At 37.3% G+C, this 70,109-nt stretch overlaps 1 protein-coding gene and 1 long non-coding RNA gene across 2 annotated transcripts; both read left to right on the top strand.

Annotated features, from left to right (window-relative positions):
- The first annotated feature begins 9,785 nt into the window (after positions 1-9,785).
- On the top strand, positions 9,786-59,503 carry LOC148724886 (uncharacterized). The gene is made up of 28 exons (XM_088731400.1): positions 9,786-10,046; positions 10,258-10,704; positions 21,448-21,713; positions 22,282-22,408; positions 22,582-23,004; positions 23,981-24,134; positions 24,543-24,814; positions 26,521-26,599; positions 26,971-27,062; positions 27,974-28,103; positions 29,281-29,691; positions 30,255-30,359; positions 31,973-32,119; positions 32,547-32,824; positions 35,602-35,643; positions 37,798-37,827; positions 38,670-38,699; positions 40,094-40,247; positions 41,595-41,860; positions 42,865-42,969; positions 47,512-47,604; positions 48,122-48,214; positions 49,709-49,810; positions 50,840-50,932; positions 51,337-51,432; positions 54,671-54,766; positions 58,037-58,129; positions 59,149-59,503. Exons 1-28 carry the CDS (start codon positions 9,786-9,788, stop codon positions 59,248-59,250), a joined length of 4,587 nt encoding a protein of 1,528 aa, XP_088587526.1. The 3' UTR covers positions 59,251-59,503.
- A 7,199-nt stretch (positions 59,504-66,702) lies between these two features.
- LOC148724885 (uncharacterized) lies at positions 66,703-69,332 on the top strand. Its single transcript, XR_015991028.1, has 3 exons — positions 66,703-67,043; positions 68,067-68,159; positions 69,186-69,332. It is a non-coding gene; the product is annotated as an uncharacterized LOC148724885 (long non-coding RNA).
- Positions 69,333-70,109: the final 777 nt, after the last annotated feature.

Genomic DNA, 70,109 nt, shown 5'->3' with positions numbered 1-70,109 from the left:
GTGGGAGACCGGACTGGTTGACTCAGCAAGCAGTTCTTTCCGGGGCGAATGAGATTAAAAGTGGGAACGAGGTTCTCCTTGCGACAAGTCCGACGCCAGCTTTGCCAGGTGCGAGTATAAAATGGGGCCGTATACTCGGCTTGTTTGTATCTTCACGAAAGGCCCCTGGAATTAAAATAATTAGGAGAAGGAAAATGGAAAGTCACAAAGGAAATGGACTATGTAACCAGCGGTCTCTTAAGTAAACCACAGTCTTTCCAACGAGTCCATGACAATTTTTCTTATTGTTATTATTTCTGATACCAAATTTGGAATTTGTCTCGTTTTGAAAAAGACACGAAATTTGATGACATTTACGATCAGACCTCGTCACTTCAATATTCCAGAATCGACCGAAGATTCCGATCGAGTCTTCTCTTCGAGCAGTTTCTTCAAAAATGCTAAATAAAAATGTCGGTCAAGAATACCCAATGTTTTCTGATAATGGTCGTGCTGTTGTAATCAGCCGCTCCGGAGCTCATTATAAAAGGGATACGTCGCTTGTCTACTGTTTAGAAGTGCTTGTAAGTGATGAAGTCACCGGATTTCCATTTAGATTGTCACAACGAGCTAGGAGATTGTATTTGGAAAAACAAACAGATTCGGTTCGTAAGCATCACCCAAGGATCCCTCATCGCCGTCGCCGAGAAAAGCAAGTCGGGGCTCAGTAACAACCCTTGCTACTTTGAGAATGCTGGAAATGTCTCGGTGAGTAATGGTTTGTACATGGACTGCCCGTATTGTCTGACTTTTATTTAAATGGATAGCTTTTAATTAAGGAATAGTTTATCAGCGAGATTATATACATCAGCATCATAGTTCGTAGAGGGGACTGGTTAGGAAACGCGGCAAACTTCAAAGGGCCGGCCTATTGTCTGTCCTCTGAGCTTCGCTTGAACGTCACGTGACCAATGACCCTGCACAGAACCAAAACAACATGGAGGACATGAATGACTTATTTTTCTTCGGCGACGATTTTGATGCCATATTGGAAACTTTGGAAAACGAGGAAGAATTACAAGAGCACTTTGTCGAAGCAGCTGACTCTGTACGTCTTTCAGAAGCCTTTAAAACGTTATTTTCGCCCAAAAACTTTGTAGTTATTGATGCCCTTAGCAATGGCATCGGTCGTAGTACAACAACATATTTTTTTTACTGAAAGTCTTTCGATTTTTCGGTTCAATATGAAGAGGGAATTGTTTGCGAGTTGTGCCAAAAGAAATGTAAGACTAAGGCTGGATTAAAAAGACAAGACAATAAAGCATAAGGAGGAACAAGCGCGGTGAAATCAACCGACTCAAGAAGCCAAATTCACTGCTGAAGACTTCGAAGCGTTATCAATGAAAGCACGAGATAAAAAAATTGAAAGAAAATCTACCCTCAAAGCGTAAAAGAAGAGCTACGAAGATATACGATTGCCTGGGATGAAGAAAATATGAACTTCTCAGAAGAAGAATCCATGTATATGCGTTTGGTTAAAACTGAAAATGCAGAACAATTCTACTCGAAGTACTATTCAAGAATAGGCCTCAATTCAACAAAGATTTTTGTGGGGTTGTCAAGTAATGCGGCAACATTGCTTAGCACCAAAGTGGCTGATTGTTTGATAGCTCACAGCAAACAGGAAGATGAATCACCAAGGAGTCAAAAACTAATTTCATCTTTAAACCGAGGTGGACTTTGGGTTATTTCTAAACAAGCTCAAACAATTTTTAAGAGAATAGAACATAATTTTAGGATTCTGACCTCAGAAAGTCTCCAGCTGAAGGTTGAAAATGTTAAGATAGAATCCAAATCAGCTTGTGATGTTCAATTGGTCTAAGCATATAACACCATGTTGTTGGACTCAGACACAGTGGTAGATAACAGCATTGCAAAAGATGTTTTGGACAGCATTATTCATTTATATGTTACTGTACGGTGTTTTTTACTGGCCAAAGATGTTATACAGAAACACAAAATTCAATGTAAACAAATGAAGACAGAAACACTACGAAAGGAAATTTGTAGAGCCAGCAAAGAACAAGAAAGGCAGATATAGTTAGAATTAAGAGCCTGCCACAATTTGTCAATAAGTAATTTATTACAAAAGATTAATTTGGTAGCTACAACCTGCAACATATTAAATATTACTCATTATAGATTATTTTATAGACAAAATGAGTATAAAGGCTATATGGTTAAACTATCTAACATAGAGTAACTTATTTATTTTCAGCCAGTCTTCTCGCCAATTCTTGTATTCTGAGTTTCGCGGCGTACCCTGGCTCCAGAGGTTTCTCTTTTTTTCTCGTTTTTCTCCTGTTTACAATCCTTTCGAGCTGCGAAGCAGCGAGATTCGCCGAGCTGCGTCCAGTCTCGCTGCTTCGCAGCCCGAAAGGATTGTAAACAGGGAGAAAAAGAGAAACCTCTGGAGCCAGGGTATTCGCGGCGCCGGTAGCTTCCAGATTCCAATTCCTTTACTTCTCCTACACGTTCCACAACCAAATACTGAAAAATTTTCACCTGGCATTATGTCCACTGACTTGATTAATGTTTTTAGCTATACTTTGAAGGTAAGATGTCGCTCGATCACGGAGAAAATCCAAAAACTTAAACGCTACGTGACTGTCGAAACAAGCCCGCGGCGCCATTTTGGATTTATGTGTGCAGGGTCATTGTCACGTGACCTTGATAAAATCGAACAATAACCTATCCGACTGAGGTTTGCCGCGTTTCCTAACCAGTCTCCTCTACTAACTATGTCAGCATACACCCCCTCATCTACTAAAATCAGCAGCAATTCAGTCGGAAGGTGTTTTTTTAATGATTGCTTTGGTTTTAATTTCGAAGACTACGGGATTTTGTTCCAGATTTTAGCTCCAAGCCTTGAGAAGGATTGGTTACTGCTGTTTTGTCCGTGAATGAATTACATGAGATTTACCGACAGCCGCAGCTCTGGTGTTAAGCTACCAGGTAACCTAGGTGAATAGGTTCTTCAGTGGAGTTAAGTAATATATCATACCATACTTTCTTATGGTTTACTGGCTGATAAATTACGCGGGATGTTAGGCGAACACGAGAAAAGTTTGTAAACCACAAGGCTGTGCCTCATGGTTTACAAACTTTTCAAACATCACAAACAAAACTTTCACAAACATTGCAAACAAATGCGAAAAATTGGAAGACAACAACATCAAGCTGTCTGCACTCATTGAAACACTGTCCAGCTATTTTGTCTACTCACAGTACACCCTTTACCTCAACCAAACTTTGCTTCTATTGACTCAGCTTGAATTTAATCTTGGAGTCCTCGTGAAAATTTGCAGAAAGTTTAAAATGCTTAAACTTGGCAAAAGATAGCAAACAGAACTGCCACAAATCTTGAGTGCACAACCACTTTGCAAGTGGATACCGAGAAGTAAACCTTAAAATACTTGATAATAACTCGGAGCAATTGGTATCTCTTGAACGCAAGACATATGTTAAATACCTAGGTGTTCTAATTGACGGTAATCTCTCCTGGGAGCACCATATTAACTACATTTCCACGAAAATAAGCAAAGGTATCGGTATTGTTGCTAGACTAAGACACTTGGTACCGCTCACTACTCTTATAAACATTTACCGCTCGCTCATTGAACCGCATATTTCCTATGGTCTCGTTGCTAGGGGCCAAGCCGCGAATACTCATCTAAAGAAAATCGTTATTTTACAAAAGCAGGTTCTTCGTCTAATGTACTTTTCCGATTATACATCTCACACTGCTCCTCTTTTTAGTCGTTCGGGAATTCTACCGATAAAAATGCTTTACTTCAAATTGGTTGCCTCTCTGTTACATGACATAAAAATCGCTGTGCTCCTCCCAATATTTCTGAACTTTTTACTCACTCTGAACAGGTTCATTCCTACTCTACTCGTTTCTAAGACCAGGTTTACACTAGAGGAAATTGTTCCGGATTCGTGATGAATCCGAAACGTTTTAGTACCGGATTGATTTTTCCGTTTACACGAAAGTGGACGAATCCGAAATAAAAACTCACCAGTTTGGTCGTGTCTCCGGAGATTTTGAATCCGGAATTTAAAGCGGGAACTTTGAATCCGATAGCTTTTGAATGCGGAAAGTTTTGTCGTGTAACCACTTTTTTTCTCGAATCCGGTTATCATTTCCACCAGCAATCTTTTAAGTTTGCGGTGAAACCAAAATTGAGGATCTGGTGCTAACATTGCTGGCGGTCTCCGGTTGCCTAATCTTGTTGCAGGTTCAGACGATAAATTTTATCATGTGTACCGCAGTATTTCTGAGGAAACGCAGTTTATTATTGCAAGGAAGTTTAACGTCAGCCACACCTAATCGCCGTCGACGTAGATGGTTTGGCATCTGTCTGACTCAAATTTGCCTCAGTGGCATCTGGATCTACTAAAGCCTTTTTTGGGGGAGGCATTTTCACTTTGTCGATCGAACAACGAAACAAAACTGGGCTTGGTAACCATTTTATTTCGAACGTTCCCGGAGTTGTCGTTGTGTGTTAACGGTCAGGAATCCGAATATTCTTTCATTGTAAACGCCTACGAATCCGAATACTCCAATATTGATGAATCCGGAAACATTTACGAATCCGGTAAACTCTCCTCTAGTGTAAACGTAGTCTGAGTAGCTGGAAGCTTTTATATAAAACAGGCGAGAACAAATCATCAGTTGTTTTCCTTTTCTAGAGTTGGTGCGAAAATATGGAATGGCATCCCCCCTGAAATTCGTAAGCTAAGGAAAGCACCTTTTAAACGTGAGCTAACTCACTTGCTTTTGAAAATTCTTGAAATTGAGATGAAAGTTGACTTGCGTTACCTTGACCTTTCTAGCTTATATTTGTATTTCAACTGATTAGCTTTCTCTTTGACCTGTTAAAATCTCCCTTGTGTGACTGGCCCAATTAAAATCGTTAACATGATTATCACTGAGATAGAATAAATATATGAAAATCATATATTTTGAACTGCGGTATTTGATACGTATGATGGACGATCCTCGCAGTAGATAGCGCTATTTGAGCAATAGCGAAATTCAGACCTGAAAAAAATCAGGCCTGTACGGGACTCGAACCACTGACCTCTGCGATACTAGTGCAGCGCTCTAACCAATTGAGCTAACAAGCCAACTGAGAGCAGGCCGTATATATTTATTCTATCTCATTTATCACTTTCACGGGTTCATTACGAATCAACTTAACGGCCTGCTCTCAGTTGGCTTGTTAGCTCAATTGGTTAGAGCGCTGCACTAGTATCGCAGAGGTCAGTGGTTCGAGTCCCGTACAGGCCTGATTTTTTTTCAGGTCTGAATTTCGCTATTGCTCAAATAGCGCTATCTACTGCGAGGATCGTCCATCATACGTATCAAATACCGCAGTTCAAAATATATGATTTTCATATATTTATTCTATCTCATTTATCACTTTCACGGGTTCATTACGAATCAACTTAACGGCCTGCTCTCAGTTGGCTTGTTAGCTCAATTGGTTAGAGCGCTGCACTAGTATCGCAGAGGTCAGTGGTTCGAGTCCCGTACAGGCCTGATTTTTTTTCAGGTCTGAATTTCGCTATTGCTCAAATAGCGCTATCTACTGCGAGGATCGTCCATCATACGTATCAAATACCGCAGTTCAAAATATATGATTTTCATATATTTATTCTATCTCATTTATCACTTTCACGGGTTCATTACGAATCAACTTAACGGCCTGCTCTCAGTTGGCTTGTTAGCTCAATTGGTTAGAGCGCTGCACTAGTATCGCAGAGGTCAGTGGTTCGAGTCCCGTACAGGCCTGATTTTTTTCAGGTCTGAATTTCGCTATTGCTCAAATAGCGCTATCTACTGCGAGGATCGTCCATCATACGTATGATTATCACTACTATTATTTATTTTTATTTGCTCATTTATTTATTTATTTCATTGTTGCGTGTGTGTGTGTTGTGTGTGTGTGTGTGTGTGTGTGTGTGTGTGTGTGCGCGTATGTGTGAGAGCCTATACAGTGTCTGTTTAGGTAGCCCGCCTAGAATAGCTTTGTTAACTGCGGGCTACAAAAGCCTTTATTTCTTTAATTTTAAAAAAATAAAGTCAATGTTGTTGTTGTCGTTGTTTTTGTCCTCACCAGGAAATAAATCAGTAAATATCTAGATGAAAATCCAGTTAGTTTGTCACTACAGTTTTCTTAAGATAAAAGCATTCCAACTTATCCTTCTTGACGGGCAGTTTGGGGAATTCTAGTCAAGAATTTCTGAATTTCTTTCACTTTATAAACCGTACAGCAAAAAGTAAAGGCTTAAAACACGGAGTTTATGGCGTCAAAAGAGTTTTCTTTGTTTCCTCCAAACCAAAGGCTTTTGACAAATTAAAATCTGAGAACTCGCCCCTTGTGTGGCCATTGATAGGAATGGAAGATGTTTCCGTTTTCTATGGGTATACTGGCAAATATTCAATATGCTTCTGACCAATGAGAGCATGCATTGTGGCTAATTTATGTCATAAAACATGTTAACCCTAATTACAATCTTCTTGGAATTTTAAAGCTTGAAAATTTTTGCAGACTTAAAATATCGTTATACACACATCAAATTAACGCTCTCTTTCTAGCGAGTGCCCCCTCTAATTAGCAGCCCCATCAAATTTGATTTTGTTAATAAGTGCGCATGCCTTTAATGTGTAAGCACCCATTTAAATGAGCACCCCTATTCCGTTTCAGTGTAAACACTGCTTGAGTACATCTCCTACCTTTATTATGCAAATTATCAGAGTATATTTGTTGCCTTTATATTTTCGGCTACTGTTCCTTTCTTAAAAAAAAAACAACAACAGCAAGACCTTGTATTGCACAGCCACATGAGCACACACACAAAAAAACCTGCAATGAAAACTTTCCCTACAATTTTTTCAAGTCAAAACAAGAAACTCCCAATTCCTTGAATAACTTGACTCTTTCTCTCATTTCAGTTATCCTTTAAGTTTTTTAAACAAAGCAACATGAGGGCAGCAGTAGTGGATGGCTTTTTCTGGACTGACTCACTTCAACCTGTCTGGCTCTGCATGCATCAGCGCTTACTATGGTTTTCTAGGGGATTGTGCAAGCTGGGCTGGATTAGTCATTGATAAAGTGGATTACTTTCAAGAAAAAGTATAGAAAAGTTAAACAAGCACTATAACTCAGTGGGGCGGGCCCATCTGTTGAAGTGAATATCTCAATTTTGTTTCCTTTTCTGTTTGCTGGAAATAAATTCTATTCTTTCCAAGCTAGAGTTTGGTAGTAGCGGGGTTCCCACGCATGCAAAGCACGCGTGGGGTAGAGCCCCATACCCATGGAATAGACCACTTTCATAAATGGCTGCTGGATCAATATTCTTTTGTTTAAATTTAAATTTGCCTAGGTGGCCTCGTTCTCCAGTACAAAATTCAAAAGAATACATTATCTCAAGCGAGGCCACCCAGGCAAATTTAAATTTAAACAAAAGAATATTAATCCGGCAGCCATTTATGAAAGTGGTCTATATGGTCAACCTCTTTTCGTTTGGTTGTCACGCGGTTGACCGAGCGTACGTACGTACGTACCTTCAGATTGCATGGGTTGGGTAGGGGAGACTATCAAAACGAAGGGAGGGGTGTCTCAGGCGAGTCTTGGAAAATGCACGTCTTTTATATGTTATCATTAATATTACGAACTTGGGAGCTCCGCTTTTAGGCTTGGCTAAATCTATATAAAAGTGGTTATAAAGGAGTTGTGTAGCGAGGGATAACAGATGGCTTTCCTACTGTAAAGATTGAAAATTTGAAGATTTATCTAACTATGATCAACTGAAGATGCTGAAGAGGGGCCCAGTCCTCATTGTGCCCTCATCAGTGCAAAGGAAGTCATACTTGTAGATAGACAAATCAAATTTAAAACCCCCTCTAGATGAGGAATGTGTTTTGAAGAAAAATTGCAAGAACAATAGGGGCAGTGATGTTGGTGAGGTTCCTTTACCTGTCCAGGTTTCTTTGTCCAATCACATTGTTAGTATATAATTGTGTTCTGCCGATCAAATCTAAATATCAACTTGAAAAAGAATACTGGAATTCTGGCTGATACTGTGCTGTCTGTGAAGCTATCTTGATTAGCCAACCAGTCCCATATGTCCAGGGAGGACGACAAGACTGTTCTGGTGAGATTTTAATTCGTAAATAAGTACTTTTTCTTTCATATGTACTAGTTAGTATGGAATACTTCATATTGATGAACGTCTTATGACTCATTTTAATTTTCTTAGTTCGCTATTCAGCCTTTAGGTGAGAGTATAAACTTAAGAGGAAAAATGTAACAGAATGAAGAATGTAACAACAAATGGTTCAAACCAAGATAAATTCACTTACTAAATTCACAAATATCAATGAGTGGTTTTCAATACTAAGGCCTAATTAATCCAAGAGGGGCATTTAGCAAAAGAAAACGATGATGCTTCTATGAACATCAGTTTTGATTTCCTTTGAACTAATTTTACATATGGCTGAATGTACTAGGTGTATCTGAGAAGACTAAACAATCACTAACCCTCAGTATTGCTCTGGCTCACAGTAAAAATAAGAAATGGTATTTCACAATTAATGATTGATGTCTGTGGGATGTTCAGACGCAATTGTGTAAATTGCGCAAACTTAATTTTCTGGGTAGTTAACTTTTCAAAGTTTAATGATTTATATTTATAATCCAGACCAAAAAAATTACTTTATTGTTATAAAGGTATGTGGATGAAATTTTTCTTTCCTTTTTTCTTTCCAGGCGATAACAGCAATGACATCTCAGTAAATATTCCTTTTTACATTTAGTGTACAGACTTTTGTATTTATAGAAGTGTGTTGAGAAAAAAGGAAAGGAAACTAGACGCTCGAGGGGCGTTCACTCGGGCTTCGTTTATAGCCATGACATTCACCCTAAACACGAGTACAATTATAACATACATAATTTGCATGACAAGATCTGAATTGTTGTACTTTTATTGACACTGTAACATCATTATGTTCATGTGCATTAGTCATGTTGACAACTTTTTCTAGTAGATCACAGTGTTCATCATGTCTTCGACTAAGCACATACAACTCCATGCGAAGTGCAAACCAACACTCACGATCGCTTGTACAGTAATAATTGTGATTATGTACGAAACACCAAATCTTACTTTACAAGTATTGAACCCAATAAAAACCAATAACAGAAACCGGGGATACACTTACTTTAGAGCAACTGGGTATACTAGTCCTGGAGAAAGAACAAGTAAGATCTCTAGCAAAGACCATTGGAGTGGACATAAAAACAGGAGCCGGAATTTATGTAGGTTAAACAGGAGGCACAAGTTGCAGCTTTGCATGAGCGTGTTGCTAATCTGGAAAGAGAAATGGGGGCCACTTGTAATTAGAATAAGATGCCACTGGAGGAACGAATTGCACGACTGGAGGCCTCTCAAGGCAGGATACCCCTTCCACGGGGAAGGGCAACCAGATCAATCGAATGCAGAAATTGCCATAAGCTGGGCCACTGCATGAGAGAATGCCCGGAGACTACTTGCTTTGGATGTGGCCGTCGAGGGCATATGCGGGGCTCTATTAAGTGTCAGCGTGGGAACCGGGGAAACAGAGTGGGGAAGTGAGTGAGGGTCGACTCGCTTCCCAGCCACCCCCTTCTGACCCAGGCGAAGAACATTACGTAAACAAACCAACGTTGAGCAACTTTGCGAAGGGGAACAAGTCAATGCCTACGGCGTCTGTGGAAGTTCACCTTGTCGGCGAGGACATAGTTGCTCTGTGCGACACTGGCTCGGGTGGCATGGGCATGGGGGTGAGTTTGATCAATGAAGATGTGTGTAGTCGATGGCGTCGCAAAGTAGGAAAAAGGATTACACCAAACACTCGTAGACTTACAACTGTGGCTGGACAAACATTGGACATATTGGGAGAGACTGTTTTGGATTTCGTCCTTAATGGTGAATTTATACAGCAGGAGATGTTTGTAGTACGTGGGATGACCCAGCAAATGATTCTTGGATGGGACTTTTTGTTTAGTGCATAGAGCTGTCGTGGATATAAGAGCGGGTATTTTGCGTTTTAACGGCGGATCAGCTCCTTTGTTAAGCAGAGAGGAACTAGCCCCAGAACCGGGTATGGTGCGATTATGTGACCAAACACAAATACCATCCAGATCAGAGAAACTTGTTGTGGGGTAGACTGATGGTACAGTGGGATGGCAGTACAATGTCTTAGTGGACCCTCAAAATGTGTTTGCTAATGAAGATGGACTGGCAGTTCCAAGAACCGTATCAACAGTAGAAAAGGGTTGTTGTACAGTGCAAATTGTTAATGTGGCCAACACTGACTTGACAATTGAAGCTAGGGTACCATTGGGGGTTGGATACCCCGTGAGACCAGATTTACAGATGGAGTGTGCAGCGATATTTATGTTTGAACTTGAGGAGTTGATATCACCGGAAGTGGTCGGCGAGGTTACGGTGCTACCTGGTGAAGCAAGTAATCGGAAGTTGCCGGATATTGATTTGTCCGAATCAGAGTTAACAACGGAGCAGGTGGATCGAGTTCAAGAATTACTCTTGGAGTTTAGTATTGTATTTAGTGAGGATCGTAGGGATTATGGCAGAACCATTATGGCCGTTGCAGTTTGAGGGATGGGGTAGTTTACCGGAGATGGAAGCCTACAAACAAAGTTGAATGGCAGTGGCAAGTAGTGCTTCCAAAGACGATGCGTGAAAATGCCATTTATTCGTTACATGATGAGTCTGGTCACTTTTGTCAGACGAAAAGTCTGAACAAGGTGAAAGATCGATATTTCTGACCAGGAATGTCCACAGACGTGCAAGATTGGTGCACGAAATGTGTGAAGTGTCAACGGAAACGCGATGCATTGCGAATCTGAGAGCCCCACTTCAACCTTTTATCACCACTAGACCACGTGAGCTCGTCAGAAACATTTAACGCAAAATCGTCAATAACATGCCTGCCAATTTCTTCAGCACTCCGCTCGACCAGTTCGTGTCCAGTCCCCCGACAGTTCATCTGTTACATATTTAACGGAAGAGCAAAACTTATAGATTTAACCTTACTATTCTGTTAGTATCCTTAATCCAATTCGCTGTTGTTAGCGCCACCTTCGAAGTTGTGTTCACGAACATTCTTGATTTCTTCTGCACGTGAGGTGTTCTTCTCAGAATCATAGTTTGTTGTTAAATCGGCCGTCACAGTTTTGCCAGTATTTTCATAGTTTGAACTCACATATGGCTCATTTGTTATCTCGTGAGAACTAGTATGAACTTTGCACATTTTGCTAGCTTTCAAGCTATGAAGTTCGTGGACCGGTTCATTCCGATAACACTCGACATTATTTAGCGTGGGCCTACCACGAACTGCGTGTGCGTTTGCATATGGGATGAGCGTATACGACAAGAATCTTTGCAACGCGGTTTTCACAACACAGCATTCTGAAAATTATGTTGGTTACGAAGAGCGAGCACATGATAATTAACAATTATTCCACGAGCGCGCGTTGGATATGAGATAATAGATAGCCAACGAGGCGCGTAGCGCCGAGTTGGCTATAATCATCTCATATCCAACAAGCGCGAGTGGAATAATTGTTTTATTAAAAAAATAACGCCCCCAAGATATTAGAGAAATCTCGACTTTAATTTTGTAAGAAGAAACCGGATGTTACAATGTACAGATGTTAGATCATGGTATATTGGCTCATATACTATAATGGCTAAGCCAATAAAAAGTCTTGAATTGCATTATCCAATGATCTAGTTTTTAATAATAAACAATTATTGGATAAAGCATTTGTGATATCCGGAATAATCAAGGTCGAGCTAAGTGTTATCAGCCGAAGCCGCTGGATGAGGCTGATAACACAAATCGAGACGGGTAACCCGAAAACACTGACCCCAAGTCCATGGACCCCCTTCGCTTCTGGTCCACGGACCCCTGTACGAACCGGTCTACGGACCCTCCATGAAAAGACAATAATACAATGACAACTCGACCTACCGTTGTTTTTTTGTTCGCGGTGGCAAAAGTTTTAATGTTAATATTCCAAATATTACCGTGGCAATGAAAGGAGGAAAAAAGCCGACTAAAAAGTTAAAAAAAAAAGAAGGAAAATACCGATAACTTAGCTAACCTGTGTATATACATCTTTTTGCATTCGCTGCCACTCTGATTGCCTTCGCCATTTTTTTCGGCTCATTCCCCCGCGTGTTAATTGACTCGTCCTAGTCTTCCACAATACAATTCCTTCTCTTCTCTACGTTCTTTCTCTTGGTGCAACCATGGATGACTGGTGAGCTTTTGAATTCAATCAGCTTTGTTCTTTTGTTTTATTGTGACATCTACATCTAAAACAGTTTACAAATATATGTTGCTTTCTTTAGCAACAATTTCGTCTATGAAATTATGTCAAGTGACGAGGTGAGTTGAATTTGTTATATTTCAAATGAACTTTTTTATTTCAGTTCAGTTTATCAGTTTTAGTTCATTATTTGTAAGCTTGTTAGTACTTTGTCCAACTCAATGCACCGGTGGTGATGTCCACTTCAGTTCACTACTTAGTTGCCAAGCCTTTGAACAGGAGTCTGAAGGTGACCTGGCTTTTTGAAAGCTGCGCGGTATTTTCCCTGGTTTATCAATCATTGAATAAAAGTCGCCCTGCTGAAAAATTTGGCAACTAAACACATAACTGTCAAATATCGTGATCTCTAATCAGTCTAATGAACATGGACATCTTTCTTTGTCGAAGGAGCACTATTTTGTGAAGCCTGGGTCGAGTCAATGGACACGCGGGGGGATTGAGCCGAACAATACTCTAAAGAACTGCTAGAATTAACGCAAAGCTTTTCGCTATTTCCAGCTGTCGATAAGCCCACGAGGGTTTATGGAAAGTCAGCTATGTTAATCGATCATATTTTTTCAAATAATTTATAAAACAGCTTTTTATGCGGGAACATAGTAACCGACACTACGGACCAGTTACCAAGGTCTGTATTGTGACAACACAACCTTATTCATTGAACCACTCGAAACAAAGGAAAAAAGTTCGCGACTACTCCAATTTCAATGCTAATAGGTTTCTTTATGAACTACAAGAAACAGAATGGGATATTCTTTAAAACATTGACGCAAACAAATCATTCACAACTTTTTACAAAAAAATAAACTCCTCGGTAAATAAGCATGCTCCTATGAAAACTCTCTCCAGGCGCAGGGAAAAAATATTATCAAAACCATGGATCACCAAAGGAATTCGAACTTCAATACGAATAAAAAATAATTCATTTTTTCATGCTGACTGGGAGAACTATAAATTATACCGAAACAAATTAACTAGCCTAACGCGTTTAAGCAAGAAGAACTATTATGAACGTTATATTTTGAAGAAAATATTAACAACTCCAAAGAAACGTGGAGAGGTATAAATGATATCATTTCAAGAAATACTAATAGTAACCAATCATAAATACACCGCCTTGTTAACGCCGACTCGGAAACGATATTCAACCCAAAGGAAATAAGTAATTCTCTTAACACTTTCTTTGCAACTGTTGGACATAAGTTGGGTTCGTATATTCCTTCTTCGTCGCTGGATCATGATTTTAGTACTTTTCTTAGACCCGCCAATAGAAAGTTCCTTTTATTTTGACCCTTTTGTTCCTGCGCACGCAGAAGTTGTAGCTGAAGTCAATCTACTACCAAATAACAAAGCCTAAGGACTCTATTCATGACCGGTCAGTATTTTGAAATTGTCTAGCCATATTATCTCCCAACCTTTAGCTCAAAATTTTAATGTTTGAGTATCCTCAGGTTCTTTCCCAGCCAAACTTCAAACCGCCAAAGTAGTTCCAGTCTTTAAATCAGGAGATGCATCTAACCCTGGAAATTATCGACCAATCTCTTTGTTATCAATTTCTAACAGAATAATTGAAAAGCTGGTTTAAATAAGACTTGTCACGTTTGTCAATAAACACAATATATTATCAAACAACAACAAACATATGAAACATATGTATGAACTGCGGTTATGAAACGTATATGTGCGTTTACTGCGAAGGATCGTGCACATATACAATATATTATATTCATCACAATATGGATTCCGCAGTAAGCATAGTACATGCACAACACGCTGTTCTAGAAATCCTAAATGACATTTTTACTAATTTTGATAACAATCAATTCACTTTTTGTTTATTCATTGATTTGAAAAAGGCGTTCGACACAGTTAATTATGAAATTCTTCTCTCAAAACTTGAAAGTTATGGCTTCGAAGGTCTCGTGAATGATTTGTTTTAAGTTGTACTTAAATTGGTCGTAAACAGTGCACGACCGTCAATAGTTATATATCTGATGCTCATCAAACCCTCTTTGCTTGGAGTACCCCAAGGCTCTGTACTAGGACCCTTGCTTTTTCTCTTGTATATAAATGATATATATAAGTCTTCAAATAAACTTCAGTTTTACTTGTTCGCCGATGATACTAGTTTAATTTATGCAAACGAGGATCACAAAAAAACTTGAGTCTGAGATTAACGAAGAACTTAACAAAGTTTCCTCGTGGCTAGCTGCCAATAAATTAACCTTGAACATCGAAAAAACCAATTATATTATCTTTTGCTCACACCAAAAGACTATTCCTTTTTATCCTGGTATTACAATGGTAAATAGCAATTCAAAAACCAGTCAACTGTTACAAATGAAAGACTACATTAGGTATCTTGGTGTACTCGTTGATTCAAATCTTTCATGGAAAATTAATGTAGATTACATTTGTCAGAAAATCAGTAAAACAAGTATCGCCAAGCTCAGACATTTTGTTCCCCGTCATGTACTTCTCACTTTATACCGCTCTTTAATCTTACCCTTTATCAGCTATGGCATTTGTGCTTGGGGTCACACTGCTGAAGCGCATCTTCATAAACTACTAGTTCTTCAGAAGAGAGCCCTTAGGCTAATGTTCTTCGCTTATCCAAGAGCTCATGCAGTTCCGTTATTCTTACAAACTAAACAGTTGCCGATATCATTCTTGTGCTTTGAGAAAATGAGCCTTTTAATGTACGACGTCCACGATAGTCTCGTTCCTGATAACATTAAGAATATGTTCACGAAGCTGGCATTTGTCCACAGTTACCAGACTAGATCTGTTACCAATGAAAGTTATTATGCTGAACAAGTTAGAACTGAAAATATGAAGAGAGCCTTTGTTGGAAATCCCAGTACAGCAACACTAGTCACTCGCGTAGTTTTTTTTTTTCTATCTTTATTATAGTCGTCACACGTTTCGTATCGCGTCGATCTTAGCCTATTCTTTCACAAACCTACAATATCGTAAAGACCACCCTTGGTTTCGCGTTGCGAGGTTACATGGCTGACGTCACTTTTCCGACACCTTCTCTATTTCTGGCACCTTGATCTGGAACAGTATTCCACTTCCAATCAAAACACTTAAAAAAAAAATCAATTTAGAAGCGCAATAAAGGAAAAACTCTTTGAAATTCTGAAAAAAAGAGGATGATTATATAAGAATTGCTGATATTAGAGTACAATTTCCAAAATTATAACTGTTTGTACTTCCAGTATACTACATTCTGCCCTCCTGTTTCATTCTGTCTACAAGCCACACGGCAAACTAGATTTCTCTTAGGATTGTTCGTCTATATATTATAATTATACATATAAATATTCATTTTATATAGAATTCTTTTCTTTTTTTTATTCTCCTCTCTTGTGCCTACCTCAAATAGCCCTAGCTACTTGCAGGCCCAAGCATTGTAATTTTCTTATTAAGCTTAAATAAATCTGTTGCTTGTTGTTGAGGCAATCGGTGGCAGCGAATGCAGAGGGATATATATACACAAGTTAGCTAAGTTATTGGTCTTTTCCATCCTTTTTTTTTTTTACTTTTTAGTCGAATTTTATCCTCCTTTCATTGCCACGTTAATATTTGGAATATTAACATTCAAAATTTTGCCACCGCGAATAAAAAACAACGGTAAGTCAAATCTCTTTAGGTTGTCATTGTTATTATTGTCTTATTACACGGCTGTGTCTCACAAGGACTGGGAAATACCGAATTCACGAATTTGATTGGCTGAAATCAATATTGAAAGCGATCTAGATTTTCCCATCTAGACCGGCATCTACACCGGTCTAGAAAAAAAAGGTACAAAGAATATAAAAAATTGGCATATAAGACACAGCCATGTAATGAACATCTTATTAACCGAGCTAGGTCGGTCTGTATGGGAGAATCTTGACCTCGGTCGCTAGTACAGACCTCGCTGCATTCGGTCTGTTCTGGCGACCTCCGTCAAGATTCTCCCATACAGACCTCCCGCTCGGTTAATAAGAACTAATCCATGGGGGGTCCGTAAAGGGGGGTCTGTACAGGGGTCTGTGGACCAGGTCCGTTGGGGGTCCATGGACTGCGGGTCAGTGTTTTCGGGTTACCCAACCGAGACCTTGATTATTCCGGATATCACAAAAGTGAATCCAATAATTGTTTTATTATACATCGTTCTTGAGAAAATGACGCCAAATGCATTATCGCAGCGAACACAGTTTATTTTAAAAATTTACAACTGTGTGGTAAACAAATTTTCACTTTGGCCCTTTTTGTCATGTGGCTCGATAAGGTCGCATTTCTTCACCATGGAGAGCGAGCCGAATTAACCGCTGAACTTTGAAAGCCCTAAACGAGCGATCTTGAGGCCTCCTGGCAGAAAAAAACACTTCCAAACAAGTAATGAATTATTAATCTTTATTTGGAGCTGATTTTTTGAAGACTGACTACTAGGGATAGATTCTAGAGGCAATATATTTGAACTACATTCGTAACGGCTATATAAATGCCACAGGAACCATTACCATAGAAACCCGATTTCACAGATATTTAAGATGGTAAACCTGTGACTTGACATTGCTCCACCGGAAATCATGCATTGCGCGCGCAACCTACAGATTATTCACTAATCTGTAGGTACAGATTAGTGAATAATCTGTAGGATGCGCTGTTTCCCAGAATTAACTGTGAGCGTTTAGCCAATGAGAAGACAGATGGTGACTAGAATGTATAATAACACAAGTTGTCGCACTCTCATCCCCAGTTTCCACGGTTTACGCAAGGAACGCCTGGGACCATGACCCCCCCTTTTGGTGACCAAGAACGACTTGCATTTTAAGAGTCGGGCTTTCCTACGGAAGCCCGAGTAAAAACAAGTTCCATAAATCGTTATGCTCAACAGGGGTGTGGTGTCATGTCACGCCATGTATACATCAGTAGTCGTGTGATAAATATTAATAATGATGATTAATAATGATGACCAAATGTGATTGAATTAATGCCTGATCACGTGTACGTTTAGATCAACAACTTGACTTTAGTAGCCTACAAGTAGCCGTACCCTCCTCTCCCCCCGCCTAAAGGAGAAACGGAGGAGAGGGAACGGTCATATGTAGACTATGATTGCATTCGATCAGAATTTTAGCTGAGCGCGAAAATAGTGAGGAAGAAACAATGCGTTGTTCATTTCATTAAGTGATGAGAATTGTCGATTGTTCACCTTCAACAAAAGGCTCTTTCACGTGCTATACAAACGCGGAAGTTTATTTTGTGTTCCAAACAATCATTTGTAGAAATGTTGTGAATTAGTTAGGTAAAGTATATCTCGCCTCAGACTAGACTATCTTCTCTAAGCTGAGCACTCCAATCGAAAAAGATTATTTTTTGTATTTCTCTATACGCTAAAATAAGCACCGTGCAATGAAACGTCTAAAATATCAGACAATTACTTTTTTTTATTCCTGTTTCAGCCTCTTATCGCAGCCATAGTGATCGGTTCTCAATTTGCGACTTGTATTTGTAGGCTCGTTAGATTGAATCGAATTTCTCTTTGCAGTAGCATCAGTGACAAACGTTGAATTCCGAAGTTTAACCAGCCATCGGGAGTACACGAAGGCACAATTCAGTTATTTGACCCAGTATTAATTCATGGCCGGAATTTTATGTATATAAGGCTTACTTTTAACTGACTGAGAATTTCAAGAGATTTATTATTTACGGCATAATCTTCTGAGCGCTCTGTTCTCGAAAATTCTTCATTACTTCCGTAAGGAGCGAGGGGCGGAGCTTTATCTGCATTCAGTGACAATGATGACAAGTCGCCGGTCAAGTGCAGCATGCTCGTGGAAGTTTGACGTCACAAGTCACATGTACGTTGTTACTGAAATAAGGAATGCTATTTTAGTTCTCTATAGGTCGTAAATAACCTGCGGCGGAACTCAAGGAAAATTTGGTAAGGGATGTGAATTCCAATATATAATTTCCTAATCTTTACCGATTGAAATGTCAATGATGACGTTTATATCACATCTTTGGCTGCGCCAATGTCACTACATCCAAACTGCTGTCCACCTCACTATCAAATGTGAGTGACAACAAGGCAAGCGCTCCTTGTGGGTTTCAGCGAACGTTCGTAGAAAAGGTATAAAGTTGTCATCCTTTGTTGCCTGCAAATCCATTCTTTTATCCCTTAAAATGTACTCTCCTCGTTGTTATCAAGCAAGGCTATTGTTTGGAGATTGTGTGATTGCTCGTGACTCTCTTAGAACATGCGCGATGTGACTGAAACTTCTTAGTGCTTCTCATCAAAGAATCAATTTGTACAACTATGGTGAACCTTTATCAGAGAATCCTCTGCTTAAATACAGATTTGAACAGCTGAATTCATTCTTACCTGCCTATGTAGAAAGCGAAATAAAAGTGACTTGTATGCAACAAAGAAATGACGACTGAGAATTAGTTGGAGAATAGGTAGCCGTCAGAATTGAGATGCGTAATTATGCAAAAGTAGCTAAGTTGTTATTCGGTAGTTGAGTAGTTATTATGCGAACAATAGTTAAGACGATATGATCAAATCCCGGATGTAAACTTTGGGCTGTAATTATTTCCAAACCTCTACGATTGATCTTGTAGAAAATCATTTCGTGATTCGAACCTCTTAGAATCTTTGTCATGTCAACTTCCAAGGTCGCGCGAAGACGTAATGCCTTCTGATTGGGTGAAAAGCCTTGTCACATGACCGTTCGAAAGAGTTGAACTACTTAATTGGATTTCCATGAAATTATTGTTGTTTTTCATGTTGCAGCACTGAAGGTGATTAGATGAGTGACAACTGAAGCTGAGCTACCAAAGGCAAAATAAGGTTTGTTGGAATTATTTTGATAACTGTGAATAATTTACTGATAGAAATACTTGTATGGACTATCGATACCCAAGAGCAAGTGTTCTAGGTTTTCTTCGGTGTCACAGGCGGAAGTCTTCATTGCTTTTCCCGTCTTATGTCTGGTAATGTAGTCGATCAAGTACTACATACGTATGTTAATTCGAATCGTCTATCTATCGGTTAAGCTCGACAATCAAATCAGTTTAGTTTTTCTAGTGTACGTCAAATCTGCGACACTTTACAACTGTATTTTCGAACAAGTTTACGTGTCGTTAATCTTTATGGTCTGTCGGTTCGCTCCGCACTGGCTTTTTTCTTCACGACGCATACTTGTAAAAACTCACAATCGAAAAGCTTTCACGGAATCGACAAACAAAATATATCAACAAATGTTATAATTTTTCGCTCCCATATCTTCGTGTGTGAGATACTCGATCAGTCTGCAGCGCAAAAACTCAACAAATTCCACAAATTCTCGACAAACCATCGTGGTTTTTTTGGCAGGTTGTTACTGAACGGCCATGTGAGCAACAATTGACAAACAACAAAACGAAAGGAAACACGTAAGGGTGCCAGGAGTGACATGATTTCAAGCAAAAATGACCCTAAAAGTACAAAAACTACGGCACTATCTTTATTTGATTTGACAAATATAGCAAGACTCCCTTATAATTGAAGATAACGAATTAATAGGTGCTCCTGAGTTTTTGTACCGGCCCCAAATTTTGGAGGTCCACCTGATGACTGGCGGGAAAATTATGTCACACGATCAGAGACGAACGCGACCGTACTCGGCCGTACGCGGCTGAGAAGAGGCGGCGAATAGTGTTTCATTGCCATAGGATGCCATCACTGTATCGGAAAGTTGAAAAAGTACATTTAAAGCAAATTGCTTTGCCTGAAAGATGCAAAGCAGCCAATCTTGTTCATTTTGCTTTCGCAAGTACACGACTACAACAAAATCATGGAGACATAATGGTCATAACGCACGCTCGAAATAACTCACCTAGTTGGCCGCAACACTGGAGAGACAAGTTTGCAAATGTCTGCCTGATCTTCTACCAATGCGCCGAACGTGATCATAGTGTTTTGTCTTGGACTTTACAAGCTTAAAATCAGAGTAGGTGTACAGATTAGCCGGGTTGTCTTAAGTTTCATCGTTCAAAGTGTTTTAAATCGAAATTGCCCTGTTGTAGAAAGCACGCGGAGGCATGTAAATTTATAGAATGCTTATCTTGGGTATAGTCTTTTTACTTAGATTCTATATTTATAGATATATACCTGTATGTAAAAGTGTTTCATTGCGTGTATGTAGATTCCATAGTATATGAGGATTAAGTTCCTTTTATAACCCTTTTTTCAATAATTATAGATGTATATTATTATTTCAAATATGAAGTTGTCATAAAAGGGGTTAGGGGGAACAACTAGTCTACCCTAAATTTCCTTTACACTAAGTGGATAATTTTTCATAGAAATTTGGAATTTAGGGGCGAAAAAGATTTACAATTTCAACTGAAGTTGATTTGAAAGTTTCATAGCTAATATAGAAGGTCACTTCTATGAAGAAAGCACCAAAATTAACGATAACAGCCATCGCATATTTTGATAAAAGATATGGGTAAAGTAGGATCGTGTAATTGAATATAATCTTACACTGATTGGTTGAAAAAGGGAGATTTTGGAGGTATTTGCATTGTGTAATATTCATTTTTGCATGCAAGGTAATTCCAAATTCCTCGTCAAGTGATGACTTTTCCGATAGTATTTTGAAAATCAATAACTGTTGAAGGTAACTGGCTTTGGTGAACTTGAAAAATGAGAATTGTGAGCTTCACAGCACTGCATAGTCAAAATGAGTAGCCAGACCATTAATTTTGCCATGTTAAGAGGAATTATTGGCACTTTACTACTTCCTGTTTAATAAGGACTGCTGGAAAAAGGTTATTTGAATTTCTGGACAGGGAATTTCTTGTAATTGTTGTACTGGCCTGGGGCATTTCTAGGGTTTTTTAACTTTGCTTGTTCTGTTATTCTAAATATAATTATCTTTCTTTTTTGCCATCACTTTCTTGATACTGTTTGTTGTAAATGTATACTAACTTTTTCATTATGAATTTTGTGTACCCACAGGACATGGCACCCCCCTCTTCGAAGCCTCTTCCGAGGAAGAGGAAAGGTCCTGATGAAGAAATCACAAAGAATGTAGTTGTCTTGAAAAGTCATCAAGTTCATGAAAAGAATGGTGTGGTGTTCATGCCCAATACTACTCTTGACATGTCTGCAATAAAGAAATTGGTACCGCCCAAGAAAATAACGTTTACGAAGAGTACTTCACCAACAGACATGCAGAGAAAACTTGAGGAAATGTTCCCTTTTCTTTCAGAAGCCAGCGAAAGGTATTTTTAGTTAGACTGAAATATATGAATTGTGTACTAAGAAACTTGATGAGACATTTACATAAGTGATTTATCTCCCTCCCTCTTTTCCTTCCTCCCTGATCCAACTGGCCTTTTGGGTAGGGATTCATTCCACACACTGGTTTTATAGTGTTGACTTAACTGTTACCTGGTGGAAGGCCATGGGGGAGGGGGGGGGAGGTACCATGGTGACCTTCTCACTGATGAGGAGATTGCTTCTCTGACCTTTGTCACTATTTTAATAGTACTACTGATGAAGTATTTTTTATTAAAATAGACACGGGCAAGTGTAGATATGAAATTTCTCTGAAGCGGCTGACACATGCAAAGAAAGTTTCGTCCTGTGACAAAGACGTGGCAGCCATTACATTTCTTTGTGTGTTCAACTCAATCTCTTATGTGTGAGTGTGGTGAATGCATGAGATATTGAACTGAACACAAGATTTTAAAAATTGAACATGAAATTTTGAAGAGGAGTAACATAATTTGAGAGAACAATAAATGGCAGTATCTCTTTATTAATTGTTTTGCAAACTTTGATATGCAGATTTTACTGTGCAAAAGCAGTGGAAAGTAGATCAAGATTGGACTTTTGTGGTTGTCGTTGCGTATGGAGTGGGGCATTTATCAATAAAAATATCACTGGAAACTCAGCACTTTACATCTATTGTGAGGTTTGTAATGATAAAGTTTTGCTTAATTGTGATGAGCATACTGACATAATTATTTTATACTGGATCTGCATTTAATAGTTGTTTCCCTTATAAATGTTAGGTGTAGCTATAATACTCTTTAAAGATTAATTCCTTAACATTTAAAGGTTGAATCCATTTTTTATTTTAATTAGGAAGAGAAAGTGGGAGATTCTGGCCATGACTCCTCAGACTCCGACCTGTCAGGTGCTAATTCATCTGGAAATTGCCTTGTTAGCGAGACATCCCAGGGGCATAAAAGGTTCCGGAGAGAACCTTCTTCTGCAACTGAGGGTCCTCGGATGATTGATGTCAACAGAGAGACATTGATGGAAGTAGGAAGTCAGATGTGGGATACAGTGATAAACAATGACAGAAATTATATGTCTGGTGATCAGCTGGACAGTGTCAAGATAAATTCAACTCCACACCCAAAACAGGCTCGGGGTGTAAGAACCTGCTCAACAACATTAGTCACTGAAAAAGAAGCCAGTGTGTTTGATGTGACTGTGGAAAGGCAACAGCACCAATGTTCAATGTCATCAACCTCAGATACTGAGGTATGTGTGAAGGCTGTAGTAATTTAATGTAGATGCTGCCTAGCTGAAGTATATCTTTTGCACTTTGACTTGGACTTGGCTTAAGTCTCCAGTTTACCTAAGAATTGGGGTTATTGTGAAATGAGAAAAAAATCTCTCAGTTAAATACTGCTTGGAGTTAAGAGCAAAAAAGATATTTCCATGTTTATTTTTTTCACAGAAAAGGTTGTCCTTGTTTGAGTTGGTTATGATATTACACTAACCTTATTTGAAAAAATTAGTCCTATGATTTGCTTTTTTTTTTTGAAACCATTCCTGATACTCATTTGAATTGTGTGCCATTAACAGATAAAGAACAAGACAAGGTTTTGAGATAAATTTGATTTCCTTACAAATCAAATGACAGCCAAATACAAAATAATTTTGGAGAACACTTGTTGAGCATTGATAAGAGTAGCTAATAAAATTATTACAACAACAAAGACATATGTTATTCACCAGCCAGAAGGTATGTATTGTGGCAGGTGGAATTAGCGAATCAGGTTTGAGGATTTAGCATTTGGGACCAATGAGATGCTTGAGAGAAAAAATTGACCTTTGTAATAACAAGTTTTAGATTTCAGAGTTCATTATTCATTGTGAGGTTTGGTGACCTTTTGATTGGTGGGCTGGACTCCAGATTGAATAGTCCTGGTTTGAGCCCTGGCCAGGGACATTGTGTTGTGTTCATGGGTAAGACACTTTATTCTCACAGTGCCTCTCTTCACCCAGGTGTTTCAATGGGTACTGGTGAATTTAATGCTGGGGGGTAGCCCTGCTATGGACCAGCATCCCATCCAGGGGGGAGTAGAAATATTCTTAGTCGCTTCATGTTATGGAAACTGGAGTTAAGCATTGGCTTGATGGGCCAGTACTTGGCTTGTAAACAGACATTACCTTAATTCATTAAAGAAGATTAAGCTAGAAGGAGATTTACTCTAGTATATATGATATGAATTTTCAATTTTTTTTCTAGGAAGAGCAAATACAAATCTCTGACCAGTTCTCCACATATCCAGAAGAGGCAGGAGCACATACTTTACTTCCACCAGTGTGTTCTAACACAAGTGATATAACAAAAATGGTTCCAATGGCATTGCCACTAGCACTGCAACCAACCCCTCCAACAGGTCGATAATGTGTAATTTTACTAGTACAGTATTTCAATGTCTGCCAACTCCCACTCATGCTACTCGCTATATTCACCCCATGAAAATATCAGTTGTCTTATCATCTTATAAGTGTGGTTGATAATGACCATAAAACTGAAAAGTAAATATGTCAGTTATAAACAGGGAAACACTGTTGAAAACAGCAGTAAATATAGATAATCTAATTGAGTTTTCAGAAACACATGAATGCCTATGAAGTGCATTTGCAGCTTTTAAGAAGATCATTTAGACCAGGAACTAATATATTGAAAAATTAACAAAATATGTGTATTCAAGAAAATTCAGCTCATGAAGGAAAAAAATTAACTATTGTTAGTAATAAATTATTGATTCTTTTTTTTTGTGTGTGTGTGTGTGTGTGTGTAGGTGATTTAACAGAGCAGACGGAGATGAATTCTTCCACTCTTTTATCTCAGTTGAAGAGTTTAGAAATTTCTGGTAAAGATAGAGAGTTTCAGAAGTCACCTGGACAGACTTACACAGATACATTCCCAGCAAAAGGGAGTCTGAGTGGTCAACCCTCACGGCATCCTAGGTATTTGAAAACTCAAGTTTCTGCCAAAGAAGTCAGTGTATCTGCTGTGGCTATAGACAACCAGCAACATACACCTCTGACTGTAGGAGCATCTGATGATCAGGTGATCATTTACAAAATAGATAAGTTAAACTTCAATTTATTCAGCTCATGCTTGGAGTATACAGGGTTAAACCTCCATCAAAATTTTATTTTTTTAACATTCAAGTTTTATTTTCAATTTTCAAGTTTTAATTTCAACATTCAATTATTATTGTCAATAGTCAAGTTTTCCTCTCAAAACAACACTCAAGTCTTCACTTGAACATTAAATTCCTCACTCAAAGTTCAATTCTTTGCTTCAGCCTTCTAGATGATTTACTGATAACATACAACTTTGAATTCAAAGGTCAAGTTTTGATTTGAACCTGATCTATCAACAATTAATGTACAACTTTTGAGTTCAAAGCTCAAGTTTCAATTTGAACTCACCAACAGCATACAACTTGGTAATGGTAAATGGAAAGCAAACAATTTTCGTAGATCAATTAGCAAGCTCAATTTTCCCGGCTGCCAATGCAACTATTGTTCAAATTGATATTATCATTTCCAACAATTATTCTTGGCATTTGTCACCACTATATCAATTGCATCAACTCATTACATTAAATTATATATTACACTTGTTATCGAATAACCTTTTTTTTTTATTGTATAAAATGCTTTCTATATTTTCTCTGTCAGTCACTTTTGTCATGAGCCTCTGGCTCAAGAGATCTGGGCAACCACTCCCTGTGTAATTGACTTGAAATAAATTACCATTTTTACCAAAGCTCAAGTTTCAATTTGAACTCGCCAACAGCATACAGCTTTTGAATTCAAAGATAAAGTTTGAATTTGAACTTCACACTTGACTGACTCGTAATGTTGAAGATATAGCTTGAATCTTGAAAATAAGACTTTACTTTTGGAAGGGATTGAATGCCATGATAGTGGTATTTCAAAATGAAGAATAATGAACAGCTATGTAATTTTAGGCTTTGATGAATTAATTTTAAGATGCAACTTAGAAGTATGCTTCTTATTTGGCTCAACCAAACTACTGTACATCAACATTCAACCATACATTACATGTAAAACAAAAAATTAATGAAATGGAATTTGAATGATCATGAGAAGGTGGATGTAATTTTGATGGTTGTTGCTGATTTTTCTTTATATGAATGTAACATTCTCCTGTTATTTTGCATGATTCCCTTGCTGACACAATTCGTAATAAAACTCTGTAGAAATATTCAGTGATTAATTAATAGACATGGTTGTTTTGTGGTCACAAAAATATCAATGAAATAATAATGTCGTACTAAATAGCTTTAGAGCTTTGGGAAAACTTTGAAATATTGTTTTGATTATAATGAGGTAAGATAAAAGAATTTATTTTAATTACTGAGTGTGGAATAATTTTTTAAGGAAATAGTCCAGAAATATTCAAAGTGGGAAAGTGAATAATTATATGTGGTTTGAATTTGGGATTGTCTGCACTAGAAAAAAAATAAGAATTTGTTGATAGAAGGTTTTTGAGGAGAAACATCTCATAGAGTGTGTATATAGTGCATGTTTTGATAGGGCATTTGTCTCTCTGTAAAAGGTCACAAATACCATAAAGTATGAACTGTGGACCTTGCTACTACCATAAGTGGGCTAGGTAGATTTGGTCATGTTATCATGCAACATGATATAGTTGGATAAAAAAGATTAGGCAAAAAAACATAAAAATCCTTTGGACAGAGAAGCCATGTCAAATGTACCTTTCAATTTTTTTGAATACAGATTATTGAACTGATAACTTCTTTTGAGAGTGAAATTCACAGAGGATTGATTTCCCAACAGGGTGGGGCAAATTCTCCAGGTAAGTTCAAGCCATTTCAGTGTAAACGAATGTTGCATAGCAAATATGATTCTCATGCTTATTCAGCCCTTCTATCAACATCCACTTTTCAAAACTTAAAGCTTGATTAAACTTGAAAAACTTCTTCACATCAGCAGAGATGTGAACTCCATATCAGAGGAGATGCTGCGGAGGAGGTTTAAATTTGGATCACATCCCTGGCCTTTCTTTCCCTAATTTCAATTTTTTTGGCTCTCATTAATTTTGCCTTTTGGTCGCCCTCACAAGTTTCAGTTTGCTTTATGTTGCAACATTAGATTGAAAAAAAATCTGGTGTAGTGATGAGCTTATTTTTTTCCTTTTGAACCTATTAACTTATAATTACTTTTTAGCTCTAGATTTAATGGATGTTGGAAACATTGAAGAGTGGTTGAAGCAATATGATTATGAGGTTTTCATAAATCCTAAAGAGAGTCCTTTGCAGGTAAAAAATTTTCTTATGCCAATAGGATGGTGCCCTTTTTCATTTATATCTTTTCATTGATCTCCAAATTGAAAATAATCCTAGAAACATGCATTGTATTGAAACGCTAACAATAAAGGAAGTTCAACATTGTCTTTAATGTGGTAGTCATAGCTGACTGTAATTTTCAAAATGAAACAAAACAACATGAAAATCTGTAATTTTGCTAAATAGAAATCTAAATGGGTTTCTATCTCACAAATTACAGATTTCTATTTTACAAATCACTAACAGTTTTCTATTTTGCAAATCATTTAAAGCTTTTTTATTTTGCAAATCATTAGAGATTTCTATTTTGCAAATCATTAACAGATTTCTATTTTGCCAATCATTAACAGATTTCTATCTTGCAAATTACAGATTTCTATTTCCCAAATTAATTATTAACTAATTTCTATTTTGCAAATGGTTAAAAGATTTCTATTTTGCAAATCATTAATGGATATTTATTTTGAAAATCATCAACAGAATTCTTTTTTGCAGATAACAGATTTCCATCTTGCAAATTACAGATTTCTATTTGGCAAATCATTAACAGATTTCTAATTTGCAAATTACAGATTTCAGTTTTGTTTTCAGTGCTGGGAAAATTACTGCTAGCCTTAATTAGCTCTTGTGTCTCTATATTAAACCTTACCTTCCATGCTCTCAGCTCTATCTTTTTTTTTGAGGACACATAGTTTGTGAATTCTTTTTTACTATTTCCTATAGTGTTTGTTATCAGAGCTCACGATAAAGGATAAATTAAAGATTGCATTATTTTCAATTTCAGCAGTTAATTTGTTGTTTGTCTGTCATGTGTAAGTTCAGGTTTGAATAAGGTGTCGAGAATTAGAATTTTTTGACTCTGAATTTTTCCCCAAAATCTATAGGGAGGAGGCCCCTGCATTTTCACCTTCAAACCTGAGCTACCAACAGATGTTAATGTGAAAGCTACCTTTGGTAATTTAGAACCAAACATACTAGAAAAGACAAGTCTTGGCTACATTTGTAAAATTCCAGGTTTGTAAAAGTTAATTATTAGCTAGTGTACTAACCAGAGAAATATTTTGAAATGAACTCCTTTATAATGAAGACTCAATATAGGCATGCAACAGCATTGACATTGGATTTTAATTGATTTATAATTTCAGCCATCTTTGTTTTAGTATTTTTATTGTTTCTGTGTTTTTCTACCATTTTAAAGTAAAACATGTTTTGTGTATCAAAAGTTGAAAGCAGCAGTTACTCAATGTGTCCCATCTCAGCCCACCCATCCAAACAAATTACTCCTGCATGTTTGGACTTATTGGTAAACACTCCTAGAGCATTGTGTACTGAAAGAACTGTGACAATTTGTGCTTAGAGTTTTGTTTGTAAGACATGATTATCGAATCGCATTACATAAGGTAATGTCACGCCATGCAGCCACGTGCTGACATCGGACACTGTTAAGGTATATGAACTTTGCACATACGGGACATCGAGTTTTTTGTTTTGCTAAGCATGTGCTGCTAGCCATTTTTTTGATTGCCGAATAAAAGCTGTTACAAAGCCTCAACCTCTGCAGTATTGATAAAATTAGCTGCTTCTCAAAATTGTGAACTTTTTCCTGTAGCTGGTGGTAACTGAAGTTAAAAAATAACATAAAAATGGAGGGGACAGGGGAATGGGAGCACAGGAGCAGGGGGCGGGAGAGGATGGGAAGCGGGATCTATCTGAGGATGGAAAGCAAGAGCAAAAATTAAAAAGGCACTTGTTGGCTGTTAATTAATGCTTATCATCCAGTCAAACACCAGTACCCAGCAAAGGCATAAAATAAAAATTTTATAAGCAAGAAAACACAATTTTTTCTTTAAGGCTGAAAAAAAATGTAACCAGGATATCTTATGAAGTTGGTTTCGTTGTGCCCCTCCCATCCCCCCTCCCCCTACAAACAAAACCCTATACTCTACTTTCTCAGCACAAGTTTCAAAGTTGACTCGCTAAAGCCTTGTTAGGGATATCTGAAAAGCTCCCATAGAAATACAAGTTCATTAAGCCTTTTCTGTTCCTTAAATTATCATTGGCTGCAGCTTGGATTATAAACTTACCAGTTATGCTAATTTCTCTTTAATGGTAATCACATACTTTATAATCAGGACAAATATCATTGATTTATGGAGGCATTTCAATGTTGTTTTTACCATTTTATCTATAGCCTCACCTGAAATGACACCTGATGTCATTTCGGTCTTGCTCATTTCAACGAACACTGGTGAAATTCTGGGAGAGACCTGTGTAGAGTACTGTGGAGTGGAGAAGGAAGGGATTTGGCAGACTATTCAAAGAATTACATCTGACCCAAATTTACAGAGGATATTGTTGCTACTGTACATGCGAAATAATTTAGGTGGAAAGCCTGGAGCCTGTGGTAGTGGAAGAAGAGGAGATAGAAACAATGATGGTGGGGCCAGTGGAGGTGGTGCTTATGGAGGAGGAAGCAGTGGAGAAGGGGCCAGTGGAAGTGGATCCAGTGGTGATGGTAGCAGTGCAACTGGAGTAAGTGGATGTGGAAGCGGTGGATGTGGAACCTATGGAGGTGGAGCTACTGGATGTCAGTACAGTAGGGGTGAAAATTAAACTTTGAATATTCTCTGTAAATTTTTTGTAATTGAAAGCAAATTCCTAGTTACTGGTATTGGTTAGATGCACCAAAGGACAAACTTAAGGAATCTTAGAAAAAGCAGCAGTCAGCTACTTGCTGACTTTTTATATGCCACAGTTTGAGTGTGACATAGGGAACTTCAACTAAATAAGGGGTAAAGGGAAATTGAAGAGAGACTTAATTAGTTAAACACCTTTTCCAAGATCATAATGAATAGTATCTGTTCAGGTGAAGTTTGTGGGTGCAAGTTAAATGTTTTTCAGATATCATGCAATTATTTCCTTGTTTTTTTGTCACCTACTTATGATAAATGATATCAGACAAAAATAGTAAAAAGTTATTAAGGTGAAGAATAAGGTTGAATCAGGACAATTTTTCTTGCTAGGATTGTGAAAAGGAAACATATCATCTTAGAGTAGTTGCTTTTACTAAACTTGAATTAATATTTTGTTCTTATTGTTAATCTCATCTTTGAAAGGCAGTCTGCACTGATGTTCATGTTTCATTTTGATTGTGTTTAATCTCAGATGCCTCACAACTAGGCTCAGATGTGGTGAATGAGTTGTGTGAACTATTACAAAAGTGCAGTGTCTGCATCTGGAGGCAGAACTCATCTGTCATACAAAATAAAGGTAAATACATCAAAGAGTCAAGGTGAAGCAAGTATGAAGTTGGCATCTGAGTATCATTAAACCCAGTTACTGGGAGGCTTAATTTGTTTGGATTGACTTAGCACCGATCCTGGTTGGTCAAAGTAAATGATTTAGAAGATTTCCTAGCTAATATAATTTGCAATGGTAATTTCTTGGACTTAAAGTGAAGTCCAGTTCAGTCATAGACCACTTTCATAAATGGCTGCAGGATTAATATTCTTTGTTTAAATTTAAATGAGCCTTTCTGGCCTTGCTTGAGATAATGTAATCTTTTGAATTTTGTACTGGAGAATGAGGCCAGAAGGGCTAATTTAAATTTAAACAAAAGAATATTAATCTGGCAGCCATTTATAAAAGTGGTCTATTGTGATCATGACTAATAAAGAAAATCAAATGACTGAAATTCACAAGACAGATTACAGAAAGAATTGAACAATGTTAACCACATGGTCCATAAATCAAAATTACAATGAAGTGTGAGAAACAGTGGTTAAAGACCTAGGTCCCCTGAGAGGACATTAGTTTACTGGTAATTAATAATAAAGTGAGTAATAAACATTGTCCACATGAATTGAATTTGTAGTATTTTACACAAAATTGACAGTGAATGCTGTAATTTAATTTTTTTTGGACCTATCAAAAGAATTTGCAAAAAGGGAGGTTTTGTAGTGTGCCAATGTTCAGAGACAGGGTGTAGGATGAGCATGTGTCATTGCTACACTGTGAAGTTTTTTTGGGGGGGGATTGGCTGTAGTTTTAGTTGTCTGTAAGTACCAACAAGTAAACTTGAACAAATTTTGTGTTTACAAATTCAAAATAATTATGTATTATATTATTATATTAGAAGTCTCATACATTATGGTATTTGATAGAGAAAAAAAAGGAAAAGCAAATTTTTGAAGTGAAAAAAAAAATTGAAGTAATTCACCTTTGATGTACCAGACCAGTGACCCTCAGCTTACAAACCAACTTTGTAGTCACTGGCATGGTTCGTGAGGTCTTACTTGAAGTGGTATTTATCTTACTTGAAGTGGTATTTATCTTACTTGAAGTGGTATTTATCTTACTTGAAGTGGTGTAACTTTCTTGCACACCATTGAAATAGAGCTTTACTAGCAATCAGCCAGTAAAGCTAAAAAAGAAAAAAAATAAAACATTTGACTTTTTCTTTCTGCAAATGATCTCTCCTGTCCCATTACACGTATACTGCATTTGACTGTACAATTACTTAGTACAAATAGAAGCAAGACACACTGTTTAACTTGCACTGAAAGCGGAAAGCTAAACCAATCATGTTTGAGAATTTTGGTATCAATTTTCAACAGTCTTATGAAATAAAATCATCTGCACATGTCTTGGTTTTGAAAGTTTAAATCTTTGCTCTTCAAAGTTAAGTGTATATAGTGGACTTTCCTTCATTTTCTCTGCCAGATATTTGCTACCTGTGGTTACATTTCAAAATTGCTATGTAAGGCAAATGGGTGAAGTACCTTTATTGTTAGCTTTTGGTATTTTTTGGGGAATTATTGGTGAAGTTTTTCTCAGTCATAAATTTTCATGTGAAGTGTTCCTTCTCATTGCATGTACTGAAGATGAGGAGGATTTGGAAGATGATCAACTGTTATGCTCACAGCAAAGTGATGAAAACTATTTTGCCGACACTGAGGATTACTCAAGTGTTTCATCTGAAAGTGATAGTGCCTTGTCTGATTCGGAAAACTGGGATGAATCTATATGTGGTGAGTTATTTGTTTTTAATCCTCTTATTTAATTTCAATTTGCTCTCCCTGAGCAGACAATTTAATATACCGTGAGACCATGTACAAAATGAGCTGTAAACTAAAGCCCAGAGTATATCTTAATAACAGATTTTTATACTCTTCTCACATCTTTGGCTTAAATGACATCAACAGTCAATATACATCATCTTCTCGGTCAAATTAAGAGATATCATTCTGTTATCTGTGCGATACCTACTTATAATTTTGTTAAAAAATGAGTTAACATCATTAACCGAAAAAAGCAAAACAGTAGCATAACAGTAAGAACTAAATGGACCTAAAAATGGACACCATCAGCTAGATGGGAAACCAATGAGGATCAAAGTACACCAAAAAGGGTGTACTATTGAATAGACTATCATTTATTTCTATCTTTTTAATCCAGATTCTTCACTTCCATTCCCCTGGGTGAATTCTATATCAACCAAATCTCAAGAAGCCATTCTCAAAACAGAATCAACTCAACATTTACACAAAGCTGTTCACAATGAACTTGATGTGAACCATGAAATCCCAGCAACAATGACAGAGGGCTTTACAAATGAGCCTAACATTGTTGGAAATAAATATGTTGGAAGTGGTGATTGTCTTAAAGGGAACACACCTTCACCAGATTCCTCTGTTCAGAGTCTTGGTCCTGAAGTGGAGAATAACAAGAGCCAGGTGTGTTTGTTATGTAGAGTTTTGTTAAAGTTTGGAAGTTAGATTCTTGACATTGACATTTGCTGTCATCAAGTAGTTTTCATAAACTAATTGTCTTAATAAAATAGGCTCTTTAAATATAGTATGTCTGTTGAATAGGGTATTTAAAGTTAACAATTCAAGTTAAAAATAGGAGAAACATTAAACATTAACAGCAAAGAGTTTGAAACTTACCCATACAACAAGGTAAGTCATCCTCATTATTATTTATCCACTTTACCACGTTATTATTAACTTTAAGTTGTATATAGGGTTAAAGAAAAAGATTCTCGTTAAGTTCAGAAGGAATTGCTTTGAGGAAGCAGCTCTGAGTAAGCTAAACTGAAGGGTGAGGACAAAACTTGGACCCCTGGTCCATGGACCCCCACTTTGGACTCGGTCTATGGACCACTTTCATGGACCCGGTCCATGGACAAAGTCCATCGACAATTAAAAGAAAAAAAAACAGATAAATAAGTCACTCATTGTGAGGTACCCACCTGAATCCAAGTCTCCATCTTCACTCGAACCTATCTCAATTACTTCTGGACGTCTGAGTGTAAATGAACAGAATACAAGGTGCCCCATAAACTTTTGTCACAGATTCGTTGCACATGATTTACCAAGTCGACTATAGCTGGAGTTGCATCAGGATTGCAACTTGAATTTTGAAGACCATGTCAGTGCGACATTACACATTGTTAAACGAAAAAACACCATTCTTTCACTCATAAAAGAAATTTGAGAGCTGGTTTGTATTTCCCAAGGAAATTGCTTTAGGAAGACCTTTCGTTCCACGTAAATTAAAAGCATGTTCAGGATTATAATATAAGAACTTTGCATGGAATAAAAATTAGCAATTACCAACCTTTCTGGAGAACCATCTAAAACGCGATACGTCAGTTCATCTACAGCAGGAAAAAAGGCAAAAATAATGTTAATAAGTTGTGTGAGGATACCAAGAGAACTGCCAAAGAAGCACCAAACACTTACCATCGTTTGACGCAGCCATCTGGAAAAAGCAGCGTGCACGTGCCAGCAGAGTGTACGTCATGTAAGCAACAACTGTTGTCGTTCACTGTGTGCACCAGTGTAGCCACGTTGCAGATCGATAGAGCGTTGCTGCTGTTGTTAGTTTTTAATCATATTTTAGCACTTTTTGGTTTCTAGTCATTTTAGTTTTTAATCTTATTTATTTGTGTGGTTTTTTCTTTTAATTGTCGATGGACCGTATGCATGGACCGGGTTCCAAGTTGCCTTGGGTCTGTTTACTAATAGATCACAGAAGACTTTCAAAAAGGGTGTGAATCGAGTTTTTTCACCCGACCACATCGACTCTTCAGGTGATATGACCGAAAAATAAAAACTAAAAAAAATAAAATGAATAATAAAAGCGAGGAATATAATAATGAGGTAAGTCTTCTTACCTTTTTTTCGGTCGAATTACACGCACCGACTCAAAGAAAAGTGTTTTTTTGTAAAGGAAGAACCTTCCTTTCTATCCCCTAATATTCGAATCCCGTAGTAAGGCCGTTCGCAATACGCGCCACTACAAAGTGATTGAGTCAAAATGGTTGGTAAAACGGAGCGCTTCTCGTATCAGTGCAGTGGAATTTGAAAACGTTTGCCGCTCGAACGGGTAGGTATTTTTGTTCTATTTTTATTTCTATAATTTTCCCCTTTTTTAACAAATAATATGTTAGGTATTCCCATTTATGACTTTCAAACCCCAAAATCACTCACAGTACGCTTGGGCCGCCTGTGATCATACGCGCTCACAATATACCTTTTGTACTTTGTTCATCATTACTGTTCTTTTAATCGACATGCGGTCAACACTTTACCCCTAGTGTCCGAGGTAACAGATTGTACGACTTATTTCTTGCACGTGGATCCACCCTTCAGCTAATAAAGACACTGCATAATTTGTATTTTCCTTTCGTTTTGATACAAGATTCTTTGTGTTCGTTTACCTCCATTTGAATTTGTGTGTCTAATGTGGTAACGCCCAAAATCGAAATGTCGTCGCGAATTGTACGCAAATAGTATCTATGTTTTACAGAATTAAATAATTAACAGACTTTTAGTCTCATTCCTTCTTACCGCTGTCAGTAACTTCTAAAAACATCTATGGGTATTTGTATGGATTGCTATCTGTCACAGTTCTCATATTATGAATCAGATAAGCCTCCAGATTTATTTCTGTTATTTGTTCTAAGAAATCGCATGAGGATCACTCTACAAAGTAAATCAGATTGTATCGCATTTGAAGTCAAATCGTGTGAGATCGTGATTCAAATTAATAGAAGACAGGACAGTCTTCTCTGATTGTGCTCAATTACTGTGTTTTAACTGAACGGAAGCCATGCCTGAGTTTCCTCGATCGTGTTGTTTCGTAAGGAGTCGCTCTTTCCTCTCAGAAGCATAAATGCTGACTAGTTGGTGAACTATTTTAAAATGCAACTTCTAGAGATCTCTGGTTACAGACCTTATAGACTATAGTTAGCTGAATCCGGGGCAGGTTTCCCAAATAAAAGTCACATTGATTGTAACCCTTAGAAGAAAATGGTTGCACTTCAAAATGTCCGTTTCATTCTGTTGTTGTTATTTTGAGAAGCATTGCTTTATAGTTAAATAGTGCTTCTTTTAATTCACTCCCTCTCCCTTCAGGATCTGCCATTACAAAGCTCCGTTAAACTTAAGCTTGTTAAGTGAGACTGTCCATTGAAATCATGAGTGATTTTTTATTATTTTCCTAGTGGGACATTGAAACCAAGCCGTGTGAACTGAGCATTGCCTGGGTAAGGAAACGAACACTTTTATTTAGAATGACATTTACTGTTGAAAACTTGCTCTAAGTTTAGTTTTCATTTTTCAGCCACAATTCTTATCACGCTTGGGAATCAAACTATCGTTAACTCCTTAGTTTATTTAGTCGCTTGAAAAGTTAGATGCCCGCTATTTCCGAATTGAGTGTTATTTAGTTTAGATAGTTTGCATTTAAATTGGTAAGCCTCCATCGGAGTGGAACTAAAAAATCATCTCAAGAGCGACTTTTTTTTAAGACCGCGTGAGAGGTGGCACACAGACCGAGAAATGACTATCCTGATATTTTGCTCAGAGATACGTTATAGTGACCTTAGAAACATGATAAAGTGTTTTTGTTAGACTTACTTCTTTAATCAAGAAAGTTCACGAAAACTGAAACGAGCGTCGGTAGCCGTAAAATGCTGGAAATCATTTCCACGAGTAGAGGCAAATAAGCTTTGCTTATGAAAGGCGCAGAAGAAAGCAACCTCACATAAATTTGATAAATCTGTATCGGAAGGATTCAGGTATGGTTTAAGTCCAAAACGGGACCTTCTGACTTAATTTGCAGCTCACGGAACGCTTTTGAAAGTCACTCATATTTCAAAATCCAAATATCTCATTTTGAGGCAAATTTCAATTAACGTTTTCCCCACTCAGGGTAACTCAGAATCGGTTCAGGTTAAGCTGATGATAAGTGGAAATGGTGTTGTTCTTGAGGGTCTAAGCTACTAGAACACCTAGAGAGGAACATTATGTAGACATAAGTTAATGGAGTGCGTTAGAAGCACAACTTGTATTTGTTATGAAGAAATTAGTCATAGTTTGAAAGGCATATATTTTATGGCTTCTCACATTTTTTTTCTGTTGAGCAGAACGTTACAAGATGTTGCGAGCTCTTTTTATTTCTTCCTTAACCTTTTTTTTCGTAACGTTACAGTCCCACCCCAGTCATAAGATAACGTGCTTGTGAACCACTAGAAAACCTGGATAGAAGTGAGGCAAACGTGTTTGCCCCTACTTTGTGTCTTAGGCGCTTTGGTCGTGCCCTTCTCGAAATGAACTTGTCCGATAGAGTTCTTTCTCAATAGTGTCAGGAATCTATTGACTCCATTTCATCAAGGCTTCGCTTTAGGCGAACACTCAATTTCCTCCATTTCCGCGTCATATTCTAATAGAATAGAGGCGTCAAATGCTTGGGAGTCACATCTTCACTCTCTGAGTTTTAGTCTCTAGATGGCATGACTTTCTCAGTGTACTTTAACTTTAGTTTCTTTTGACGTCATTTAATAAGCGAAGTTGAGCTTTATATATTTCTTTCTCATTAAGTTATTTCTTTCCCAGGGCGATTCACCTTTTAGAATTGAATTTTGTCGGTCCATTTCCTCCTTAGTACGTGTTAAGCTCAACTGTATTTTTATGTAGAGTGTAGTCAAAGTTGCAAATCAGATCTTTTGTGGCAGTTCATAGTTCTGTGGCCTGTCTTATCAACTCAGTGCTGTACTTCTGAATATGTTATTGTCGTGGCGTGCAAAGATTTTTCTTGTTTGTTTGTTTTGTTATTTTTCATTGAAGGTGCCCTTTTTGCCTCGTAGCATAAATTCAACGAAAAAAATACTCCTGGTGATCTGTAGCTACGAAGACCTGCTTCAAAAGGGATATGTTAAAGCTTTATCAAGAGGGTCATTGTGTTTCATTTATGGGGCTGATTAAGATTATTTTCCAAGTATTATTATGTCTTGCGTTTATGAGACGCGTGCATTAGATTTAACATACTTGAATCGTTGTTCATTAAATTTACGGCTAGAAAATAAATGGGGATGTATTTAAAATCTTTGAAAAATGAAGGATTGTTAACCAAAATCTTCTATTTAACAGTACCTTTTGGAAATGAACCCTAATATTTTGATGTGATGGTCACCGTTGCAAAAACCAATCCGGAAATTAAACGAGTGAGCGAAGTGAACGAGTGAGATTTCTGATACAAATTGAGGGGGGCGTGAATACTGTACGGACAGACTTTCCATTGAGTTTTGTGTTGATTCCAGGAGCAGCTTTTATCATGTAACTTTAGTTTTCTTCAGGTGATTTAATAAGAGAAGTTGAGCTTTATATACTTCTTTCTGATTATGTCATTTCTTTCCCAGGACTTGGATCGTTCAATTTCTGGAGTACAGGTACGTATTAAGCTCAATGGTGTGATGGTTGTATTTTTTATGTAAAATTCAGTCAAAGTTCTAAATCAGATCTTTCAATGGTAGTTCATAGTTCTGTGGCATGTCTTATAAACTCAGTGCTGTACTTCTGAATATGTTATTGTCATGGCGTGTAAAGATTTTTGTTACTGGTTTGCTCTAAATGATAAATCGAAGTCTCAGTCTGTCATGAGGGTTATGGCGTTTTTATTTATTTATTTATTTTTGTTTGTTTTTTCGTTATTTTTCATTGAAGGTGCCTTTTTGCCTCGTGGCATAAATTCTGCGTACAAAATACTCCTGGTGATCTGTAGCTACGAAGACCGATTTCAAAAGCGATATGTTAAAGCTTTATCAAGAGTTTCATTGTGTTTTATTTACGGGGCTAATTAAGATTATTTTGCAAGTATTATGTCTTGCGTATATGAGACGCGTGCATTAGCTTTAACATACTTGAATCGTTGTTTATTAAATTTACGGCTAGAGAATAAAGGAAGATGTGTTTAAAATCTTTAAAAAATGAAGGATTGTTAACGAGACTCTTCTATTTAACAATGCCTTTTAGAAATGAACACTAATATTTTGATGTGATGGTCACCGTTGCAAAAACCAATTCGCAAATTGAACGAGTGAGCGAAGTGAATGAGTGAGATTTCTGATGCAAATTGAGGGGGGCGTGAATACTGTACGGAAAGACATTGCATTGAGTTTTGTGTTGATTCCACGAGCAGCTTTTATCATATAACTTTAGTTTTCTTCAGGTGATTTAATAAGAGAAGTTGAGCTTTATATACTTTTTTCTGATTGAGTCATTTGTTTTCCAGGGCTTCCATCGTTTCAGTTCTCTAGTAGAGGTACGTATTAGGCTCAATGGTATTATGGTTGTATTTTCAGATATGTTGAAGGCATATATGATCCACTTGCAAGCCTTGAATAAATAAAATAAATAAATAGACTTCAATTTTCTTTTACAAGTTCTTGTAGTTTTACAAGTTCTTGTAGCCATTACAACAAAAAAAACAACAAAATACATATATATTAATCACCAGCCAGAAGGTCTGTACTGGGACAAACTGCACCCAAGGTTTTGTATACCACCTTCAGCCTGGTCTTCTTTATCTTGAAATATGTTTTCCTCTTCTGGATAATAGAATTTGCTTCCCCTTTGGTAGCTTTCATCGTCTGAACTCATAACCGTGAGTCACTTGTTACAATTTCTAAATCTTTTAGCCTCGCTTGTGAAAACATTGAAAAGTGCAAATTGCAAAACTTGAAGCAGTCTGTAGTAGGGCCTGGTAAGGAAAATCTCGATCGCTGGAGCATGTAGATTTAGCCAATCAGATTTGAGGATTTAGGATTTGAAACCAATGAGATACTTGTGAAAAAAGTTAACTTTCATACTAACAAGTTTCTTGAACTAACTTATTTTTTAGGTCTAAGCGTTCATTATTCATTGTGAGGTTTGGTGACCTCATGGTTGGTGGGCTCAACTCTTGATTGAGTGGTCCTGGTTTGAGCCCTGGCCAGGGACATTGTGTTGTGTTCTTGGGAAAGACACTTTACTCTCACAGTGCCTCTCTTCACTTAGGTGTTTAAATGGGTACTGGCAAATTTAATGCAGGGGTAACCCTGTAACGTACTAGCACAGGCGGCCCAAGCTCTCTTTGAGAACCACACGAGGAACACAATTTGCATATCGATTTATAAGGATTTGTATGGGATTTTTTACAAGATATCCTTAGAGATAGTTAAAAGTGAAAATATTAAATAAAAATGGCTTACCTTATTCAATACGTCTGTTGCTTGCTGCTGGTGTCTTCTTAAAGAAGAGAAAACCAGGATTAAAAAAACCGCAGAAATCAAGTGAAATCGGTAAAATAACGACACCAGGAGCAAGCAACACACGTATGGAATAAGGTAAGCCATTTTTATTTAATATTTTCACTATTACCTATCTCTATGGATATCTTGTAGAAAATCCCATACAAATCCTTATAAATCGATATGCAAATTGTGTTCCTTGTATGGTTCTCAAAGAGAGCTTGGGCCGCCTGTGGTACTAGCAACCCCTCCAGGATGGAGTAGAAATACTCCTTATTGCTTCACGTTACGGGAACCAGAGTTAAGTGCCGGCCTGATGGGCTACTTGGCCCATAAACGGACTTCACCTTTTTCATTAAAGAAGATTAGGATAGAAGGAGATGTACTGTAGTAGCTATGATACAAATTTCCAATTTTTTTTTTCTAGGAAGAGCAAATGCAAGTCTCTGATCAGTTCTCCACAGACTCAAAACAGTCAGGAGCACATATTACACTTCCACCACTGTGTTCCAACGCAAGTAATATACCAAAAATGATTCCAGTGACATTGCCACTAGCACTGCAACCAAACCTTCCAACAGGTTGATAATGTGTAATTTTACTGGTACACGCAGTATTTCAATGTCTGCCAACTCACACTCATTATCCCTCTTGCTTATTCATTCCATGAAAATATCCGTCATCTGATCATCTCATAGATGTAGTTAATGATGATCATTAAACTGAAAAGTGTGTCGGTTATAAACAGGGAAACACTGCTGAAAACAGTAGAAAATATAGATACCGTAAAAGCCCCTTGATAAGCTGCACCCACAGATAAACCGCACCCCAAATTTAGCAGCTCAAATTTTGGAAAAAAGTTTTTTTGATAGAAATCCAAAGAAATCCGAAGTCGAGTCTTGAGAAGTCTTCTTCATCCACTGTTTATCCAACGCAAATTTATCATTACCATTGCAAATGAAAATACTTCAAAGTGTTACCCACAATAGCCCATTTTACACTTCTGCGCTTGGTTGCTAAGCCTTCGATTTGGAGTGAGGCTGAAAGTGACCCTGTTGTGATAGAGACCAGTATCTATTTAGCATGATAACAAATTAATTTACATTCGAAAAGCAGCAACATCTGTATCATAACAAGATAATTTGAATATATCAACAAAGTTGAAATGGTAAATTGGCCACCGTTACGATTATAAAAGCTGAAGTTTCGAGCGTTAGCCCTTCGTTGGAGCGAATAGGTCCGATGAAGGGCTAGCGCTCGAAAGGTCAGCTTTTATAATCGTAACGGTGGTCAATTTACCATTTCAACTTTGTTGATATATTCAAATTATTTCGTTACCCCCCCCCCCCCCCCCCGACGCAGCCCCAAACAGTTTCTTCAGAAACTATCAGCCTTTTTTCATTTGTATCATAACAAGGTCACCCTTAGCCTCACTCTTATTCAAAGGCTTGGCAATCAAGCATGCAACTGTAAAATGGACTATTTTAGCACTTTAATATAATGACTGTCGTTACTACCAACTTTGACATATGATTGGTCTTTTTCTGGTATTTGTTGACAGGAATTTCTTCATTCAACATTTTTTCCAGAGATCTTTGCATTACAACAAGAACAGTTGAAGCTTAGTTACCAGGCTTTAGATCAGATGCGAAAAATGGACATTGACGACGCCTTTTTTCAAATGTTCCCACAGATAAGCCACACTGCCAATTTCTAGCGACGAGGTTTGGAAAAATGGTGTGGCTTATCCGCGGGCTTTTACGGTTATCTATTTGAGTTTTCAGCATTAAGCTTTTAAGAAGATCATTTAGACCATGAACTAAAGATTGAAAAAATTAACAAAAGACCTGTGCTCAAGAAAATTCAGCTCATGGAGGAAAAAAATTAAATGTCTTAATAGATAATTGACTCTTTTTGTGTGTGTTTAGGTGACTTAGCGGAGCAGAACAATTGTTCCAATCTTTTATCTCGATTGGAGAGTCTAAAAATTTCTGGGGAAGATAAAGAGTTCCAGAAGTCACATGAACAGGCTTACATAGAGACATTCCCAGTGAAAGGGAGTCTGAGTGGTCAACCGCTAAGGCAGCCTAGGAATTTAGAAACTCAAGTTTGTGCAAAAGAAGCCAGTGTACCTGCTGTGGCTAAAGACAACCAGCAACATACACCTGTGACTGTAGGAGCTTCTGATGATCAGGTAATCATTTACAAAAAGGATAAGTTTACATTCAATTTATTCAGCTCACGCTCGTAGTATATGCATGGTGTTAAATCCCTGCAAAAATTTTATTTGTTATCATTCAAGTTTTATTTTCAATATTCAAGTTTTAACCTCGATGTTTAATTGTAATTTTCAATGTTCAAGTTTTCTTCTCAAATACACATTCAATTCTTTACTTCAGCCTTCTAGATGGTTGACTGACAACATACAACTTTTGAATACAAGGGTCAAGTTTTGATTTGAACTTGATCTGCTAACAATAAAGTGCAATAAATCTGGTAAAATTGAATGTGTCAGTCAGATACTACTGCACATCAAGTTTACATAAATGAACATTTATTGCACTCGAAATTTACCTCTCTCGCGTGGTGTTCGTCAAAATTCATTTTGAGGTAATTGTGAAAGTTCAAAATGACTGTCTATTAATTTGGATATATCAACAAAGTTGAAATGGTAAATTGGCCACCGTAACGATTACAAAAGCTGACGTTTCAAGCGTTAGCCCTTCGTCGGAGCGAATAGAGGAATTGTGGGTTGTATGTGCTTTTAAATGCAGAAAATGGAGCTACGTTATTGATGGGAACATGGCAACGAGAAAAACACGAATAAATTAGTGGAATGAAAAGCGTCTATTAACTTGTTTCTGAATTTGTTTTCATTATGTCGGCCAACTGTCGGTGACCTGTCGGCCGACAGATATTTTGGGAAGCTCTTCTTCAATTTTACCTCCTTTTCAGCTCTATTTGTGTAGGCAGAGACTGTTATGAAGCTGTCAATTTACAAATTTTCAATAGGGATGTGATTGTGATCCAAAATCAAGACCCCCGCTAGATTTTGGATTTCCACAGAGCAAACCTCATGGTAACTTCTTGCTCTGAGAACTGTGAAGTGCAGTTGGCTCAAGTGTATATTTAGATTTTATTATTTTATTCAGGAATGGTTCAGCTTTGCATGTCTCTTTCTCCTTTTGTCGTTTTCAGTTGATTGGTGACATCTCAATAATTGAAGCAGCTGAGAAAGGTTACTCTAACAGAGTTCGGCAGCTGATAGAGGAAGGAGCTGATGTCAACCAAAGAGGGAGAGTGGTATGTTTTGAGCTTAACTGTATTTTTATCTAGATTTGTGTCACAGTTTTGAATTTACATTTCGGAAGACAGATGACAGTTTGTTATTGTTCAGTGGAATTCTTGTGCTTTTAGATCACAGTGACTCATGGGGTCTGTTATATTTCTTTTGAACCAATCTTTCAACGAGAACTTGGGAGTCCTTCCATTTGGTGCCTGTTTCAAACAAAGAGAAGGAAGTTGTTTGACTTACTGGGTCTCTTTTTTTTTAATAACTCCATCAATTCTCAGCGCAGAGTGCTCTGTCGCTCGCACCAATCAGATCGCCCCAATTTTTTTTTTGTATCGCAAACCAATCAATCCCATACCAATCAGAATACCGCATTATTCCTGTATCGCAAACCAGTCAGATTGCCGCATTAGGGTTTGTATCCCGTACCAATCAGATTGCCGCACTAGGGTATGTATTCCGCACCTATAAGATCACAGCATTGGGGTAGGCTTGCACCAAAAAGAATGCCGTCCCCCTTGCTAATCATGTCTGGAAATTATGGTACCACGATACGTTGCGATGAAATCAACCCGACATTGACACACACCAAGAATGACAGCAACAAGAACTGTGAGCCCATCTACCCAGTGAAATGGCTCATTACTGTTACTGCAGTAAATGGTTTGAACTCGGGGGTAACATGTGAAGGTGTAGTCTGATCGTCCGGGTGAGTGTAGTCCTGAGAAGGACTGTTGTCGGTGGTAGTGACTGACGTTTCGACAACCTGTGCGGAAGTCATCATCAGAGTCAAGAGAATGATTGTTGTCAGTAGAATGTTCTTATTCCAGTTCGTGTGAAATGATCGGTTGGTTTTGCCGTGATGTTATTGGCTGTAAGACTCAAGTGACGTAAGTCGGTCGTGATTGGTCTGTTTCGATCTGTCGGTAAAGTTAGGTCGTTCTTTTTCGGTCGTTTGTGATGTTTATGTCGTGAATGAGTCGTTTGTATGGAGCGGGTAGTTGTTGACATCTGTTTAGGGGAGTCTGTTATAAGTTGGTAAACCAGCTTTCCAGAGTCAGTCGTTGAAAATAGTCAGTGCTGTAGGTTAGGCATTGCGCAGAGTCCCAGTCAATGTTGTGGTTGGTAAGTCGATGGTGTTCAGCAATGTGATTGCTGACATCACCTTTCCTCGTCGCCCGTCTGTGTTCAGTCAGTCTTGTTGTGAGGTTTCTGCCAGTCTCACCGATGTAGGAGGCATAAACATCACAAACGACCGAAAAAGAACGACCTAACTTTACCGACAGATCGAAACAGACCAATCACGACCGACTTACGTCACTTGAGTCTTACAGCCAATAACATCTCGGCAAAACCAACCGATCATTTCACACGAACTGGAATAAGAACATTCTACTGACAACAATCATTCACTTGACTCTGCTGATGACTTCCGCACAGGTTGTCGAAACGTCAGTCACTACCACCGACAACAGTCCTTCTCAGGACTACACTCACCCGGACGATCAGACTACACCTTCACATTACTGTTACTGTTACTGAGAACTTTTTTTGCCATGATCTGTCGGGATTAGACAGATCATTAGGGAATTTCTCTGCCATTTACAAGTTAAAACGTATTTTGTGTTCTGCTCCTGCACTTACAACGCGCACACCGTCAGCCAAAGGCCTAACACGAATTTGTCACTAGAGCTTTTTGTTTTGGTGGAGCCTGTTTTGCTGACTCGGTAACACTTGCGCAAAGTATTTGCATAATCAATATTTCATAGATAGTCTTGTTTTTGCCTACTGGTTGCTCTTTTTGGAAAGGTTGAAAAGACCACCAAGTTATAATTACCTCTGCGTCGACTGCCATGTTAAATATTCGTTTCTTTGCTTCTAAAAGTTCTCCATGAATTGAATATTGTGTTTAAACGGTATTTTTACGCTACAATCACGTGTTTACTTTTTACTCGCCACTGTGGACCAGACTTTCTCAAATTAAATGCCATTTTCCATTGGACAATGAACGTAAATTTTATGACATAATCTTACCTCACTGAAATAATTTCACAAGGAATTTAATGTTACTGTTAATCAACTTCCACGCAATTCTCACGCGGTCAGACGTTTTCTACCAATAAAATTGGTTTTTAGCTACCTTGGACTTTACCCTCTCACCTGCCATTTCCTTTAAAAACATCCTGTATTTTATCACGTATTTTCACACGCATTCCAGAGGTCCAGATAGGCAACAACCAAATAAGGAGCCTACGTTGTTGTGCGTTGTACAATGATACTTATCTCTGCGTTTAATCTATTTTCACTTGTTGGAAGAACAGAGACCGCAAAACATCTTTGTTCAAAGTCTTTAGAGATGGAATTGCTTTCCACTGCAAAATTATATGGAGGAATGTTTTTGAGGCAATTAGTTGTGACTGAATAATTAAGACTTTGTCTCTAACAAAGGATTGACGGCAAGCATTGTCATAGGCTACGAGCAGGTCATTGTTTGGTCTCGTCACACAACTTGGGAGAAAGAACGCTGCATGACGAGACCAAATTAGGGCTGTGGAAGAAAGTGCAGGAAGTGTGGTATAAATACAGTATATTTTCCCCAACTGTTATTTAGACACCAATTGCAACAGACAATAAAAATACTTGTGTCTGAGTTTATTTCAGATAAATTGGAAGGGTTTTTTGTTGTTCTCCAGTGAACGATATTTTCAGTAGAATATTTTGAAAGTAAATGCTCTTTGTTACGAGAAAATTTAGTGACTTTTCCGTGTGGATGTTTAAGCATATTTATTCGTTGTTTTTGGTATTCTAGCCGTTCTCAATTCATACGAGTTTCTTTGATTGCGGTGTTTTTAAAAAGATAAAAGCCACAAGTAAATTTTGAAGTGAAATTTTTGATAGATAAAAGTGCTAATGGTCTTTCTGGCAAAATAGGTTCTTATGGTAGTTGGCAGCTGAGGTTATACTCGAAACTTCAATTTCCTTTCATACGATCAAACTTAACACCAACCTTGCTTAGATAAGCGGAAACTTTTAATTGTAGTTTTCAATTTATTTTGTAAGCTGCTCTGTTGTAATTTCCCGGGGTATATTTTCAATATCAAAGCTGCGAATTCTCACCTAAGTTTCCTATTTTTAATGGCCTTAAGTTTATTGAACATGGTCTTCCAATTTCGACACATGAAACTTTCAATGTGAATCCTTTTTGCTTTAAATACAAGTTTTCCGTTCCTTTGTAATTCTTATATAGATATTTTCAATTTGGAGGACAACAGAACCTTATACCAGCTCAGTACTTAAGTACGCATTTCGTAAAGGCTTTTCGATTACCAACTTGCGTACGCTAGATGTCATGTCAGTTGTTGGCCTGACCTAGAATAAGTGTACTATGAAACCAAAACGCTGCCTCATCCTTGACGTCCGTATAAGTTAGCTCGAAGTAGATCTCTGTGCACCATTTTCCGTGACGAGTTTCCGTTCTCGCTGCCGAGTGGACTCTACCGCGTTCATTTCCCCCAGTTATTGTTGTGCCGTCCGCGAAGGTTGAGTTTCCCAGTTTGGGCGCGAAAAACTATCGTCACATCTTTTTCTTTTTCAAAAATACCGTGACAGACAGTGTCCATACTTAGTGCCCCATTCCAGCCCCCACATCCAAAAGAAAAAAAAATCCTGCACGCGTAGCATGCCTATGTTTCTGTTTGTTTTCAGTTTAAACTGATTGGATGACAACAGTTAGTACTCTCAAATATGTTGTGTTCGAAGTTTTAAATACTTAGATCACTTTGATTTGGAATATTCTTGTAAATAACCCTAACACCTAAATGATTTGGATTTTATGGTCTAAGCTTTAAAGCTCTACATTATTATTATTTTTGTTATTGTTATTATTGTTTCCTCTTCTATCACGGTCTTTGCTGGTGTTCCTTTTTTTGCAAGAGCATCAGTCACTCAAGTCAAATCATGCTGTTCATACACTAAGCATCCCTCTGAGGATTCGCGGAGATCCCAGCAAGCAGATCTTATTACTATCATCATCATTATTATTATAATTATTATTATTATTATTATTATTATTATTATTATTATTATTATTATTATCATTATCATTATCATTATTACTATTATTATTATTATCAATTCCATAACATTTGTTATTCCCTACGATCCTTAATAAGTACCCTGAGCTTATGATGATTCTATCACGATTGCGAATCGATCTATCGTTATTTCTAAACCTAATTCTGTCACTTTGAGGAGTTACATGTCCATTATTTTCTAGAACGTGTATTATTTAGCTTTTTTATCTCTCATTTTGAGCTCCAAAAGGTGTTTTACCATCGCAAGGAAACTAACAAACCATCTTCAAACATGGTTTAACACAAGGAAACTTTGCATAGACAGAAACCATGTCAGTGGTGAGGGGGATCATTCTGTTGCTTCATTCTTAGTGTCCGTCCTAATCAGTAGTATGAATTCCTATGATTTAGTAAAGTAACATTCCTTCTGACCTTATGCTTGAAAACACCTGCAGACTGTTTCTTTCCTACATTTTAAAGGACACTCCACTCACTGCAGCTGCAAAGAATGGTCACATTGATATTGTAAGGTTGCTCATAGAGAACAAGGCTGATGTCAACAAAGAAGAATGGGTACGTTAGAAACATGAATTGTATTTGTGATGTCGAGTTTAGTCAGAATTTGAAAGGCAAATTTCGTATGGCTGTTCAAATTTTTCTTATTGTTGAGCAAAACGTCGCACGAAGATGCGTGCTCTTTCTCTTTCTTTCTTGTTGATTCGTTCGTAACGCCAAAGTGCTACCTCGGTCATAGAATAATATGCTCGCGAGCTGTAAGAGCTTGGACAGTTAGGAAGGCAAACCTGGCCAGAAAATGTTTTGAGACCAAAGCCTTTTTCAAGGAAGGACTAAATTTGTTTAGAATCGCAAAACTTGTAACAGCCCTATTTTTTTCTTATTTGGATTTGTGCACCAAATTCACCATAATTAATTCGTTGTTCAGAGTTTGAAAGTCAATTTTTGTATGGCTGTTTAAATTATTTTGTATGACAGATTCAACCGCATTTCCTTACGTTAATCATTAAAGAAGAGAATATGAGCTTCATATATTACTATGATTCTCCTTTGCTTTCTTTCCTACATTTTGAAGGACACTCCACTCACTGCAGCTGTAACGAAAGGTCACACTGATATTTCTAGATTACTTATAGAGAATGGAGCTGATGTCAACAAACTAGGAGGGGTATGATAGAAGCGTATATTTGTAATGTAGATTTAAGGTTACCGTGGATCTTCAGGGGTGTCTCGCGTGCAAGCGATGTAGTGCGTCCGGTTTAAACTGTAGATATCTAAACTCCTATATCAAATTAAAGCTTATAGGACTGGCTCTCAGACTATACCAAAAATTTTGAAAAAAAATTAATTGTCGAATTTTTCACGACTTCTAAATGCGAGCGCCCGAATCATCTTTTAAGAGCTACAAGTCAAAGGGAATTTGTTCGATTGCTCTCAAATTTTGACAGTAGCTAGTTTTACTAATAAACAACAACAACATGTCTCCGAATTTTATATTTCTAAATACTTTTTTTTCAAGAGCGATTTTTGTACTATCACTCCACATTTTTTAATCCTATTTCAAAAATGTTCTGTAATTTTTCACTGAAATTGAATATAGCAAATCACAGACACGTTTTTTTTAGCGCTTTGGCCCCGGAAACGGAGGAACACATTAAATAAGCGAAAAACAAAATTCGCTTTAACATGTAACGTTCAAAGGTGATTCGGGCGCTCGCATTTAGAAGTCGTGAAAAATTCGACAATTTTTTTTTAAATTTTTGGTATAGTCTCATAGCCAGTCCTATATGCTTTAATTTGATCTAGGGGTTTAGATATCTATAGTTTAAACCGGACGCGCAACATCGCTTGCACGCAAGACACCCCTGAAGGTGCACGGTAACCTTATGTCGGAGTTTGAAAGTAAAATTTCATTTGGCTGCTAAAATATTTCTTTCTGTCGAGCAAAACATTGTATTTCTTTCTCGTTGTTTCTTTCGTAACGTGATAGTGTCACCTTGGTCATAAGATGATATGCTCGCGAGCTGCCAGAAAACTTGGATAGATAACGGGGTAAACCTGGCCAGAAAATACTTGGAGACCAAAGCATTTTTAAGGAACGGCTCAATTTGTTTAGAATCACAAACATTTGAATGCCCTGAATTTTTGTAGCTAAGTGCAAGAGATTCATCAGGATTAAATTGTTGTTCATTAGACTTAACTGCGAGGAAATTTCGTGGTAATGTGTTAAGAATGTTTAAGGTGATTTCTCAGTGTCATTGCGCATCTGGTACCCCCCACTAAAAAAAAAAAAAAAAAAAAGCCATAATCAGGCGAATAAGCTCGCGTGCATTCCCAGAGCATAGTATTCTTTTGCAATTAATGAACCAGATAAAGAGGTACGATGGTCTCTTGCTCTTAAACGAGTACGGTGACCTGTCTTTTTTATTTCATAACTTCGGTCCAACTCGAGTATTATTTAGTTTATATACTTTCTATAGTTTCTATATGATTTGTTTAACTGTTTTACAAGGCAGTACTCCTTCTGAACCTATGCTTACACAAGTGAAGAATGTTGTTGTATTAAAAGTAGATTCAACCATATCCTTACATTGGTCATTGAAGAACAGAATGGCCGCGTCATATATCACTGTGCTTTTTAATTGTGTATTCTGTTTTCTAGGAATTGGAGGACACTCCACTCGCTCACGCTGCAAGAAATGGTTGCACTGATACTGTTAGGTTGCTCATAGAGAACGGAGCTTATCTCAACAAAGGAGGAAGGGTACGTTAGAAGCATAAATTGTATTTGGCATGTCGAGTTTAGTCAGAATTTGAAAGTCAAATTTCGTATGGCTGTTCAAATTTTTCTTGTTAAGAAAAACGTTGCACAAAGATGGAAGCTCTCCCTCTTTCTTTCTTGTCCAGGAAATTGCGTCGGAATGTGTTGAAAATGTTTAAGGTGACTTTTCAGTGTCATTGCGCATCTTGTACATCGCATTAAAAAACACGTAATCAAGCAAATGAGCTTGCGTGCATTCCTAGAACATGGTATTGTTGTTCAATCAATGGACCAGGTGAAGAGGTACGATGGTCTATAGCTAATGAAGGAGCACGGTGAACTAGATTTTTTTATTGGGTAATTTCAGTGTACAATTATCCCCACCCCCCCCCCCCCTTAAAACTCCCTGATGGGAAAAAGGTATAGCTGAAAATGTCCACGCAGCCCGTTACCTTATGACGCAAATTATCACCTGGAAGGGAACGACTCGAGGAACGTTTTTGAGTCGATGTCGTAATTTTCCACAAATTTATATCAAATTTTTCCTTACGCCCGAGACCTTCTACCTATCAAGTTTTTTTCAAATATTAACTTAAAAACCTATGCTTGAAAAGTTATACCCAGTATTTCCGAATCGAGTATTATTTAGTTTACATAGTTTTGATCTAAATTTGTGAGCTTCAAAAAGCTATCTCCATCAGACCAGAACTGAAAAGCTATTAAAGGTTTGAAACTGGTGGTTAAACAGGAGGAAACTATGCATAGACAGAAGCCATGTCAAGCTGGGGGGGGGGGATCGTTAGAATGCTTTATTCTGAGTGCCTTTTGATAACTATTACTATGAATTCCTATGATTTGGTGAACTGTTATCCAAGGAAAAACTCCTCACCATATGCTTAAAAAGCACTTACGGAGTGTATTCGTCTCTAAAGCAGATTCAAGCATATATCCTTACGTTGTTCATTACGGAAGAGAATATGAGCTTTCTATTACTGTACTTTCTCCTATTTTTTTCTTTCCTAAATTTTGAAGGACATTCCGCTCACCGCAGCTGCAAAGAGTGGTCACACCGATGTTGTAAGGGTGCTTACGGAGAACGGAGCTGATGTCAACAAAGAAAAATGGGTACGTTAGAAACATAACTTCTATTTGTGATGTCGCGTTTAGTCAGAATTTGAAAGGCAAATTTCGTATGGCTGTTTAAATTGTTCCCTTGAGACGTTCTACACATTGTGTTCTTTTCAAGAGTTACTTTGAAAAGCCTTGCTTGAAAAGTTAGATCTCCATTATTCCGGAATAGAGTATTATTTTGTAGCTTCACTCTCAGTGCCCCTTTTAACCAATATTATGAATTCCTATGATTTCGTAAACTGTTATGCAAGGAGAAACTCCTTCTGACCTTATGCTTAAAAAAGTCCTGCAGATTGTAGTTGTTCCAAACGCAGATTTATCTTTACCGTGGCCATTAAAAGAGGAAAATATGACCTTTATACCTTACCGTGCTTTTCCAATTTTTTTCCTACTTATAGGGGGACACTCCGCTCACTGCAGCTGTTAAGAATCGTGACACTGATATTGTTAGGTTACTTTTAGAGAACAGTGCTGATGTCAACAAAGGAGTACAGGTACGTTAGAAACAAAAATGGTATTTGTTATGTCGAGTATAGTCAAAATTTTGAAAGTCAAGTTTTGTATGGTTGGTCGAATTTTTCTCGCTGTTGAGAAAAACGTTCCAAAAGTTGCGAGCTCTTTCTATTTCTTTCTTGTTGTTTCTTTGGTAACGATGTAGTGCCAGCCTAGTCATAAAATAATTTCCACGCGAGTTGCCAGGAAACTTGGGTAGAAAGTAACGCAAACCTGGAAAAAAAATTATCTGGAGACCAATGCTCTTTTGAAAGGAACGGCTAAATTTGTTTGATGGTGGTGACTAGTCGAGAATGTTCAAGTTGAATTATCAGTATTGCATCGTGTACTCCGGATAAAAAAATATGTAATCAGGGGAATAAGCGTGCACACATCCGTGGATCATGGTATTGGTTTTCAATCGATAGATCAGGTAAAGAGGTACGATGGTCTATAGCTCTCGAACGAGCACGGTTACCTATATTTTCTTTGCCTAATTTTTAGTGTATAAATTATCCTCTTTAAATTAGAGTAATTGAAAGAAAAACATCGATGGGAAAAAAAGGTACTGCGAAAAGTGTGCACCAAACCCGTTACTCGATGATGGAAATCATGACCTTGAAAGGAACAACTTAAACGACGTTTTGATTAGATATCGTTTAAAACTGCGCAGTTTTTCCATTAGTGAATATCAAACTGTCTCATGCGCTTGAGATTTTCTACCCAGTATGTTCTTTTCAAGTGTTACTTTGATAAGCCTTGCTTGAAAAGTGTTAGATGCCCATTATTCCTGGATAGAGTGTTGTTTTTTTGCTTCATTCTTAGTACCCCTTCGAACCATTAATAAGAATTCCTATGATTTGGTGAACTATTGTACTGGGTAAAACTCCTTCTGACCTTAGCTTGAAAAAGTCCTGCAGAATGTAGTTGTTCCAAACGCAGATTTATCCTTACCGTGGCCATTAAAAGAGGAGAATATGACCTTTATACATTACCGTGCTTTTTCAATTTTTTTTCTACTTATAGGAGGACACTCCGCTCACTACAGCTGTAGAGAATGGTTACACTGATATTGTTAGGTTACTTTTACAGAACGGAGCTGATGTCAATAAAGGAGTACGGGTACGTTAGAAGCAAAAATTGTACTTGTAATGTCGGGTTTAGGCAAAATTTTGAAAGGTTGGTCGAATTGTTTTTCGCTGTTGAGAAAAACGTTCCAAAAGTTGCGAGCTCTTTCTATTCTTTTCTTGCTGTTTCTTTGGTAACGATGTAGTGCCAGCCTAGTCATAAAATAATTTCCACGCGAGCTACCAGGAAACTTGGGTAGAAAGTAACGCAAACCTGGAAAAAAAATTATTTGGAAACCAATGCTCTTTTGAAAGAAACGGCTAAATTTGTTTGATGGTGGTGACTAGTCGAGAATGTTCAAGTTGAATTATCAGTATTGCATCGTGTACTCCGGATAAAAAAATATGTAATCAGGGGAATAAGCATGCACACATCCGTGGATCATGGTATTGGTTTTCAATCGATAGATCAGGTACAGAGGTACGATGGTCTATAGCTCTCGAACAAGCACGGTTACATATATTTTCTTTGGCTAAGTTTTAGTGTATAAAGTATCCTCTGTAAATTAGAGTAATTGAAAGAAAAACATCGATGGGAAAAAAAGGTACTGCGAAAAGTGTGCACCAAACCCGTTACTCGATGATGGAAATCATGACCTTGAAAGGAACAACTTAAACGACGTTTTGATTAGATATCGTTTAAAACTGCGCAGTTTTTCCATTAGTGAATATCAAACTGTCTCATGCGCTTGAGATTTTCTACCCAGTATGTTCTTTTCAAGTGTTACTTTGATAAGCCTTGCTTGAAAAGTGTTAGATGCCCATTATTCCTGGATAGAGTGTTGTTTTTTTGCTTCATTCTTAGTACCCCTTCGAACCATTAATAAGAATTCCTATGATTTGGTGAACTATTGTACTGGGTAAAACTCCTTCTGACCTTAGCTTGAAAAAGTCCTGCAGAATGTAGTTGTTCCAAACGCAGATTTATCCTTACCGTGGCCATTAAAAGAGGAGAATATGACCTTTATACATTACCGTGCTTTTTCAATTTTTTTTCTACTTATAGGAGGACACTCCGCTCACTACAGCTGTAGAGAATGGTTACACTGATATTGTTAGGTTACTTTTACAGAACGGAGCTGATGTCAATAAAGGAGTACGGGTACGTTAGAAGCAAAAATTGTACTTGTAATGTCGGGTTTAGGCGAAATTTTGAAAGGTTGGTCGAATTGTTTTTCGCTGTTGAGAAAAACGTTCCAAAAGTTGCGAGCTCTTTCTATTCTTTTCTTGCTGTTTCTTTGGTAACGATGTAGTGCCAGCCTAGTCATAAAATAATTTCCACGCGAGCTACCAGGAAACTTGGGTAGAAAGTAACGCAAACCTGGAAAAAAAATTATTTGGAAACCAATGCTCTTTTGAAAGAAACGGCTAAATTTGTTTGATGGTGGTGACTAGTCGAGAATGTTCAAGTTGAATTATCAGTATTGCATCGTGTACTCCGGATAAAAAAATATGTAATCAGGGGAATAAGCATGCACACATCCGTGGATCATGGTATTGGTTTTCAATCGATAGATCAGGTACAGAGGTACGATGGTCTATAGCTCTCGAACGAGCACGGTTACATATATTTTCTTTGGCTAAGTTTTAGTGTATAAAGTATCCTCTGTAAATTAGAGTAATTGAAAGAAAAACATCGATGGGAAAAAAAGGTACTGCGAAAAGTGTGCACCAAACCCGTTACTCGATGATGGAAATCATGACCTTGAAAGGAACAACTTAAACGACGTTTTGATTAGATACCGTTTAAAACTGCGCAGTTTTTCCATTAGTGAACATCAAACTGTCTCATGCGCTTGAGATTTTCTACCCAGTATGTTCTTTTCAAGTGTTACTTTGATAAGCCTTGCTTGAAAAGTGTTAGATGCCCATTATTCCTGGATAGAGTATTGTTTTTTTGCTTCATTCTCAGTACCCCTTCGAACCATTAATAAGAATTCCTATGATTTGGTGAACTATTGTACCAGGTAAAACTCCTTCTGACCTTAGCTTGAAAAAGTCCTGCAGAATGTAGTTGTTCCAAACGCAGATTTATCCTTACCGTGGCCATTAAAAGAGGAGAATATGACCTTTATACATTACCGTGCTTTTTCCAATTTTTTCCTACTTATAGGAGGATACTCCGCTCACTGCAGCTGTAAAGAATGGGCACACTGATATTCTTAGGTTACTTTTAGAGAACGGAGCTGATGTCAACAAAGGAGTTTGGGTACGTTCGAACCAAAAATTGTATTTGTTATGTCGGGTTTAGGGAACGTTTGAACGTCAACTTTGTATGGTTAATCGAATTGTTTTCGCTGTTGAGAAAAACGTTCCAAAAGTTGCGAGCTCTTTCTATTCCTTTCTTGTTGTTTCTTTGGTAACGATGTAGTGCCAGCCTATTGATAAAATAAGTTTCTCGCGAGGTGCTAGGATACTTTGGTAGAAAGTAACTCAAACCTGGAAAAAAAATTATTTGGAGACCAATTCTCTTTTTAAAGGAAAGGCTAAATTTGTTCGATGGTCGTGACCAGTCGAGAATGTTTAAGTTGAAATATCAGTATTGCATCGTGTACTGCGCATAAAAAAAATATGTAATCAGGGGAATAAGCGTGCACACATCCCTTGATCATGGTATTGGTTTTCAATCGATAGATCAGGTAAAGAGGTACGATGGTCTATAGCTTTCGAACGAGCACGGTTACCTATATTTTCTTTGCCTAATTTTTAGTGTATAAATTATCCTCTTTAAATTAGAGTAATTTAAAAATAATCGTCGACGGGAAAAAAAGGTACTGCTAAAAATGTGCACCAAGCCCGTTACTCGATGATGGAAATCATGACCTTGAAAGGAACGACTCAAAGGACGTTTTGATTAAATATCGTTTAAAACTGCGCAGTTTTTCCGTTAGTCAATATCAAACTGTCTCATGCGCTTGAGACTTTCTACCCATTACGTTGTTTTCAAGTGTTACTTTGATAAGCCTTGCTTGAAAAGTTTTAGATGCCCATTACTCCTGGATAGAGTATTCTTTTCTTTGCTTCATTCTTAGTACCCCTTCGAACCATTAATAAGAATTGTTATGATTTGGTGAACTATTGTACAAGGTAAAACTCCTTCTGACCTTAGCTTGAAAAAGTCCTGCAGAATGGAGTTGTTCCAAACGCAGATTTATCCTTACCGTTGCCATTAAAAGAGGAGAATATGACCTTTATACATTATCGTACTTTTTCCAATTTTTTTCCTACTTAGAGCAGGACATTCTGCTCTCTGAAGCTGTAAAGAATGTTGACACTGATCTGGTTTGGTTAGTTTTAAAAAAAGGAGCTGATGTCAACAAAGGAGTATGGATACCTTAGAAGCAAAAACTGTATTTGTTATGTCGGGTTTAGGCAAAGTTTGAACGTCATTTTTTGTATGGTTGGTCGAATTTTTTTCGCAGTTGAGAAAAACGTTCCAAAAGTTGCGAGCTCTTTCTATTCCTTTCTTGTTGTTTCTTTGGTAACGATGTAGTGCTAGCCTAGTCATAAAATAATTTCCTCGCGAGCTTCTAGGAAACTTGGGTAAAAAGTAACGGAAACCTGGAAAAAAAAATTATTTGGAGACCAATGCTCTTTTTAAAGGAAGGGCTAAATTTGTTCGATGGTGGTGACTAGTCGAGAATGTTTAAGTTAAATTATCCGTATGGCATCGTGTACTGCGCATAAAAAAATATGTAATCATGGGAATAAGCGTGCACACATCCCTGTATCATGGTATTGGTTTTCAATCGATAGATGAGGTAAAGAGGTACGATGGTCTATAGCTCTCGAACAAGCACGGTTACCTATATTTTCTGTGCCTAATTTTTAGTGTATAAATTATCCTCTGCAAATTAGAGTAATTGAAAAAAAATCATCGACGGGAAAAAAAGGTACTGCTAAAAGTGTGCACCAAGCCCGTTCCTCAATGATGGAAATCATGAACTTGAAAGGAACAACTCAAAGGACGTTTTGATCAGATATCGTTTAAAACTGCGCAGTTTTTCCATAAGTGAATACTAAACTGTCTCATTCGCTTGAGACTTTCTACCTATTATGTTCCTTTTGAAGTGTTACTTTGATAAGCCTTGCTTGAAAAGTTTTAGATGCCCATTCTACTTGGATAGAGTATTCTTTTTTTTGGTTTATTCTTAGTACTCCTTAGAACCATTAATAAGAATTGTTATGATTTGGTGAACTATTGTTCAAGGTAAAACTCCTTCTGTCCTTAGCTTGAAAAAGTCCTGCAGAATGTAGTTGTTCCAAACGCAGATTTATCCTTACCGTGGCCATTAAAAGAGGAGAATATGACCTTTATATATTACCGTGGTTTTTGGAATTTTTTTCCTACTTATAAGAGGACACTCCGCTCACTGCAGCTGTAAACAATGTTGGCACTGATATTGTTAGGTTACCTTTAAAAAAAGGAGCTGATGTCAACAAAGGAGTATGGGTACGTTAGAAGCAAAAATTGTATTTGTTATGTCGGGTTTAGGCAAAGTTTGAACGTCATTTTTTGTATGGTTGGTCGAATTTTTTTCGCTGTTGAGAAAAACGTTCCAAAAGTTGCGAGCTCTTTCTATTCCTTTTTTGTTGTTTCTTTGGGAACGATGTAGTGCCAGCCTAGTCATAAAATAATTTCAACGGGAGCTGCTAGGAAACTTGGGTAGAAAGTAACGCAAACCTGGAAAAAAAATTATTTGGAGACCAATGCTCTTTTTAAAGGAAGGGCTAAATTTGTTCGATGGTGGTGACTAGTCGAGAATGTTTAAGTTAAAGTATCAGTATTGCATGGTGTATTCCGCATAAAAAAATATGTAATGAGGGGAATGAGCGTGCATACATCGCTGGATCATGGTATTGGTTTTCAATTAATAGATCAGGTAAAGAGGTACGATGGTCTATAGGTTTTGAACGACCACGCTTACCTATATTTTCTTTACCTAAGTTTTAGTGTATAAATTATCCTCTTCAAACTAGAGTAATTGAAAAAAAATAATCGACGGGAAAAAAGGTACTGCCAAAGGTGTGCACCAAGCCCGTTACTCGATGATGGAAATCATGACCTTGAAAGGAACGACTTAAATGAAGTTTTGAGTAGATATCGTTTAAAACTGCGCAGTTTTGCCATTAGTCAATATCAAACTGTCTCATGCGCTTAAGACTTTCTACCCATTATGTTCTTTTAAAGTGTTACTTTGATAAGCCTTGCTTGAAAAGTGTTAGATGCCCATTATTCCTGAATAGAGTATTCCTTTTTTTTTGCATCATTCTTAGTACCCCTTCGAAGCATTAATAAGAATTCGTATGATTTGGTGAACTATTGTACAAGGTAAAACTCCTTCTGATCTTAGCTGGAAAAAGTCCTGCAGAATGTATTTGTTTCAAACGCAGATTTATCCTTACCGTGGCCATTAAAAGAGGAGAATATGACCTTTATACATTACCGTGCTTTTTCCAATTTTTTTCCTACTTATAGGAGGACACTCCGCTCACTGAAGCTGTAAAGAATGGTGACATCTATTCTGTAATACGTTTAATGGAGGTAGCTGATGTGAAGAAAGGAGTATGGGTACGTTAAAAGCAAAAGTTGTATTTCTTATGTCGGGTTTAGGCAAAGTTTGAAAGTCTAGTTTTGTATGGTTGGTCGAATTTTTTACAGTGTTGAGAAAAACGTTCCAAAAGTTGCAAGCCCTTTCTCTTCCTTTTTTGTTGTTTCTTTGGTAACGATGTAGTGCCAGTCTAGCCATAAAATAATTTCCTCGCGAGCTACTCGGAAACTTGGGTAGAAAGTAACGCAAACCTGGAAAAAAAATTATTTGGAGACCAATGCTCTTTTTAAAGGAAGGGCTAAATTTGTTTGATGGTGGTGACTAGTCGAGAATGTTTAAGTTGAACTATCAGTATTGCATCGTGTACTGCGCATAAAAAAATGTAATCAGGGGAATAACCCTCCGCACATCCCTGGATCATGGTATTGGTTTTCAATCGATAAATGAGGTAAAGAGGTACGATGGTCTATAGCTCTCGAACGAGCACGGGTACCTATATTTTCTTTGCCTAATTTTTAGTGTATAAATTATCCTCTTTAAATTAGAGTAATTGAATAAAAATCATCGAGGGGAAAAAAAGGTACTGCTAAAAGTGTGCATCAAGTCGTTTACTCGATGATGGAAATCATGACCTTGAAAGGAACGACTCAAAGGACGTTTTGATCAGATATCGTTTAAAACTACGCTGATTTTTCATTAGTCAATATCAAACTGTCTCATGCCGTTGAGCCTTTGTGTCCATTAAGTTCATTTCAAGTGTTACTTTTTTAAGCCTTGCTTGAAAAGTTGATGCCCATTATTCCTGGATAGAGTATTCTTTTTTTGCTTCATTCTGAGTACCCCTTCGAACCATTAATAAGAATTCCTATGATTTGGTGAACTATTGTACAAGGTTAAACTCCTTCTGATCTTAGCTTGAAAAAGTCCTGCAGAATGCAGCTGTTCCAAACACAGATTTATCCTTACCGTGGCCATTAAAAGAGGAGAATATGACTTTTATACATTACCTTGCTTTTTGCAATTTTTTTCCTCCTTTTAGGACACTCCGCTCAGTGCAGCTGTAAGGAATGGTAACATTGATATTGTTAGGTTACTTTTAGAGAAGGGAGCTGATGTCAACAAAGGAGTATGGGTACGTTAGAAGCAAAAATTGTATTTGTTATGTCGGGTTTAGGCAAAGTTTGAACGTCATTTTTTGTATGGTTGGTCGAATTTTTTTCGCTGTTGAGAAAAACGTTCCAAAAGTTGCGAGCTCTTTCTATTCCTTTTTTGTTGTTTCTTTGGGAACGATGTGGTGCTAGCCTAGTCATAAAATAATTTCAACGGGAACTGCTAGGAAACTTGGGTAGAAAGTAACGCAAACCTGGAAAAAAAATTATTTGGAGACCAATGCTCTTTTTAAAGGAAGGGCTAAATTTGTTCGATGGTGGTGACTAGTCGAGAATGTTTAAGTTAAAGTATCAGTATTGCATGGTGTATTCCGCATAAAAAAATATGTAATGAGGGGAATGAGCGTGCATACATCCCTGGATCATGGTATTGGTTTTCAATTAATAGATCAGGTAAAGAGGTACGATGGTCTATAGGTTTTGAACGACCACGCTTACCTATATTTTCTTTACCTAAGTTTTAGTGTATAAATTATCCTCTTCAAACTAGAGTAATTGAAAAAAAATAATCGACGGGAAAAAAGGTACTGCCAAAGGTGTGCACCAAGCCCGTTACTCGATGATGGAAATCATGACCTTGAAGGAACGACTTAAATGAAGTTTTGAGTAGATATCGTTTAAAACTGCACAGTTTTGCCATTAGTCAATATCAAACTGTCTCATGCGCTTAAGACTTTCTACCCATTATGTTCTTTTAAAGTGTTACTTTGATAAGCCCTGCTTGAAAAGTGTTAGATGCCCATTATTCCTGAATAGAGTATTCTTTTTTTTTGCATCATTCTTAGTACCCCTTCGAAGCATTAATAAGAATTCGTATGATTTGGTGAACTATTGTACAAGGTAAAACTCCTTCTGATCTTAGCTGGAAAAAGTCCTGCAGAATGTATTTGTTTCAAACGCAGATTTATCCTTACCGTGGCCATTAAAAGAGGAGAATATGACCTTTATACATTACCGTGCTTTTTCCAATTTTTTTCCTACTTATAGGAGGACACTCCGCTCACTGAAGCTGTAAAGAATGGTGACATCTATTCTGTAATACGTTTAATGGAGGTAGCTGATGTGAAGAAAGGAGTATGGGTACGTTAAAAGCAAAAGTTGTATTTCTTATGTCGGGTTTAGGCAAAGTTTGAAAGTCTAGTTTTGTATGGTTGGTCGAATTTTTTACAGTGTTGAGAAAAACGTTCCAAAAGTTGCAAGCCCTTTCTCATTCTTTTTTGTTGTTTCTTTGGTAACGATGTAGTGCCAGTCTAGCCATAAAATAATTTCCTCGCGAGCTACTCGGAAACTTGGGTAGAAAGTAACGCAAACCTGGAAAAAAAATTATTTGGAGACCAATGCTCTTTTTAAAGGAAGGGCTAAATTTGTTTGATGGTGGTGACTAGTCGAGAATGTTTAAGTTGAACTATTAGTATTGCATCGTGTACTGCGCATAAAAAAATGTAATCAGGGGAATAAGCCTCCGCACATCCCTGGATCATGGTATTGGTTTTCAATCGATAGATCAGGTAAAGAGGTACGATGGTCTATAGCTCTCGAACGAGCACGGTTACCTATATTTTCTTTGCCTAATTTTTAGTGTATGAATTATCCTCTTTAAATTAGAGTAATTGAATAAAAATCATCGAGGGGAAAAAAAGGTACTGCTAAAAGTGTGCATCAAGTCGGTTACTCGATGATGGAAATCATGACCTTGAAAGGAACGACTCAAAGGACGTTTTGATCAGATATCGTTTAAAACTGCGCTGATTTTCCATTAGTCAATATCAAACTGTCTCATGCCGTTGAGCCTTTGTGTCCATTAAGTTCTTTTCAAGTGTTACTTTTTTAAGCCTTGCTTGAAAAGTTGATGCCCATTATTCCTGGATAGAGTATTCTTTTTTTGCTTCATTCTGAGTACCCCTTCGAACCATTAATAAGAATTCCTATGATTTGGTGAACTATTGTACAAGGTTAAACTCCTTCTGATCTTAGCTTGAAAAAGTCCTGCAGAATGCAGCTGTTCCAAACACAGATTTATCCTTACCGTGGCCATTAAAAGAGGAGAATATGACTTTTATACATTACCTTGCTTTTTGCACTTTTTTTCCTCCTTTTAGGACACTCCGCTCAGTGCAGCTGTAAGGAATGGTAACATTGATATTGTTAGGTTACTTTTAGAGAACGGAGCTGATGTCAACAAAGGAGTATGGGTACGTTAGAAGCAAAAATTGTATTTGTTATGTCGAGTTTAGGCAAAGTTTGAACGTCATTTTTTGTATGGTTGGTCGAATTTTTTTCGCTGTTGAGAAAAACGTTCCAAAAGTTGCGAGCTCTTTCTATTCCTTTTTTGTTGTTTCTTTGGGAACGATGTAGTGCCAGCCTAGTCATAAAATAATTTCAACGGGAGCTGCTAGGAAACTTGGGTAGAAAGTAACGCAAACCTGGAAAAAAAATTATTTGGAGACCAATGCTCTTTTTAAAGGAAGGGCTAAATTTGTTCGATGGTGGTGACTAGTCGAGAATGTTTAAGTTAAAGTATCAGTATTGCATGGTGTATTCCGCATAAAAAAATATGTAATGAGGGGAATGAGCGTGCATACATCGCTGGATCATGGTATTGGTTTTCAATTAATAGATCAGGTAAAGACGTACGATGGTCTATAGGTTTTGAACGACCACGCTTACCTATATTTTCTTTACCTAAGTTTTAGTGTATAAATTATCCTCTTCAAACTAGAGTAATTGAAAAAAAATAATCGACGGGAAAAAAGGTACTGCCAAAGGTGTGCACCAAGCCCGTTACTCGATGATGGAAATCATGACCTTGAAAGGAACGACTTAAATGAAGTTTTGAGTAGATATCGTTTAAAACTGCGCAGTTTTGCCATTAGTCAATATCAAACTGTCTCATGCGCTTAAGACTTTCTACCCATTATGTTCTTTTAAAGTGTTACTTTGATAAGCCTTGCTTGAAAAGTGTTAGATGCCCATTATTCCTGAATAGAGTATTCTTTTTTTTTTGCATCATTCTTAGTACCCCTTCGAAGCATTAATAAGAATTCGTATGATTTGGTGAACTATTGTACAAGGTAAAACTCCTTCTGATCTTAGCTGGAAAAAGTCCTGCAGAATGTATTTGTTTCAAACGCAGATTTATCCTTACCGTGGCCATTAAAAGAGGAGAATATGACCTTTATACATTATCGTGCTTTTTCCAATTTTTTTCCTACTTATAGGAGGACACTCCGCTCACTGAAGCTGTAAAGAATTGTGACATCTATTCTGTAATACGTTTAATGAAAGTAGCTGATGTGAAGAAAGGAGTATGGGTACGTTAAAAGCAAAAGTTGTATTTCTTATGTCGGGTTTAGGCAAAGTTTGAAAGTCTAGTTTTGTATGGTTGGTCGAATTTTTTACAGTGTTGAGAAAAACGTTCCAAAAGTTGCAAGCCCTTTCTCTTCCTTTTTTGTTGTTTCTTTGGTAACGATGTAGTGCCAGTCTAGCCATAAAATAATTTCCTCGCGAGCTACTCGGAAACTTGGGTAGAAAGTAACGCAAACCTGGAAAAAAAATTATTTGGAGACCAATGCTCTTTTTAAAGGAAGGGCTAAATTTGTTTGATGGTGGTGACTAGTCGAGAATGTTTAAGTTGAACTATCAGTATTGCATCGTGTACTGCGCATAAAAAAATGTAATCAGGGGAATAAGCCTCCGCACATCCCTGGATCATGGTATTGGTTTTCAATCGATAGATCAGGTAAAGAGGTACGATGGTCTATAGCTCTCGAACGAGCACGGTTACCTATATTTTCTTTGCCTAATTTTTAGTGTATAAATTATCCTCTTTAAATTAGAGTAATTGAATAAAAATCATCGAGGGGAAAAAAAGGTACTGCTAAAAGTGTGCATCAAGTCGGTTACTCGATGATGGAAATCATGACCTTGAAAGGAACGACTCAAAGGACGTTTTGATCAGATATCGTTTAAAACTGCGCTGATTTTCCATTAGTCAATATCAAACTGTCTCATGCCGTTGAGCCTTTGTGTCCATTAAGTTCTTTTCAAGTGTTACTTTTTTAAGCCTTGCTTGAAAAGTTGATGCCCATTATTCCTGGATAGAGTATTCTTTTTTTGCTTCATTCTGAGTACCCCTTCGAACCATTAATAAGAATTCCTATGATTTGGTGAACTATTGTACAAGGTTAAACTCCTTCTGATCTTAGCTTGAAAAAGTCCTGCAGAATGCAGCTGTTCCAAACACAGATTTATCCTTACCGTGGCCATTAAAAGAGGAGAATATGACTTTTATACATTACCTTGCTTTTTGCACTTTTTTTCCTCCTTTTAGGACACTCCGCTCAGTGCAGCTGTAAGGAATGGTAACATTGATATTGTTAGGTTACTTTTAGAGAAGGGAGCTGATGTCAACAAAGGAGTATGGGTACGTTAGAAGCAAAAATTGTATTTGTTATGTCGGGTTTAGGCAAAGTTTGAACGTCATTTTTTGTATGGTTGGTCGAATTTTTTTCGCTGTTGAGAAAAACGTTCCAAAAGTTGCGAGCTCTTTCTATTCCTTTTTTGTTGTTTCTTTGGGAACGATGTGGTGCCAGCCTAGTCATAAAATAATTTCAACGGGAGCTGCTAGGAAACTTGGGTAGAAAGTAACGCAAACCTGGAAAAAAAATTATTTGGAGACCAATGCTCTTTTTAAAGGAAGGGCTAAATTTGTTCGATGGTAGTGACTAGTCGAGAATGTTTAAGTTAAAGTATCAGTATTGCATGGTGTATTCCGCATAAAAAAATATGTAATGAGGGGAATGAGCGTGCATACATCCCTGGATCATGGTATTGGTTTTCAATTAATAGATCAGGTAAAGAGGTACGATGGTCTATAGGTTTTGAACGACCACGCTTACCTATATTTTCTTTACCTAAGTTTTAGTGTATAAATTATCCTCTTCAAACTAGAGTAATTGAAAAAAAATAATCGACGGGAAAAAGGTACTGCCAAAGGTGTGCACCAAGCCCGTTACTCGATGATGGAAATCATGACCTTGAAAGGAACGACTTAAATGAAGTTTTGAGTAGATATCGTTTAAAACTGCGCAGTTTTGCCATTAGTCAATATCAAACTGTCTCATGCGCTTAAGACTTTCTACCCATTATGTTCTTTTAAAGTGTTACTTTGATAAGCCTTGCTTGAAAAGTGTTAGATGCCCATTATTCCTGAATAGAGTATTCTTTTTTTTTTTGCATCATTCTTAGTACCCCTTCGAAGCATTAATAAGAATTCGTATGATTTGGTGAACTATTGTACAAGGTAAAACTCCTTCTGATCTTAGCTGGAAAAAGTCCTGCAGAATGTATTTGTTTCAAACGCAGATTTATCCTTACCGTGGCCATTAAAAGAGGAGAATATGACCTTTATACATTACCGTGCTTTTTCCAATTTTTTTCCTACTTATAGGAGGACACTCCGCTCACTGAAGCTGTAAAGAATTGTGACATCTATTCTGTAATACGTTTAATGAAGGTAGCTGATGTGAAGAAAGGAGTATGGGTACGTTAAAAGCAAAAGTTGTATTTCTTATGTCGGGTTTAGGCAAAGTTTGAAAGTCTAGTTTTGTATGGTTGGTCGAATTTTTTACAGTGTTGAGAAAAACGTTCCAAAAGTTGCAAGCCCTTTCTCATTCTTTTTTGTTGTTTCTTTGGTAACGATGTAGTGCCAGTCTAGCCATAAAATAATTTCCTCGCGAGCTACTCGGAAACTTGGGTAGAAAGTAACGCAAACCTGGAAAAAAAATTATTTGGAGACCAATGCTCTTTTTAAAGGAAGGGCTAAATTTGTTTGATGGTGGTGACTAGTCGAGAATGTTTAAGTTGAACTATCAGTATTGCATCGTGTACTGCGCATAAACAAATGTAATCAGGGGAATAAGCCTCCGCACATCCCTGGATCATGGTATTGGTTTTCAATCGATAGATGAGGTAAAGAGGTACGATGGTCTATAGCTCTCGAACGAGCACGGTTACCTATATTTTCTTTGCCTAATTTTTAGTGTATAAATTATCCTCTTTAAATTAGAGTAATTGAATAAAAATCATCGAGGGGAAAAAAAGGTACTGCTAAAAGTGTGCATCAAGTCGGTTACTCGATGATGGAAATCATGACCTTGAAAGGAACGACTCAAAGGACGTTTTGATCAGATATCGTTTAAAACTGCGCTGATTTTCCATTAGTCAATATCAAACTGTCTCATGCCGTTGAGCCTTTGTGTCCATTAAGTTCTTTTCAAGAGTTACTTTTTTAAGCCTTGCTTGAAAAGTTGATGCCCATTATTCCTGGATAGAGTATTCTTTTTTTGCTTCATTCTGAGTACCCCTTCGAACCATTAATAAGAATTCCTATGATTTGGTGAACTATTGTACAAGGTTAAACTCCTTCTGATCTTAGCTTGAAAAAGTCCTGCAGAATGCAGCTGTTCCAAACACAGATTTATCCTTACCGTGGCCATTAAAAGAGGAGAATATGACTTTTATACATTACCTTGCTTTTTGCAATTTTTTTCCTCCTTTTAGGACACTCCGCTCAGTGCAGCTGTAAGGAATGGTAACATTGATATTGTTAGGTTACTTTTAGAGAACGGAGCTGATGTCAACAAAGGAGTATGGGTACGTTAGAAGCAAAAATTGTATTTGTTATGTCGGGTTTAGGCAAAGTTTGAACGTCAGTTTTTGTATGGTTGGTCGAATTTTTTTCGCTGTTGAGAAAAACGTTCCAAAAGTTGCGAGCTCTTTCTATTCCTTTCTTGTTGTTTCTTTGGTAACGATGTATTGTTAGCCTAATCATAAAATAATTTTCTCGCGAGCTACTAGGAAACTTGGGTAGAGAGTAACGGAAACCTGGAAAAAAATTATTTGGAGACCAATGCTCTTTTCAAAGGAAGGGCTAAATTTGTTTGATGGTGGTGACTAGTCAAGAATGTTTAAGTTGAATTATCAGTATTGCATCGTGTACTGCGCATAAAAAAAATGTAATCAGGGGAAAAAGCGTGCACACATCCTTGGATCAGAGTATTGGTTTTTAATCGATAGATCAGGTAAAGAGGTACGATGGTCTATAGCTTTCGAACGAGCACGGTTACCTATATTTTCTTTGCCTAATTTTTAGTGTATAAATTATCCTCTGTAAATTAGAGTAATTGAAAAAAATCATCGATGGGAAAAAAAGGTACTGCTAAAAGTGTGCACCAAGCCAGTTATTCGATGATGGACATCATGACCTTGAAAGGAACGACTCAAAGGACGTTTTGATTAGATATCGTTTAAAACTGCGCAGTTTTGCCATTAGTCAATATCAAACTGTCTCATGCGCTTGAGACTTTCTACCCATTAAGTTCTTTTCAAGTGTTACTTTGATAAGCCTCGCTTGAAAAGTTGATGCCCATTATTGCTGGATAGAGTATTCTTTTTTTGCCTCATTCTGAGTACCACTTCGAACCATTAATAAGAATTCCTATGATTTGGTGAGCTATTTTACAAGGTAAAACTCCTTCTGACGTTCGCTTGAAAAAGTCCTGCAGAATGTAGTTGTTCCAAACGCAGATTTATCCTTACCGTGGCCATTAAAAGAGGAGAATATGACCTTTTTACATTACCGTGGTTTTTCCAATTTTTTTCTTCCTTATAGGACACTCCGCTCAGTGCAGCTGTAATGAATGGTAACACTGATATTGTTAGGTTACTTTTAGAGAACGGAGCTGATGTCAACAAAGGAGTACGGGTACGTTAGAAGCAAAAATTGTATTTGTTATGTCGGATTTAGGCAAAGTTTGGAAGTCTAGTTTTGTATGGTTGGTGGAATTTTTTTCACTGTTGAGAAAAACGTTCCAAAATTTGCGAGCTCTTTCCATTCCTTTCTTGTTGTTTCTTTGGTAACGATGTAGTGCCAGCTTAGTTATAAAATAATTTTCTCGCGAGCTACTGGGAAACTTGGGTAGAAAGTAACGCAAACCTGGAAAAAAGATTATTTGGAGACCAATGCTCTTTTTAAAGGAAGGGCTAAATTTGTTTAATGGTGGTGACTAGTCGAGAATGTTTAAGTTGAATTATCAGTATTGCATTGTGTAGTGCGCATAAAAAAATATGTAACCAGCGGAATAAGCTTGCACACATCCCTGCATCATGGTATTGGTTTTCAATCGATAGATCAGGTAAAGAGGTACGATGGTCTATAGCTCTCGAACGAGCACGGTTACCTATATTTTCTTTTCATACTTTTTAGTGTATAAATTATCCTCTTTAAATTAAAGTAACTGATAAAAATCATGGATAGGAGGAAAGGTACTCCGATAAGTTTGCACCAAGCCGGTTTCTTGATAATGGAAATCATAATCTTGAAAGGAACGACTCAAAGGACGTTTTGATTAGATATCGTTTAAAACTGGGCAGTTTTTCCATTAGTGAATATCAAACTGTGTCATGCGCTTGAGACTTTCTAACCATTATGTTCTTTTGAAGTGCTACTTTGATAAGCCTTGTTTGAAAAGCTTTAGATGCCTATTTTTCCTGGATAGAGTATTCTTTTTTTTGCTTCATTCTTAGTACCCCTTCGAAGAATTAATAAGAATTCTTATGATTTGGTGAACTATTGTACAAGGTAAAACTCCTTCTGACCTTAGCTTGAAAAAGTCCTTCAGAATGTAGTTGTTCCAAACGCAGATTTATCCTTACCGTGGCCATTAAAAGAGGAGAATATGACCTTTATACATTACCGGGCATTTTCCATTTTTTTTCCTTCTTATAGGACAGTCCCCTCACTGCAGCTGTAAAGAATGGTCACACTGATATTGTTAGGTTACTTTTAGAGAACGGAGCTGATGTCAACAGAGGAGTATGGGTACGGTAGAAGCAAAAATTGTATTTGTTATGTCGGGTTTAGGAAAAGTTTGAAAGTCATTGTTTGTATGGGTGGTCGAATCTTTTTCGCTGTTAAGAAAAACGTTCCAAAAGTTGCGAGCTCTTTCTATCCCTTTCTTGTTGTTTCTTTGGTAACGATGTAGTGGCAGCCTAGTCATAAAATAATTTCCTCGCGAGCTGCTAGGAAACTTGGGTAGAAAGTAACGCAAACCTGGAAAAAAAATTATTTGGAGACCAATGCTCTTTTTAAAGGAAGGGCTAAATTTGTTTGATGGTGGTGACTAGTCGAGAATGTTTAAGTTGAATTATCAGTATTGCATGGTGCACTCCGCATAAAGAAATATGTAATCAGGGGAATGAGCGTGTATACATCCCTGGATCATGGTATTGGTTTTCAATCGATTGATCAGTTAAAGAGCTACGCTGGTCCATAGGTCTCGAACGAGCACGGTTACCTATATTTTCTTTGCCTAATTTTTAGTGTATAAATTATCCTCTTTAAACTAGAGTAATTGAAAAAAAATCATCGACGGGAAAAAAAGGTACTGCTAAAAGTGTGCGCCAAGCCCGGTACTCGATGATGGAAATCATGACCTTGAAAGGAACAACTTAAACGACGTTTTGACTAGATATCGTTTAAAAGTGCGCAGTTTTTCCATTAGTCAATATCAAACTGTCTCATGCGCTTGAGACTTTCGACCCATTATGTTCTTTTGAAGTGTTACTGTGATAAGCCTTGCTTGAAAAGTTTTAAATGCCCATTATTCCTGGATAGAGTATTCTTTTTTTTTGCTTCATTCTTAGTACCCCTTCGAACCATTAATAAGAATTCCTATGATTTGGTGAACTATTGTACAAGGTTAAACTCCTTCTGATCTTAGCTTGAAAAAGTCCTGCAGAATGCAGCTGTTCCAAACACAGATTTATCCTTACCGTGGCCATTAAAAGAGGAGAATATGACTTTTATACATTACCTTGCTTTTTGCACTTTTTTTCCTCCTTTTAGGACACTCCGCTCAGTGCAGCTGTAAGGAATGGTAACATTGATATTGTTAGGTTACTTTTAGAGAACGGAGCTGATGTTAACAAAACAGTAAGGGTACGTTAGAAGCAAAAATTGTATTTGTTATGTCAGGTTTTGGCAAAGTTTGAAGGTCTAGTTTTGTATAGTTGGTAGAATGTTTTTCGCTGCTGAGAAAAACGTTCCAAAAGTTGCGAGCTCTTTCTATTCCTTTCTTGTTGTTTCTTTGGTAACGATGTATTGTTAGCCTAATCATAAAATAAATTTCTCGCGAGCTACTAGGAAACTTGGGTAGAGAGTAACGCAAACCTGGAAAAAAATTATTTGGAGACCAATGCTCTTTTTAAAGGAAGGGCTAAATTTGTTTGATGGTGGTGACTAGTCAAGAATGTTTAAGTTGAATTATCAGTATTGCATCGTGTACTGCGCATAAAAAAAATGTAATCAGGGGAATAAGCGTGCACACATCCTTGGATCAGAGTATTGGTTTTCAATCGATAGATCAGGTAAAGAGGTACGATGGTCTATAGCTCTCGAACGAGCACGGTTACCTATATTTTCTTTGCCTAATTTTTAGTGTATAAATTATCCTCTTTAAATTAGAGTACTAATCAGAGAATGTTTAGAAATACATTTGATGATAAAAATTAACGGTAAAAAACTACGACGTTTCGAAGTCTGCATGACCTCATTATCAAGTAAAATGTTAAAACTGATGTAAAATTGTAGCTACAATTACTCTATTTATTTATCTAATTTATTTGATGATAAAAATTAACGGTAAAAAACTACGACGTTTCGAAGTCTGCATGACCTCATTATCAAGTAAAATGTTAAAACTGATGTAAAATTGTAGCTACAATTACTCTATTTATTTATCTAATTTATTTGATGATAAAAATTAACGGT

Source organism: Stylophora pistillata, chromosome 8 (assembly GCF_964205215.1).
Source record: "Stylophora pistillata chromosome 8, jaStyPist1.2, whole genome shotgun sequence".
Classification (NCBI taxonomy): domain Eukaryota; kingdom Metazoa; phylum Cnidaria; class Anthozoa; order Scleractinia; family Pocilloporidae; genus Stylophora; species Stylophora pistillata.
Note: the sequence above shows the minus strand (reverse complement) of the source record. Positions and strands in the feature narration are given on the sequence as shown.

Coding starts and splice junctions, on each gene's coding strand:
- LOC148724886 (XM_088731400.1), top strand. CDS start 9,786: ATGCCTACGGCGTCTGTGGAAGTTCACCTTGTCGGCGAGGACATAGTT. Junction 28,104..29,280: donor CTACATTTGTAAAATTCCAG/GTTTGTAAAAGT, acceptor TTTTATCTATAG/CCTCACCTGAAATGACACCT. Junction 40,248..41,594: donor GCAACCAAACCTTCCAACAG/GTTGATAATGTG, acceptor GTGTGTGTTTAG/GTGACTTAGCGGAGCAGAAC.